Source organism: Camelus ferus, chromosome 5 (assembly GCF_009834535.1).
Source record: "Camelus ferus isolate YT-003-E chromosome 5, BCGSAC_Cfer_1.0, whole genome shotgun sequence".
In the NCBI taxonomy this organism is placed as follows: domain Eukaryota; kingdom Metazoa; phylum Chordata; class Mammalia; order Artiodactyla; family Camelidae; genus Camelus; species Camelus ferus.
Window position 1 is genome coordinate 68622433 of NC_045700.1, and position 72089 is coordinate 68694521.

The 72089-nt window shown below is 39.3% G+C and overlaps 1 protein-coding gene and 1 non-coding gene across 2 annotated transcripts; one reads left to right on the forward strand and one right to left on the reverse strand.

Annotated features, from left to right (window-relative positions):
- Nucleotides 1-14854: 14854 nt before the first annotated feature.
- Nucleotides 14855-14980, forward strand: LOC116663905. Its single transcript, XR_004320268.1, has one exon.
- A 12782-nt stretch (nucleotides 14981-27762) lies between these two features.
- On the reverse strand, nucleotides 27763-49443 carry ICOS (inducible T cell costimulator). The gene is made up of 5 exons (XM_006194278.3): nucleotides 49282-49443; nucleotides 33842-34180; nucleotides 33067-33173; nucleotides 31786-31870; nucleotides 27763-29809 (listed from the first exon to the last, which is right to left on the reverse strand). Exons 1-5 carry the CDS (start codon nucleotides 49337-49339, stop codon nucleotides 29769-29771), a joined length of 630 nt encoding a protein of 209 aa, XP_006194340.1. The 5' UTR covers nucleotides 49340-49443; the 3' UTR covers nucleotides 27763-29768.
- Between the last annotated feature and the right edge of the window lie 22646 nt (nucleotides 49444-72089).

The following is a 72089-nucleotide window of genomic DNA, read 5'->3' on the forward strand; positions in this document are numbered from 1 at the left end:
TAGCTTTCATCCCGGGGACTGATTTATCATGGGACACCTGGGGAAACTACTTGGACTCAAGCACGTGCAGCTTAGAGAGAGTTAGCACACGGTAGGGCAATTCTTGGTCAATGGTCGGTGGAGCTAGTGTTCTCCCACCAGTCTTCCTGTCTTGGGCAGACCATTCTGGAATATATTCTAAGTCTTCTTCAGAAGGTTCTGGCTGGATAAAGTCCTAGCTGCCTACAGTGATGGTCAAGCCAATAATGCATCCTTAAATTAGATTTTCCTTCTTCCCTATTTCCTCATCCATCACCCATGCTCTCTGGGACCACTTCTAAAATAAACTGTCTGCATACAAACCCTTCTCTTGTGTTCTCATGTTGTGTGGAATCCAGACCATGACAATGACATTGGAGGTTGTGGGAGTCATGTGGGCTCACAGCAAGTGAATTTCACTTAGTTCCAGAAATCTTGGCTCCATCCATGACAGGGTGAATAATTCTCTCCCAAATCTATTCATGTCCTAATCTCTAGAATCTGTGAATCTGTCACCCTTAACATGATAAAAGAGGACTTTGCCTACAAGATTAAGACAAAGATCTTGAATAGAGAGTTTATCTTGGTTATACAGGTGGTCCCTAAAGGTAATTACAAGTCCTTATAAGAGAGAGGCAGGAGGGCCAGAGTCAAAGAGAAGGCTATGTGGTACTGGAAGGAGATATTGGAATGATTTGAAGATGGAGGAAGGCACCACAAGCCAAGAAATGCTTGCAGCCGCCAGAAGCTGGAAAAGGCAAGAAAATGGATTTTCCCCTGAGACCTATAGAAGGAAATTTGATTTTAACCCCATAAAACTGGCTTTGGACTTCTGACCTCCATAACTGTAACAGAATAAATTTGTATTGTTTTAAACCACTAACTTTGTGGTAATTTTATAGTATAGTATAGAAAACTAACATCCTACCTCTTTGAAAATGATACAATTCAATGCCTCTGTTAATAAAAAATAATAGTAGCTGCTAATATTTAAGCCCAGTGCTTACTGTGAGTCAGATTCTGTGCTAACAACTTTTCTCTATTCTTCCCTAATTTTTACAACAACCTTACAAGGCTGATACTTTCACTATCCATCACGGTGGATATCATCCTGTGAAACTCCCTTGTCTGCCCTGGAAGGTGGTCCATGGAGACTGCCTCAACTGGCTCCCTGGATCCCTGGCTTCTGGTTAGGTTCGGCCAATCAGAAGCAAGAGCAGGAAGCGTGGAGGGTGGGTGGACAGTGAGATCTCTAACCCTCTCCCTCTCAGGTTATTACAGGTTGACTGCATCCCTCTCCTAAGATCACAGGTAACTTCTACATAGAGCTTGCTTCTGCTACCATGGGAACTGACCCATCACTAGTTGATTTTCCTGAATCTTTCTCACACTTCCATAAATAGCCTTTCATTAAATACTCCTTAAATCACCCAGCTTGTACGTATCATCTGATTTCTTCCCGGACCTTGCCTGATATTCTTCATTTTACACCTAAGGAAACTAAGACTCAGAATGGCTAAGTAGCTTATGAAATTGTTCCAAGCGTAAAATAACCAAAAAATGAGATGAATAGCAGAGGATTCATCTGCTTTTGCTGTGGTAGAGAGCACTGCTGATATCCTCCCAAATCTGAAGAAAAGAAACAAATTCATTGTGGTTAATTCTGGGTCTATTGATGACAAGCATGTTTAATCTGCCTGCATTTTTATCATGCTGTCTCCTTTAAATGTTGTGTTCTCATTTGGTAGGTTCACCATTGGATATTTTTTAATAACATATGCAAATTTTGTGAAAATATATCATTTTCTATCTTGTTTTGATCATCTTGACACCACATTTTCCTGTTACACAAACATTTTAGAGTGTGGTTTGTCCTCAAAGACCATGCCAATTGAGAGGAAATGTTTCTGTCAGTTGTCTGAGTTATATGTGGCCATTTTTGATGAAGTCTGCAATTCTAACAGCTGTGTCCTAAATTAAAAAGAAGATGGGCATTTCTCCAGAGATGAACCAATTCATCAAGAACCCATCTTGCACATAATATAAAACTTTAATAATTCAGCTCTACCAGGGGGCTGGCCAGGCTGAAACATGTTGTTTAAAGAAATGCAGTTCAATGGCTTTGAAATACAAACAAGAACTTGAACTAGGTAAATAGAATGTTGCCAAGCATAGTTCTTAGGAAATCTGCTTGAATGAATAGCTAAGAAAGATTTATAATTGGTGTATCAATTATTTCTATGGGATTGGATGTTTTTATAATGCTTGAGGGTACTTAAAAGTTTGTTCTCATAAGTGATTTAAACATTCCTCTTGAAATACTGTTTGCACTATTAATTTATTTAGCAAATTAATCACAGAATCATAACATTTTAGAGCTGAAAAAGGCCTCAGAGAAAATCCAGTGCAACTCTCTTCTTGCAAACAGTTTCTTGCATAATTCTTAGCTCCATGCTCACAGTACAAGGGCCAGCCCTACACATACCTCCTCAACCCAGTTTGGATTCCTGAGATCCTGGCCCTCAGCTGGTCCTTCTTGCCTGCAAAGGGAGATCAGAACATGTCAGAAGTGAGGATATGCAATGCTCCTCTCACTGATCCCCCACAGAGACTTTGTTCTGCTCTGCTTTTACCTACCTTTTTGGCCAGAACTCAGTGTCCACATGCCATGTCCCATACCTTCCCATTCACTCTCATTATGGAAGGCTCAGAGGAGGACCACATTCTCAGTGCCTTGCCTTACTAATCCTCTTCCAGTCTCTCTCCAGCCCTCTGAAATCCCATCCTCCAAAATGACTTTTGCCAAGGTCATTAATAACAGAACTCAAGACTCATATGACTTGACCATTCTTGGTAGCATTGGAATGGTTGATTACTTTTTCCCTGAAGCTCTTTCCTACCTTGGCTTCTAGCACATTGGCTCTTTTCTGATTCACCCCTCCACTCTGACCATTCCTTCCCTGTCCCTCTTGTTGAAGATTCTGTTTGTTGCCATCTTCTCTCCTCATGCTACTGTTCTTCCTGGGAATACATAGTCAACCCACCACTTGGTCAACTACTTGTAGGCTCTCAGGCTCTAGGTTTAACTGCCTGGCACAGAACTTTCTCCTGAGCTCCTAATTGCCTGCTGAATACCTCCTGAAGTTCCACACATGCACCAAACTCAACTGATCCAAAACAGAACTCTTCTTTCCCCTGCAGATGTCCTCCCTACTCCTGTTTTTCTCTCTCTGAATAGCAGTATCATTGGGAGTTAGTAGATCCATCCATCAATGGTCCCCCATGACTCCCAAGATAAAATCCAAACTTCTTAGAACAACATGTAAAGAAAGCCTGTGAGATTTTGAGTCACTGCCTACTGCAATAGTTTTATAACTCCCAGTCAGCCCCCACGTCTGCTCCAGCTAGACTGTCAGTCCTTCTCATAACCCTCAGACAAACACTGACTCATAATCAAAGAGGCAGTTCAAGGATTATCTCCTCTGTAAAGCTTTTTGTCACCAATTTTACTTTTTCTGGAAGAGTCAGTCACTCCATGTGTTCCTTGTCTATGGAACTCAGCTACATACTGTCCTAAGATTCTGAACAAAGTTATCATCATCAGGAACAGAAGAAAGAATAGGAAGTTCCAAGTCACGAAGAAGAAGCAATAGTGTTGGAGAGATTAAAATTGTCTCAATTAGAATGAACTAAGTAATCAGTTTTAAAAATGGGTGATGTTCAGAACTTTTTCCTCCCTGATAATTCTTTGTGCAGAAAGTGAAATGGCTCAGTGGCTCTGTTTACTTAGCAACATCTCTGTGGGTTTCGCCCCCTTTTGGCTGCTGAATTCTAGAAACTGACATCTTTGACTACCACTAATCGCCACCCTGTTAGTAAGGAGTAGAAAGGGGAAGGATGCCGTTAGTGGAGAATAAAGATGCATGTTTCCTTATATGATATCTTTCATCCTTTAAGGCTAGACACAGGGGAAGAAACAAGCTGAATGACACGAGATGCCGGATATCACAGGTAAAAAGGGGGATTTTACAAAACCAAGAGCCTAGTGCTGGATGGAGGCTGGTGTGGTAAGATGGAAGAAAGGATTTTTCTCAGTTCATTTTGTCTACTTAGAGCTAGGAAGGAGTCGTCCATGAAGGGACCACATCCCTTGTGCCCATGCTATCTAGCTAACTATGTAGAAATCAGTAAAATCTCTAAAGATTCTGCAAATCACACAAGTCTTTGCTTTCTTTCTTTCAAATTACCTCCAAGAGCTCAAACGACTATGGCTACTGAAATCAGAGTTCTGGCAGCAATAACAAAATAAGTGTTGATTTGGCAGTCAGTCCTCATACCCTACCGTGTATACATGTTTATTTTATATTCTATCCTTGAGTATTTAAATGTGTCACATGTTTTTATCTAATTTGTCTGAACTCCTGTATAAAAATTTATGGAAGTGGATCTCTATCATCTAAAGGTACTTAATACATGATTTCTGGGTTAGAAATACAAATGTAAGAAAGTTCTGAAATCTAAACTGAAGAAGCCAGTCTTCCCCATCATGTTTCTCACATGAAGTCTTCAGTAGCTTTCATCCATTAAGTGGCAGGGTGAATTATCTACAATAAAATCAACAAAAGCTGGTGGCTTTTTTAATATTTTACTGAGGAAAAAGGAGGCGGCTTCACATGATTAAATTTGTCTGGTTGAATTGAGAGTTTTCTGAATGATTAAGAAACTGGAACTTGAGTAAGTCAGAAACTCATGTGGTCTATAATAGAACACCTTCTAAAGAAAAACAACATAAATTTCCAGATGAAGCAAACAGATGATTTGTGTAACTTCATAACTAGGACAAGAACTCCACTTGCCTTCAGTTCTGGATAAAGCCCCTGAATGGAGGCCACTCCAGGATGAGGGGGTAAAATGTGTTCTCAGTGACTTCTTGGAAAGAGAAAAGTTCTCTCTTGAAACTGAGCCCTTTGGTTTATTTTAATAATGTCTCCTTTTCGGTTAGGTGAACGCAGAAGAGGGGAGTGAGTTTCGAATTGTCTGCTTTGCTAGTATGAATGGCTTTTACTTGTTGTATTTTTCTAATGAAAAGGAAAAGGATACAATACTCACTAGCGGAAAGGATCCTGGCATTTGATTGAGACTGCCATGGGCTAGACACCGTGAGAAAGGTTCTTCCATACACATTCTCACTTTTAGGAATAGTAGCAATAATGATAGAATTCTACCAGCATAGCCACCATTGACGGAGAACTTGCACGTGCCAGTGAATGTTAAGCATTTGACACAGGTCACCTTGTAGCACTTATCAGTACTTCATTCCTTGTTGTATTATCTTAAGATAAAGATAAAACTAGCTCAAACTTGTGAAAGGTAACTTCTGTGTCCACGGACTTTCCTCTCCTTTTGTAATCTTATTAGCTCCCTTGTAGGTAACAATTTCCACACAATCTCAGCAACCCCTGTGTGAAGACAAGCAAAACTGTATTTTTTAGGGGACACATAGCATTGTGCGTCATCTGTTACCTCCTTTTTGAGCTCTCTGGCCAGTTGGCTTGAGAATAACCACCCATTTATAAATCAAAGGCAAAATGTCTCCTCTCACATAGGAAGACAAGCCAGATTAGGGGAAATTAGATTGTTTAAAATCTGCTGGCCCTTGTGTGTCTATCACCATTTTACTGTTTTACTGCTCCAGGATTGGGGCTTTCCAGGAATTCCCTCTTTTGATTCTTTTGTACTGTTATCTAATGCTAATGGTACAAACACATAGGTGGTGTGACCACAGTGGGATTGGACACACCATTTCTACCTAGCATTCGAACTTTTTCCCATTTCTTTATTAGATAATATGAGAGACTCATAGTGTTGGAAGCAACCTTGGTCGGCATCCTATTTTTAAGAGGCTTATCAAGGTCACATAGTCAATTAGCAGGACTGGGGTTAGAGCCCAGGAAGCAGATGTTTTTCTCAGTGAATAAAAGATAATGTGGATGTACTTCAGAATCAAAAGGTCTAGCTGTGAATCTCCATGCTGCCACTTGGCTGTGGGGCCTCACGTAACTCACTTCACCTCCCCAAGGCATTTCCTCATGGTGCTGTGAGCATCAAATGAGATAGCATGTGTAAAGTACCAGACACTGTGCTTGTATGTGGTCTGAGTGCTTGATAAGTGCCAGTTGCCATCCTTTCCAGGTCAGGGCTTTTTGGTTTTGGACATGGAAACAGCCCGCTGCCCCCCAGGTAGCAGTTTCCCATTGCCTCCTCTGCTTTCAGAGCAAGGAGATGGGTTGGTCACCTGGCTGCCCTTTGATGAGTTGTGACCTGAGTGTCAGTTATCACAATGCCAGGTCAGAGGAGGGGACTGCGCCTTGCTGGGCACAGGGCTTCCTTCAGTATAGAAGATGCTTCACTTGAGTCCTGAAGCCAGAAACCATCTCAATCTTTTTTATGATTGTCCCAACCTAAGAAGCTCTGGGAGACCCCAGAGAAGTATTTTGGATGGAAAATAAAAGTTTATTGTTCCCACTTGATAGTTCCAAGGGGAGAGAAAGAGCCCAGAATGTAGTCTGAACTCCCTCTTTGGCCCTAAACACATTGCACTCTCAAATGCAGCCCACAACTTGTAATTGAATCCTATTACTTGCAGGCACAGTTTTCCCACTAGAAAATATTGTCTTAATTTTCACTAGCGTACTTACTCCTCAAAATCTAACTGAAAACTTTCCATGCTACCCAAACGTCCTAGCTAAACAAACATAGAAGCTTGCACTAATATTAGTTCCAAACGTTTTCCTTTCTCGTGGGTTACTGACCCAGGGTATTTTCACACGTGGTTACTTTCCCAGATACGGGTCTAAGTGGATTCTGAAACATACTTTCCTCATCTTACAACCTTCCAAGCCGCACTGGCTGGACTGCTGTTCTACTGCTAGGTCCGCCTACATCTCCTCAAGGCTGCACCAGAGCCCACCGCAAACTCTGCCTTCACAACATTTTTGCTTCAGCCACTTGGAGGAAGGACAAAAAACAAAAGTTAATTAACTTTTGGAGGAGCCTACTATATGTAAAAACTGAACAAAATTCTGTCACTTTACAGCTGACCTACATGATAACTTAATATGATACTTAGCATTTCTAAGCTTCAGTCTCCCCACCGGAAGAATGGCCAGAGTAAGAGCACCATTCCATGAGGTGGTGTGGAGTAATAAGAGAGAAAATGACTCTCAGGGGTTCAGTGTAGTGTCCAGCACACAGAAGTAATCCATGAATGTTGGCTTTTAATATTGTTGTGCGTTGTCATTAGACAACAGAGAATACGATGGTACGTAAGACATATTCCCCACCCTCAAGGAGCTTACAGGATACTTGGGATGGCAAGACATAACCATGTGACAAGACAGCAACATTGGCAACATCCTTATAAAGTAAGTGATGCTCTGATTTGTCAGATGAGCGAGGGACAGAAGACTGTGGGCTGGAATATAACCTGGCAAGACTTTAGGGTGATGGAGAAATAACGAGCTAGGATGAAGTGCACTTAGGTAGACAGTGAGGGGGCGGAGCATTCCGGGTAAGACAAACAGTGATGAGCAGCATCCTGAGAAAGGAATGTCCAAGTGTTTAGAAAACCACAAGTAGCAGGTGAAGTGGAGAATTCATGCCAGTGTGGGTTGAAGCCAGAGTAAGATAAGCATTCAGTGGAAGTGCACATTGTAGGCATTTGGAGTTTTCAGCCCCAAAGCTATAGAAGCTTAATGTGGTGGTTGTGGATGGAGTGGGTTTGGGAGGGAGAGACTGCAATGGAGAGTGAACATGTTATTAAAATCATCTAAATTTAAAGTAAAGAGCAGAGGTTTGACTGACTGCCTGGAGATGGAAAGGGAAGCCAGATCTGAAAGAAACATAAAGGGAAGAACTGTGTCCCGACTGAGTGAGGAGGGCGAAAGGGAGTGGGGTTGATATGCAAGGAGAAGGGAGGCCCAGAGCACTCTAGGTTTTAATCACAGGAGGCAGGGAGAAGGGGCCATTTGTAAAATATGATGGTCCTCATTCAGTCATTAGTTTAATAATATCAATTCTGCACTTTCTCTGTCAGACCCTGCGCCAGGTCATTGGGATCCAGAGATGAATACACCTGTCCCTGCCTTCCAGGAGACAGCAGTCGAGTCAGAAGAGGAAACTAGCTGGGGAAGAAAAATGAGTATTTGCTCAGAAGGTGATAGAGCTAAGAAAACTCAATGTCATCGAAAGTACTCCTCACTCTACCCCGCCTGAAGGAAACTGTAAAGACAAGAAAACCAAAGTCCGAAGAGAGTAAAATTCACACTTTTTGTTACTGTCAAAGCCACCCCACAATGTGAACCCTGAATTCTTTTTTTTTTTTTTAAGGGGAAGTAGTTGGGGAAAGGAAGTGGAAAGGTGAGGTGGCAGTCCAGTAGGTGACCTACCTGCTTGTGTGATTCCAGAGGAGAGCTGGAACTTGATTTGGACTTGACCTTGACCTGTGGAAGGGTCAGACCTTGAATGAGGTGGTCTCACTGGGATATGATGGACATATGGAGAGGGGCACATGGGATCCTCTTTTCCAGCTCCACTCTCCTAGAACCTTCCTTTGAACAAGTTAGGATCTGGAGAAGGCAGATGTTTGCAGGTGTGAGGTGATATCTCATGGTGATTTTGATTTGCATTCCCTGATGATTAGTGATGTTGGGAACCATTCCATGTACTTGTTGGTCATTCGTGTATCTTCTTTAGTAAAATGTCTATTCAGATTCCCTGGCCATTTTTTTTTAATTCTAACATTTTTATTGATTTATAGTCAGTTTGCAATGTTGTGTTAATTTCTGGTGCACATACACACACATATGTATATTCCTTTTCATATTCTTTCCCATTATAGGCTATTATAAGGTATTGAATATAGTTCCCTATGCTATACAGTAGGACCTTGTTGTTTATCTATTTTATATGTAGTCGTTTGTATCTGCTAATCCCAAACTCCTAATTTATCTCTCCCCCGCCTTCCCCTTTGGTAACCACAAGTTTGTTTTCTATGTCTGTGAATCTGTTTCTGTTTTGTAAATAAGTTCATTTGTGTCATGTTTTAGATTCCACACATAAGTGATATCATATGATATTTGTCTTTCTCTGTCTGACTTACTTCACTTAGTATGATCATCTCTAGGTCCATCCATGTTGCTGCAAATGGCATTATTTCATTCTTTTTATGGCTGAGTAGTATTCCATTGTATAAATATACCACAGCTTCTTTATCCAGTCATCTGTCGATGGACATTTAGGTTGCTTACATGTCTTGGCTATTGTAAGTAGTGCTAGCATAAACATTGGGGTGCATATATCTTTTTGAATTAGACTTCCCCCTGGCCATTTTTAAGTGTTGTTTGTTTTTCTAATGTGTTGTGTGAGTTCTTTATATATTTTGGATATTAATGACTTACCAGATATATGATTTACAAATATTTTCTCCCATTCTGTTTGTTGCCTTTTCATCTTGTTGAAGGTTTCCTTTGCTAGACAGAAGATTTCAGATCTAAAAAATCATTGCTTAGACCTAGGTCAAGGAGCTTACCTTCTATGTTTTTTTCCTAGGAGTTTTATGGTTTCAGGTCTTACATTCAACTCTTCAATCTATTTTGAGTTAGTTTTTGTGTGTGGTATAAGATAGTGGTCCAGTTCTATTCTTTTGCATGTGATTGTCCAGTTTTCCTAGCACCATTTTTTGAAGAGACCTCATTGTATATTCTTGGCTCCACTGTCATAATTTAATTGACAGTATATTGCATGGGTTTATTTCTGGGCTCTCTATTCTATTCCATTGATTTATGTGTCTGTTTTTCTGCCAGTACCATAGTGTTTTGGTTACTATATTTGTGTAATATAGTTTTAAATCTGGAAGTGTGATACCCACTTTGTTCTTTCTCAAGTTTTCTTTGGTTATTCAAGGTCTTTTGTAGTTCCGTATGCATTTTAGGATTGTTTGTTCTATTTCTGTGAAAAATGCCATTGGAATTTTGATAGGTATTATATTAAATCTATAGATTGCTTTGGGTAGTATAGACATTTTAACAATATTAACTTCTAATCCATGAGCATGAAATATCTTTCCATTTATTTGGGTCTTCAATTTCTTTCATCAATGTCTCATAATTTTCAGTGTACAGGTCTTTTACCTCCTTGATTAAATTTATTCCTAGGTATTTTTTGCTTTTTGATGCAATTGTACATCAGATTGTTTTCTTAATTTCTCTTTCTGATAGTTCAATATTAGTGTATAGAAACACAACTGATTTTTGTATGTTAATTTTGAATCCTGCACCTTTACTGAACTCTTCTATTAGTTCTAACAGTTTTTTGGTGGAGTCCTTAGAGTTTTCCACACATGATGTCATTTCATTTGGTAATAGAGACAGTTCTTCTTCTTCCTTTCTGGTTTGTATGCTTTTTATTTCTTTTTCTTCCCTGATTGCTCTAGCTAGAAGCTTCCATCAGTATGCTGAATAAAAGTGGCAAAAGTAGGTATCCTTGTCTTGTTCCTGATCTCAGAGGAAAAGCTTTCATCTTTTCAGCATTGAAAATGATGTTTGCTGTGGGCTTGTCATATATGACCTTTAGTATATTGAGGCATGTTTCCTCTATACCCACTTTGTTGAGAGTTTTTATCGTGAATTGATGTTGAACTTTGTCAAATGCTTTTTCTGTCTATTGAGATAATCAAATGATTTTCACCTTTCATTTTTTTTAATTTGGGTGTATCACAATAATTGCTTTGTTAATGTTGAACCATCCTTACATCCCCAGAATAAATCTCACATGATCACGATCCTTTTAATATATTGTTGAATTCAGCTTGCTGATATTTTGCTGAAGATTTTTGCATCTATGTTCATCAGGGATATGGGCCTATAATTTTTTCTTGTATCAAAGTAATGCTGACCTCATAAAGCAAGTTTGGGAGTGTTCCTGCTCTTCTACTTGGGGGGAAGAATTGGAGGAAGATTAGTGTTAGTTCTTCTTTACATGTTTGCTAGAATTCACTAGTGAAGCCATCTGGTCCTGTACTTTCATTTGTTGTGAAGTTTTTGATGACTGATTCAGTCTCCTTACTAGTAATCAGTATGTTCAAATTTTCTATTTATTCATAATTCAGTCTTGGTAGGTTATGTTCTATGAACTTATCCATTTCTTCTAGGTTGTCCAATTTGTTAGTGCATAATTGTTCACAGCAGTCTCTTAAGAGCCTTTGTATTTCTGTGGTATCAGTTGTAACGTCTTCTCTTTCATTTCTGATTTTATTTTTTGAGTACTCTCTCTTTTTTTCTTTGTAAGTCCAGCTAAAGGTTTTTGAAATCATTTCAGAAAAAAAAAATCAGCTCTTAGTTTCATTGATCTTTTCTATCTTCTCTTACCCTCTGTTTCATTCATTTCCGCTCTGATCTTTGTTATTTCCTTCCTTCTACTAACTTCAGCCTTAGTTTGTTTTTCATTTTCTAGTTCTTTGAGGTATAAAATTAGGCGTTTATTTGAGATCTGTCTTGTTTCTTAATGTATGCATTTATTGCTATGAATTCCCTTTTAGAAATACTTTTCTGCATCCCATACATTTTGCTGTGTTGTATTTCCATTTTTATTTGTTTCAAGGCATTTTTTTGTTTGTTTTTTCTTTTTGAAAAATTGGTTTTTCAGTAGCATGTTGTTTAACCTCCACATACTTGTGAATTTTCCAGTTTTCCTCTGATAATTGATTTCTAGTTTCTTCCACTCTGGTGGGAAAGTTCCTTGATTTAATTTTAATCTTCTTAAATTAATTAAGATTTGTTTTGTGGCCTGACAAATGATCTATCCTGGAGAATGTTCCAAGTGCACTTGAGAAAAATCTGTATACTGCTGCCTTTGTATGTTATGTTCTGTAAATGTCTGTTAATTCCATCTGGCCTAATATGTCATTTAAGTCCACTGTTTCCTTATTGATTTTCTGTCTGGATGATCTATCCATTAATGAAATTGGGTTATTGAAGTCCCTTACTATTATATTGCTGTTTATTTCTCCCTTCAGGTCTGTTAATATTTGCTTTATATATTTAAGTATTCCTATGTTGGGTAGATAAACATTTATAAATTGTTCTATCTTCTTGTGGAATAGCCCAGAATTCTTCATGTTGTACCATGCTACCATCTATCCACACACAGCCCTCACTGTTGGGACCACATGCTTGACACTCAGTCATGCGCTGCCTTGTGATGTCATTCACAAGGTACCAAACAAGGAATGGAAGTCATGGCAATCTGCAAAGTGTGAGGGAAGCTAAACTGTTGCTGACCTACTTCTCCTGTGCTGGTGACTTTACCCCCTAAAGATTCTAAGCAACTTCCAAGGACCATGTAATCAATATCTGTGGAAATGAAAACATCAACCACCATCCAGATGGAAGCCTGCCTCTCCCCTCTCCCCCACGGGCTGTACACGGACATTCTTGAAGTCATGTCACTCTGATTCTTCAGTGCTGTTCACATCAGTCATTTCATTTGTACCACTACCACCACTGCCTTGGTCCAGACCCTCACCTCTGCTATCTCCCAATGTTTTGCCTCCCTCACTCCAATCCATCTTTTTCACTCTGCCATCACAGAGCAGAAAATGTGGCTCCCCTCTTTAAAAACCACCAAGTTTTCTTCCTTGACTGCAGGATAAGGTCCAATCTTCTTAGTATGACCAGAAGTTCTTTTCCTTCCAGAAGTTCCTTGCTACTCCTGTCACTCCAGGTACTCTACTGTCCCACAGAAAACACTACCCACCATTATCTGAACACCTCAAGATTTTAATCCCCCTGTGTGTTTGCACATACTGTATATCCTGCTTCTTTTTCTTCTTCTCACTATCTGAACTCCATGTTTCAATGCCCACATCAAAAATCACCTCCCTTGAATACATACTTCTATTAGTTTTATTTATTCATAACACACACCATTGACAAAAAAAAAAAATAAGAGGCTATAACATCACATATGGAGATTTACACTATATAGCAAAGTAAAATATATTCTGAAATATAGCAGGAGCCATGTTAGGCCACAAACTTCCTTCTCAAACAACCCTACACATTTCATAGTCCCTCTGAGTTCAGTTTCTGGCATCTTTATGTGTTTCTGTGTCTTAGTCCTCCCCTAGACTGAGTCCTTAAGGACAAGAATTTCATCTCACTCATTTCTGTATTTTCAGCTGTCGCAAATAACATCTAGCACTTGTTAAGCAATAAATGGCTATTGGATAAATGAGTAAATGACTGCTTCAGTGGATATCATTCTTCTCTTGACACCCACTCCCAGTACTGAATAACTTATACGTAATATACAAAGTGATGGAGAGAATTCAAAGAGAAGTAAATATCCAAGTACTTGGAAATACAACCACCCTCTTTGGGGGAAATAGATTGATTTGGGGAATATGTTGAATATTAAGAAAGAAAATTCGGAAATAAAAGAAATGGAAAAAGAAGCCAGTGAAAGACAGAAAAGCGTGTCAAGTAGGAAGGAGCAGTAAGGAAGCAGGGAAGACAGGAAGAGTTGCGTTAGCAGCGATGAATACTTGGGCTCTGCAAGCTCGTCTTGAGTCAGATGGGTTTTGCATTCCCTTTGCCACTTTTGTAGCAGGTGCTAAATAAACACAGTCTTGTCTGAAGCTGAGCAGAGAACCTTTAGAGTCCCAGGTCAGAAGCACAGCAGGGTGAGTGACTGCCCTGTCCTCAGATTAATTTATACCCCAATGTGAACACATCTTCATACTACCTGCTATATTTATTTTTACATCAGCCTCAACCACTTCTGGCTACCTTTTCCTCTAGACTCTAGACCTGTCAGAAACAACCCCTTTATCTACATTTACCGACTCTGGTTGTCTGGGGAATGGGCATTCCTTCCAGATCTCCACTGATTTCTGCATCTGCCTAGGTATTCCTGACTTCCTCGTGCCCTAGAATGTAACCTGTGGGTCTTCCTTTGCAGTCCTGAGTAGTCTCACCTTACTCTTCAAATGTGCGTATGCCAACCCAGGCAGTTACACGGCTCAGAAACCCTCATCTTCTTCCCCGTTCCCAGCCCTGATTGCTCTTGGCTCTGACAGATTCAGAGATTAAAATGTTCTTTGTCTCCTGGACTCAGTTTTTGAATTTACTAAAAAGGAAGACTATGTTTCTTTGGTTTTTCTCCAATATCCTTTTACTTAAAATCACTATAAATTCTTAAAAGATTGACATCTGGTAACAAAAGGCAGTGATTACATTGAAATACTTGATAAAATTTCTACCATGTTTTGTGAGAAATTTTATCCAAACATTTCTGATTTTGAAATTGCTCACTTGTAATTGCTATTTAAGTCCAGGAAGCATTTCAACTGTCATCTATAACATTTTTAAAGTTATTTTTTCCTTTGAAATTACTTAAAAGAAGCTTGTACCACATATATTTATATTTCATAAAGTTAGGAATTAGGTGGTTACTAATTCAAACGTATTCCCCAAGTAGAATTACCAAAAAAACTTTTTATGATAGTTTGCAGTCATTCCTTTCCACCCATTCTCATAGAGACAATCCTTTTCTCTCTAACTTTCAAGGGGGAAAAACTGTCACAATGTAAAAATACTAAGTGGGAAAATGGGTACTTTCCCAACTGAAGAAGAACAGACTACCTCTTTCCTAAGCAAGTTGTCAAAGGGTAGAAAAGGGAAGAAGAAAATATCTTATGATTTTGGTGATTTCTGCAATGACTTTTAGGAACTTTAAGAGTTTCCCAGAAATTAAAGAAGTAAATTGCAGCTGTAAGAGGTCCAAGACCTCCCTCTGCTCAGGTCTAACAGAAGAGACTGGCAGGACATACAGCAATCTCCCTCTCAGTTTAGGAGGGCTGTCCTAAGAACAGGGCTGGCTCTTAAAGGCATGAGAGGACAATTTAAGAGAAAAAAGAAAAAAAAAAAAAAGAGTGAGGGAAAAAAAGGAATACAAGACCCTACCCCTTCCCAAAAAAAGATAGGAATTCATCTTGCAAATGTAACTTATGGTACTTTTACGTACAAGGATTGTCATCTCTCCCACCCGAGGGAAACAGAACAGTACACGTTTTCAGCAGTGAACTAATAGACTACGATAACCCCCAAAATTATCACCACAGTCAGGATTTTAAGAAACGCTGAAATGTAAGGTCTGGAGATAGAGCTAATGATTCTAAAATGCTGGAATGGTAAAATTATAGCGCTAGAAGAGACTTCAGAAATTATTTTGTAAATGAGGAAAATGAGACCTTGAGTGTATTTGACTGGTAGTGAAATGACTGCTCAGTCATCGTCAAGATAAGTGCACAGACAAGAGGCAACTCGCTTTGAATAATGGGAAAAATTATGTGAGGTTAAAACTAAATGGGATTGGGTACAACTGGGAGGGATTGCCATGGCTCCATCTGCAAAACCCCAGAGCTTCAATCCAGCTCTCCTAGGGCACACTCTTGGCTTCCTCCCCCAAAACACAAAGAAGTTGGCAACAATGAAAGTGGTAATATAAAGAAACTGAAAAATTCAAAGTTAGTGATAACTGTGGGAAAATGAAGAGGCGAGAGGTGTGAAAGCCAAACTCTCACAATAATTATGAGAATAGAAAATTGACTAACTTTAGACAAAATAATTGTATAATCACATTATAAACTTTCTTTCAAGCATATAATTGAAAAAGGTGTCCTAACCTATTTTTTAAGTGCCATTTTTGAACTCAGGTTTGTCGTTTTTTAAAGATTCATATGTTAATTTGATCTACAGCTACTCTAAGTACCACTTCTTTAGAAAAGCAAATTATACTGTGGAAAAAAATGCTTATCAAGAGCATCTGTTTTGTTCTTTGTGGGGGTGGCAAAGTTTCTAGATTATAAGCACCAGAACTGTCTCATTTTCTCTCCAAGCACTGGGTCCTACCTTTGTTATGCCTCTAAGTCAATATGGCTCCCAGATGGCCCCCACAGCCAGTGTGATTCAAGGTGCTTTTCAACTGAGTTGGGTGGGGTGTTTGAAATTGTAACATTCAGTGCCTTCAGGCACCAGAGATTGCTGTTGATAACGAAGATAATAAAAGGAGGGGAAAACCCAGATGACATCAAATAAGCTTAAACTTCAAACGTTTCAAAACTCAGAAGCTGATAATTTGAATCAAGGGATCTTTCGTAGGCTGAACTTGACTTAATTAACACCCTGCCCGTCTTTACAAATAATGCATTCAAAAAAGGAAATTGAAATTGTTTTTTGGAAATCAGATAAAGGAAACAATTAGGTCAATTTGACCTAAAGAAGAGAAGATAGAGAAGAGGTTTACTAACCATGATAGATAGATAGAACATGATATTATGAGAGGGTTGATGGACTTGTCCTAGCAGGCATTCAGTAGCAATTAGTTACTGAATGAGCTATTTCCATTAATGGCAGGAAGAAGTTAGCTTAAATTTCAACAAATAAGAAATACATCCTAGTGAGAACTAATGAAAAAAAATTATATAGGAAACCTCCATCTCTGAATATTTTAAGAATGGAGTAGAAGGCAGGAGAATAGATTACATGTCTTCTCAAGATCATCTCCCATATTAATTGCCCTTGTAATATCTCTAAGATTATTTCAAGGAAAATTAATGTATTTGTCTATGTGCTCCCAAGTTCCTATGAATATATTTTACACAAGGAAGAAAGAAAAGCTTTCTGTGGCTATAAGCTTCTTTTTCTGAACCTACAAGCATCAGAGGATGAAGGAGTTGGGATGAGAAGACTGGGAGGAAAGGAGAAGTGAGAGCACTCAGAATGAAAAAGGATCATCTCAAATCCTAGGAAACACATGACTGTGGAGTCAAAGCAGATATCAGGGACTTTACGTCCACCAGAGCCCAAGCTGCCCCATCAGGGTGATAGGATTTCTGAGAACACCAGTTATAAGGTGAAGACAGTAGCTCCAATCTCTGACTGTCCGATGCCATATTATCTGAATCCAAGTTTGTAGAACTTCTGTCCACCCCAGGAGATCACTCTTCCTTGCAAAATCCCAAGTCAAAACAGAAAACATAGTTTTTAGAGTCAATTCCTTATTAAATTGGCCAAAATATATTTTCCAAACTTTTCCTTTTCCCCTGAAGCTATCAGACTTTCCAAGACTTGGGAAGAATCATGATATCTGATGAAAACTCTCAACTATCAATTCTCTGGAAGATCACCAGAAAAACTTCTTCATCCAGCAAAGCTAAGTCTATTACACTCATTGAAGTAAGAGAGGATACCACCTTGACAGTCTCCAAAAAGAAAATTGAGACAGGTTATCTACAGTGTTTTAGGGCCTGGACCAGATGACTTTAAGGCAGGTCTTCCAAGGCAGGAAACTGGTAGGGACTGGGCAGAGTTTACGACAAAATAAGTTGATTTAGTGGGCACAGTACAGCAAGGTTGTTAAAATAAGTCTCTATGAGCAAGCTGTTAGAAGCAAGCTATTGAGCTGACGTTATAGGTCATTACAGAAGCAGATTCTGGGGCAGGTTAGTATCTAGGATGGTTATTAGGCTGTGCCCTTGAGGCACAAGGTGGGGAGACAGCCGGACCGGCCAAGAGGAGAAGTCAAGCTATGATGCAGGCTCCACAGTGTCAGTCAGTCCTCCATAGGGAGCTCTATGTATTTAAAATGACCCATCAGAAATGTCCCACATTGGGCCATGTCATTGGACATAGTGACTCCTGGAAGGAAGTAATGGTCGAGACAGCTTTCTGCAGCTGGGACAGTCTCCGAAGGGAATGACAAATTAAGACGTTCAGCCAACAGCATTCCCCAGCAGTTAGGGCAGAAGCCTTTTCTTAAAGGAGGATCTGGACAGGGTGGTCCACAGTCTCATCATATATGAGCACGTATTCCCTGAACAAGCAGACGGCATTACTGCTCAGTCTCAGCACGGTTAGCGTAGGAATAGGATAATATGACTGTCCCATTACTGTTTAACACAGGCACAAGGCGTTAGGACAGTTTCAGTTTTCAAGACAAGTTCACTGCTCTCCTCCCTACATGAAATTTGTCTGGATCTCAGAGAACGAGGTCCCCTTCCTTTATATCAGTTGGGTTCTCTATCCCATCCCTCCTCACCCGCTTTTCTCCACTCACACATCACATGTGTTATTCCTTTATCCTGTGCATATCCCATTACCCATCACCACTGATCACTTCTCTGCCTAAGAGCTTTCCTTAGAAAGAAAGAAATAAAATTTGGCTTATTTGGGCTTTGTAGGTCTCTATATGATCTCCCATCTTCCTTTCACCATCAAATCTCTTCACTTGAAAAAGAAAGAAAAGATGGTTCTTTCTGGCTTCATTTCTCTTACCAGCCCTTCCAATTCTAACTTTGCTGTTCTATGGACACTACCTTTTGGGGTCATGTCATCCATCATCTCCCCTGATATTTACAGGATTTTCCTAGTTTGACCACCTTCTTAAAACTCACTCTTTTCTTGGCTTCTTGTATTCCGCAAGTTGTTCTTCTGCCTATAACACAATTATTTCTTTGCCTTGTCTTTTCTTTCCCTTTATCATTTCTCTCAAAAATAAAGGTGTTTCCCATTACTATTTTTTCCACTTTTATGATACTTTTCCTAGTTGTTTCCCACTCATATAAACAGCAGCTTCATGTGAATAATATATCCCTGACTTTTTTCAATATCCAGCTGCCAGCTAGAACTCTGGAAGTGATTGATTTGTCAGTTTTCCAAGCGCATCATTTCTAAAAGTAGACTCAACATTTACCCCTTCAAGACTACACTTCTCCTATTTCCTGTCTATATCCCTATGTATCTCCTTATTCTATGCAGAATATAGTTGTGTATCGATTAGGGTTCAGAGAGGGAAATAGAAACCACACCACTCACTCCAATAGAGAGAATTAATACAAGAAATTATTTAAACAGATATTGGAGGATTGACAAGGAAAAGCAAAAGGGAATTCTGAGGTGACACAAAGATAATGACTCCAGGAAGTAGCTACCACTGGCTGGGCTGTTAGAACAGAGGGAAGAGGTGAGGGTTATTAGGACCTAGACTCTTGGATCTGGGGAGAGGGCTCTACTTGGTTGGCACTGATACCTCAGGAGCTCAGAGGAATGGCTTCATGATGCCAAGACTCAAACCCCTGTGGAGGGGGTGCCAGGTGGCTGGCACTCATGTCTCTGAGGCAGCTCTATTAGAGGCTGATTCTGGGAGTGTAGGAAGAAACTGGAAATCAGAGCCCACTGCAGCTTGTAGCATAAAGAGCCATTGTTGTAATGACCCTGATGGGGACAGCAAGCAAAACAGGAAGGAGTGTGTCCCTTCTCCCTGTTCCAGACCTCACAGGGAAAACAGAAGAGTGCTTTGCAGAGTCCCAGCCCCAGCATCCCAGGCCAGGAAACAAGAAGACGGGTTGATAGCTCAGAGGTGATGGTTTACTACCAGCCCTGGTGCCATTATCTTCTAAACCGGAGATCAGCAAACCATGACCTGCAGGCTGGATGTTTCAGTAAATGAAGTTTTACTGGAACACAGCCTTGTGTGTTCAGTTACACATTGTCTAGGATGCTTTTGCGCTGCAGCGATTGCATTGGATGGTTGCTGTGAAGGCTGTATGACCCACGAAGCCTAAAATATGTATCTGTTCTTTGAAGGAAAAAGTTTAGAATCCCTGCTGTGAGCTTCCAAAGCTGAATAACGATATTATTGTGCTAACTTCACCGCCTTCACCTTCAGTAGAGAATTATCTGTCGAGTGACACTTCTATAAAATCATTCTTCCTTCTGGCTCGTTTCCTCAGCCACTACCTCTCCTCTCGGTCATCTTGTTTCCTCTGCCTCCAGTCTACCTACATGCAGCTCCAAGATTATTCTCTGGAATATTCATCCCTGGCAATGTTTCTGCCCTGCTCAAATACCTCCAATGCTTCCCCGTTTGCTAAAAAAATAAAAATAAAAAAATTTTTTTAAATTGAATCTAAAGCTATACCCATCTTTGGCCTCAGACTACATTTCCCCTCACTTTCAAGCACACTCAGATCCCTGACTTGTCTCTAACAAGCTCTGCTCTTTACTATCTTTGTGATTTTGCACTGACACTTCTGGTTTGACGGAATCCAAAAAAATAAAAGCTAAAAAAATAACACCTCTACTCCACACCTAAGTTAAAAACCAGCTGATGAACAGAGTCTTAATTGAAGTCCAGAAAAAGGAGATTAAAATCTTAGTATGAAAGCTAAAGTGGAGAATGTGGTTTATTTATGCGATGCAAAGGGTGAACTGATATTCTCTCTGTACTGCCTCCATTTATACCCCAGCTAGACCTTAGGAAAGCCCACTGGAGGGGAAAACTTTGATCTGCAAAATAAAACAATATCCAGGATCTCTGCCTCAAACTGATCCAAGGTGGAGAGAAAATAATAGAAATGAGCACCCCAGTGCTTGGAACTTTGTGATAAATCAGCTCCATCAAATGGATCAGTGTGGACCAATGAGTGTCTCCTACCTTCAGGATGGATGGAGTAAGAAAGAAGGTGGGCAAAGGATGATGGTGTTAGTTAAGGGTTCTCATATAAAAATTTTTTTAAAAGATTGAGAAAGGTCAGGGGGTTAATTCCCCCAATTATTTCCCATGTTTTTTCTCTTATCCTTTGGGATTCTTCATGAATTATATCAACCAAAGGCGTGACTGTCCTCAGAAAGGGAGACCTGCTTTTCATCAAGGCAGTTTTGTTTCCACCTTCATGGGTTGCTTCCTCAGTACCACCTACTGCTCCTTTGGCATCCTCCTGTGGAAGCACAAAAATGCTCCCAGACAGTATATTACTTAGACTAACTCCAAATCTACACTGTATCCAAGGCTGTGGCTTTGCTACCTCTTCTATTTCCCATCCCAAATTATACACTGCACAATATAGCTCACCAGAGGTCAGGCAATCTGATTAAATGGCAACACTAACATACTCCACCCTTAAATTTCTAACAGCATAAAGATGCCCGAACTTTGCGTAGAGACTCCCTCCCACTGTGAAATTCCCAGGAGAAACTGAAGTCCAAAGATTAAATTCTCTTGCAGGTTAAGGTCCAAATAATTTAACCTGCAAAAGAATTAGTATCCTTAATGCTTCCTTTCCCACTTCTTAGTCTCCTTACGCTCCACGGAAGGACTTAAGCTCAGATACCCGGTGGAGTCTAGGTGCTTTTAACCACTGCTGCCTGGGATTTTGTTAATCACTGAAATGAGCATAATTTTTGCCGTTCCCTGACGTTTAAAGAATCCAAGGACATACTAAGATTATCACAGCAGCAGCACTACACTCATGAAATTTAAAACAAGGCAAAACCCACCCTCCTGAAAGCTCATCTCAGACAAAACTGTTTCCTGAACATAACACTTAGTCTAGACCCACATTCATGTGGCCACAGACCATGGCAGTGAATCACCAGGTGGTACTGACGGGCCGTCAAAGAGGAGACGTTGTCAAGTTTAGTCTTGCCAGGATGCCAGTCAGCTGATGTCAGTTATCCAACTGGGAGAAATTCCATATCTCCAAAGCAGAGGCAGACCCAGGGCCTGGAGATGGGCTGTATTATGATTAGTAGCTAGGTAAGGAGACTACACCAGCTGGAGCAGTGATGTCCGAGTACAACATAGATTCTAAGTTTGGAGTAGGGCTCTGAAACTTTGGAGACTGGCAGTAACTCCTTCTCTTACTCAGAATGCTTACCAGAAGAGACCTTAGAGACAATGACTGGTGTTGGCAAGTTATTTCTTACTGGAGTGATGAGCAGGTAATTGCATGACTCTCAGGTTTTGGTGAAGACAGTGATTAGTAGAGCTGCAAATAAACTGAAAGAATGTAGTGGGTGGGGCTGCGTCCCAGAACTCGGGGACCTGGCCCTCATTTCCACCCACCTTTTCATTCAAAAACAGTTCTTGGCCAGACTTCTCATGTGTGGTTAGAAGGAAGGTGGTTCTTGGATGAGGAAGGGGGTTACTCCAGTGTCTCTTGTCTGTGTGGGGTGTTGGAGAACACTGGCCCTGGAGGGCAAGCAGCGGGCTTGGAGGTGGGGGACAAGTCTCGGTGAAGAGGGAGAAGAATAGAAAGGAAATTGGATTTGGCAAACCTTCCCCCATAGAGGCTCTCCACCTGCTGCCCAGCCATTCTCCTTCCTTGTCCTCTTCAGTCTCCCTCTGGGGCTAGAAGATGGAGGGCAAGAGGGGCGAATGAGTGTTTAGGGAGAGGATATAGTGTATGTGAAGTTGGGTTGGGTAACATAGAGCAAGTGGAGAATGGATGAGCACTGGTGTCAGAAGTAAGAAGTACAGTTATTGGCCTTTTTCTGAGACTCACTAGGAATGCAACCATGAGAAATCGTTTTACTTCTTGACCGTCTGGAAGGTTGGACTTGCATCCTTAGAGACTTTGTGGTTGTTCTGTTGAGCTTTATAAATACCTTTTCTTGTGATCGGATTTGATATTTCAGACCTTGCCTTCACTCACATAAAACTGGATATTCTAGACATGTGAAAATCTGGACAGTTGGGTTTCTATAACATTTTGCCAGGAATCCAGAATTTAACATAAAGTAATTGCTCCTTTAAGATGACAGAGTGAGATTACACGGGGAAGAGAAGGGTGGAGAGACATTTTGGTTATTTTAAATCGTTCCTTTGTTCCTCACGTACCGATAGGATTTCCTCTCAAAGTACTGCTTGGGAAATGTTAGGCTGAATGCAAGTTCCAACTGGAAGACAATCATTTGGTTCCCAAATTTCTTATGTTCACACATTTGGATTTCTTTATGTTAAAAAAGGGTGCTTCCCAGAAATCACCATTTTTCTTGGCTGTTGCTAGGACATAAATTTAGATCCCATGGCATTTAATATATACTACGGGATGGAAGAAAATAGAAATTCCCACCCTGATTTCCATGAGACAGGAAATTCTGACACAAAATAATTTAATTAAGTTTAGCCTGCTTCCCATATTAATAAAGTGAATAGCTATTAAAAGCGAAAGTCAACTTCTTTTTGGATTCTGGGAGGCCCTGCCAGAGGAAGCAAGAAAAAGACTTTATTTCACAGTAATGGGGCCCCAGTGACACAAAGGACAGGGCAGACTCCTGGCTCAGTGAGGCAACTGAGTCTTTTCTTAACCTGAATTTAAACAGTACTGACTCCCAAGTATGGTTTATTCTTCAGGGGATGTGCTTGCTATAATGGACCAACTAGCAAACAAACCAGTGAGTCTGCAGCTCCTTTGGGTGGATGTAATAGAAGGGAAACCGGAGTTGACAGAGCGGTGCTCACCATCATCCACTAGACCGGAGCCCACACTGGCCTGCTGCTCCTTCAAGCTTAGCACCTGCTCTGCTAAAGGTAATGAACGGCAGCCTTCCAGTGGGCTGAAATGCAAAACTAACCTGCCTGTAGGACTCAGACTGGGAACATGGCCCCCTAGATAGGGAAAGAATCTAAAGGAGACATTACTGGAGCTCTGTCAAAGAAGGGTGTGGAGTTTCAGAAAGAGAGAATTAGAGAAAGGGGTGGGGCATCCTAAGTATAGGACCCAGGTTAGGAGTGGAAGGAAAGGTTCATAGAGGGGTTCTCCACCCCCACCACCCTGATGGTTGGTGACTGTAGGGGGCTGAACAATGATCACAAAAGGCATCTGAGTCCTAACCCCCCCGGGAACCTGCGGATTACCTTACATGGCAAAAGGGACTTTGTGGATGTTTGCAGGTGCCATTAGGTAAGAATCTTGAGATGGGAAATTATTGTGGATTCTTCAGGTGGGCCCTCACTGTAACCACAAGTGTCCTTATAGGAGAAAGGCAGAGGGGGAGATTCCACTACAGTGTGACTACAGAAGCAGAGACAGGAGTGATGACAAGCCAAAGAATGCTGGAAGCCACCAGAAGCTTTGGAAAACAAGAAAATGGATTCTTCCCTGAAGCCCCAGAAACACTAGCCCTGCCACACCTTGGCTTTAGATCAGCAAAACTGATTGTGGACTTCCGGCCTCCAGAAATGTAAGAGAATAGATTCGTGTTGTTTTAAACCACCAAGTTCATGGTGATTTGTTTCAACAGCCAAGGAAAGCAATATAGGGACAGTGTGAATTAGGATGAAAGAAACAGCTATTTTTTTCAGGTGCTATGAATGGGAAAATGTGGGGAGGAGATGGACGAGACATGCAGGCTGCTTGGAGAAGGCTTTAGGAGAAGAAAAGGAGGGGCCGGGACTGATGAGGCACTGCATGAGGAGGAAAGTGGCATTTTTAATGAAGTTCTGCTGTGCTTTGTGAATGAAGCCCATTCCCATTTGGACATGTTCTCCAAAGACTGGGAAGAGCTGTATTTTCAGTTAAATTTTATTTCTGATGGAATGTCATTTTCTTCAATGTAATTCTGAGTGAGCTCAGAGATATCTGGATTTAATACTGGAGATTTTAGGAGAACTTATCTGATGTTTTAGACTTAAGGTGGAGTGCTCAGCTGCATTTAAGTCATCTTCTTAGCCTAACTCAAGACAGCATCTCCCCATAACTTCCAAATCTGGGGAAGAATAATGAAAAAGAGTGCTGTGTTTGTTAAACACACTGCAGTCATTTTGGACTACGACCATGAAGCTAAAAGGGTGGAGTAGAGAGAGACCATACTAATGAGACGTCACAAATAGGATTCAGTGTTTTTTTCTAAGAACCATACTTCAATGCCCTTATACTCTTCATTTACATGAAGACTGAAAACTCTTCCTTACGAAATGAGATTAGTGTTCAATCCTGTCTCAATGGATACATTTTCTTGAGGAGAGAGGTCAGTGGCAGACATCTGTGGTTTGGTTGAACGTTTTTGTCCAGCTCTCCATGCAGAGGCCAGATTCCTGGAGAATCTCCTTGGCCATAGCTGTTAGCTTCTTGAGGATGAGGAAATTCATAGGAAGCACTATCCTCAGGAGACTCAGGGAGAAAGGATGTCTTTAGTCATGGTTAGAGCAGTCCCTGAAATGAGACAAGGACGTGTAGACTTAGAAGACAGAGAACATGAGAGTGCACAGGGGTGCTTTTAGGGGTTATTTCTAGATTTGATGATAGACTGTCCCTCTGCCCTAGAGGGAGTCTATGGCAAGGTGGAGAATGCCTTAGATTTATACACTGAATCATAAACACTAACGGACAAGATAGAGAGAAATGAAAGTTGGCATAGAGTAAAAGACATCCAAGGGTAGCTTGTCCTTACATAGGGAGGACTTGGTGAATTCGCCATTTTCATCTTACTAAGAACATAGACCCTGGAAGTGGGGTTAAATCTTGATACTGATGTGGTTACCATCCTGGAAAACTTCTAATTTCCCAATTCATCTTTTTCATATCTTACCCACCCAGTACAAAAGAAAAGAAAACTGGAGCAGGTTGGAAATGGGAAGAGGGTGTGGATCACACATAGAAGGGGTCCACTCTCATAAAGAGTGTGAATCGAGCAAAGAAAACCATGTAACAAGGTGAAGAGCTGTATTCTTCAGAATCCAAGATGATGCTCCCAAACAAGGAGGTCAGACTCTAGAAGGACTCTGTGTCCCAGAGCACCGGACACCAGCGAGAAGGGACCAGGAGGAACAAGCCACTTTGGGGTGTGATTCGGTAAGTCTCCTCAGAAATAGGTGGTGACTTAGAGGTTAAGCGAAAAAGGTAATCAATGGATTTTTCCAAAGGTGTAGAGGGAGCCAAGGAAATACCAGGAACAAACAAGGGAGGATGGCACACCAGGGGCCAGCAGCAGTGGGAAACCACACTTCCCCCTAGGCCTGGAGGGTGAAGCGTGTCTGAGCTGGAGCCACCCCAGAAGCTGAGGCTGAGACAAGGATTCCCGGGTAGGCAGTTTATATGAGAAGCGAAGGAAACACCAGTAAGGATGTAAGGAAGGGAGACAGGGAAGGAGCAGTAGCCAATAGAGGGGATCAAACCAGTAATCACTGTAGGCAATCAGACTGAATACAACAGACAAACTGTGGGAGCCAGTATAAAACACAAGCCATAAGGCTAAGCCACCCCAGGCCCAGGGAGCCACTGTCACCCCCAGCTGAAGACGGAGGAACAACCCAGCCTGGGGTGTAAGAGCCCAAACAGGGTGAAAAAGGCCTCCATGGGGTGGGAGGGAGGGCCCAGCATGGGGAGTCCAAGCCCCGAAAGAAAGAGGAAGCTACCCTGTGGGGGGGGGGGGGTGCGACTAAGGTGGAAGATTGGTTTCATACTGGGGGATTGATCAAATAAGGAAACATACTAAGGATAATAAGAGTCAGATTTTCACTGTCATAATAGAAACAAGTAACAGAGAAGAGTAAATCTAGAAAGAACTCTATAGTGTTGTATTAGAATTAAAAACATAGGTGAGAACTCATCAATTTCTACAATACAGACATGGGCCCAGAAATCAATATAGACGGAAGTGTATCTACGTATGTATATATGTATATATGTGTGTGTATATACACACATTTACATCTGTACTTTATGTATACATGTACATTTGTATACACACACATACACATTTACATCTATATTTGAGCGTCCATGGATGTGTGTCCCAGTTCTGTCCACTGAGTGTCCCAGAGCAGGGGAGTCCCAAGAGTAATGAGCATTTACTGATGTCTAAATCTTGGTTTCTAAAAACCATTGCCCACGCAGAGAAATAAGAGCTCCCTGGAGAAACAAGTGATTCCAGCACTGGGACGGAGAAAACGTGAGCTGAGCCTGGAATGTCTTGTTCTGCCAGAAAGCAAGGAAGTGCTGAAAGAATGATGGGTACATGGTCAAGGACACCAGAGCCGGTTTGAATAGGTTCCCACTGTTCAAGGATGGGACAACTTATGCATCAAAATAATATAAAGATAGTAACAAATGTTTACCCATTGAATAGAATAGGAAATCATACATATATAAATGAACAAATGAATAAATTGAGACTTTGATAAGTTACAGATGACTCATAAGATTTCAAAGTATCTCCCCATGAATGATTTGTTAACTTTAAGGGGAAAAGAGTTACTTTACAGAGGAGAAGCTTGACAGACACCACCTTAGTCAAGTGATCAAAATGAACGTTATCAGCAATCTAAGAAATCAAGATTTTTGAGGCAATAATAGGATGCAATTAAAAGAACATAGCATCGCTTCTGTGTTATTTTTGCTAAAGATTGCTAACTTAAGTTTAATTACGAAGAAACATCAGACCCACCCAAACTGAGGGACATTCTACAAAATAACTGTAATCTTCAAAAGAGCCAAGGCCATTAAAGTTAGGCTGAGAAACTGTCCAGACTGAAGTTCACAACAGAGATGTGACAGCTAAAGGCAGAGGGAGATTCTGAACAGAATCTTTTGCAGAAAATACATTAGAAGGACACCTGGACAAACTTGAATGCAGTCTGAGAGTTGGGTGGCAGCAATGTATCCATGTTAATTTTCTGATATTGTAATTGTATTGTTTCTGTGGAGGAGAGTGTATATAGGAGTGTATAAACATACATATATTTGCTACTTAGAGGTGATAGGGTATGAGGTCAGAAACTTAGGAGAACAGTCCTTTTGCTGGACTTCCAACTACTCTACAATTGTGGTTGTTTCAAAAAAGAATTTTTTTTAATGAAAATGAAAAGAGCAACTGGTCCAAGTAGTGTTGGGATCTTTGAGAACAAGGTCAAAGCTGCAAGGGCTGGCCACAGGAATCGTTACCCTCCCCCAGGAAAGCACTGAGATATTTTCCACAGCTGAATATCAGATGTTTATTCTTTAGCTTCCTACTACTGCTAAAATCTATTTCATAATTAGCTCTTCTAAAAACCAATTTTTATTTCACAGAAATTGTAGCCTTTAGTCATTCACTTTGAAATGTCCAGTGCTAAGGATGAGGCTGCCCTTCCGGGCACAGCCTGGACAACCAGGCGAGGCGGGCCACACGAAGGCTGTCCTCCCCACTTGCCACCCCACACAGAAAGCTGCAGACAACTCGGGGATCACCTCTGCAAAGCCAGCCAGGTTGTCCGAGTCAGCTGAAAGCCAAGAACACTGTACTTGATTCAAATTACCAATTCAGTATTGTACTGTACACATCCAGCATTACACATGCTTAAAACAATATAAGTATGCATAATGAATGACACATCAGGTCTCACTTTTAAAGTAAACTAGAAGCAGGCAACTACAAATTTTAAAACCACTGAATAATCCCATTTTACCTAAATTGAAAACGTTGTCACATACACATTGGCTGTTTCAAAAACCTTGGTCATGCAAACAGGACATAGAGAAAATATTTCAGCTAAGAATAATCACATGTTACATGTACTTAAGAATCTTTCCAACTGAATCAAATTCAAAGGAAGACTGTCTTGAGGGGGCCAGGGCCAGTCTCCAGGCTGAATGGTTTCTAGGAGAGGGAATCATGCAGATGTTTCCTGACACATCTGGGCTTCTTCACAAATCCTGAAGGTACAAATGCAGGCAGACCCACTCTGATCCCCAGGGTGACTTCAAACTCTGGGGGCAAGAGCACCTGGTTGTCCTGGCTCAGCAGAGTCTCTCAACTCTGGGAATCCCAACCTGTCAAGCCCAGAGGCAGCAGCACGGCCGTGGTTTGGCAGCGACCTCCAAGAACTGCAGCCTTCGTGCTGAACCGATCACGGGCTCTACCCCCCAGGACAGTGCTTGACAACGATAGATGGGTTTCTTTGTTTGCAATTTTAACATGAGCTACAAAAACAGCCTAACTTGTGATTAATAGCACCATGAAAACATAGAGAATGGTAGAAACCAGTATCATAAAATGAAGTCACTTTTGATTCTAGACAATGCTTCCTACCCCTAATGTCAACGAGTCAGCAAAGTAAACCATTTTAACTGAATTTGGGGAAATAAGATGTCATTCTGGAGTAAATATGCTTGTTTATGGAAAATGTAGGCAAGTTATATTCATCAGGCTGCAGCAATATATATAATTGAGCAGCAGAAGGAAAAAAATGTAGATGCAGCTCCATACTCAGAGTGTCTGTCAAATAGTTACGTGGAAGTATTTTTAAAAGGAAAATTGAGGGCAGAAGAAGGCTTCTAAACTCTGGGTGCAGTGATCAACTGGGGTTCAGAAACTGGGAGAAGAGAGCTGTGTACGAAGGTACTAGTATGCTATAGTTACGCGTCCACACCTTAAAATAAAATAACTACAGATTTGAAACATCTCCCTCCAGTGTCTGAGTGGAAAAGAAATGCTCATCCCTATGGGAAGAAGAGGTAGTCTGTTAGTGAAATGCAGACAGATTCTGGCCTTCGCCTGCCCATTTGCTTTGCAGATTCAATACCCTTGGCATCTTTGAAACATTTTTGTAGATGTGTTTGTTTTACTGGCTGGTGCATTGCTAGAAGCAGATGTGAAGACAGGGATTCCATCCCAGTGAGGTCTGTTTGTTGAGCACACATGAGCGGGGCTTTCTATAAAGCTAGTCGCGAGAGGGTATTTGTTTTGAGAGAACCCAACAGTACTGAGGCAGTCTGTTAAAATCCCTGCGGACTGATATAGTCACTGATCCAGATTGAACAAAACACCAACAGGAGACCATATGTAGTCAAATCAAGTCAGACTGTCTGTGGTCCAGGACGTGAGGGAATCTTGCACTTCAAGTTGGAGGGAACTGGCCGATGCGGTTCATGCCTGGGTGCCAGAGAGTTCTATATTACGGGTCACATCTGTAACAAAAATTTAACATAAATTCTTAAAAGGCTCTCCATGTGCCAATCCCCTTCAATAAGCTTTCCCTTTTCCTCTGCCTCTTGTAAACACACACGCATATACATACACGCAGACATGTACCTCATCCAAATTCTTTATTCTTCAAGACTGAGCACCAGCTCCACATTTTCTGTGGCGTTTTACCCGTCCCACTCCTGACTCCTATAGCAGGCTTTATCTGCACTCTACATTTTGCAATTAATTGAGTATTTTTGACACTATTATGTGACTCCACCCTCCACGCAAACATCTTACCTCTCCCAATGGCGTTACAAACTGAAAACAAGGACTGTCTTAGATCTTCCCTCCCTCTCTACCCAATACACATTACTCAGCACAGTGCTGTTCACACAACAAATACTTGACAGAGGTGCTGAGACATGCTCTGCCTGGTACCTGTAGTGCTTTCAGAATACAGGAGAAAGATGCTGCCTACCCTCAAGAAGCTTTCATTCTGGCCATTTGCAGTTCCTGTTGGTTTACGTGTAATTGCAAGATAGACGCTAGGCTTGGTGGGTGGACTGTGAAACTGCCAACCTCTGATTCCAGCAGCAGTTCGGGTGGACATTTCTGCCTACGCTGGCAGTTCTAGCACAACAGTCCCACCATGCATTTCTCTGCTTTTCTGCCTCAGGGCTTGCTCTGAAGGCTTGAGAGCAGGCTCATTGTCTGCACAGAGCACAGCTCAGAAATAAAGATTCATGCACCCTGCAGGCATGGGAGCCAGTGGATAAATGCCCCACTTGCCAGCCTACAGAAGAACAATTCTGGGAGATGTCTGTACACTTCTCAGGGGTCCTGTGGCCTCTGGCTGAGATCTGAGTAATGCAACCTGCATTTGGTTTTTCCTTCTTGCCTGTCTCACTCTCCCTGCTCCCCCACCCCTTCTTCCTGGGGGCACCTTCCAAATAAACTACTTGCACCCAAGTCTCTGTCTCGTGGTCTGCTTTCAGGGACCCGAAGTAAGACAGACACCTTATTATGAGCACAGACATTGAAAGAATGAAAGATTCTTTTCTTTCAATAGCAAAGTAATGAAACACAAGCTCTTTCAAGTGTCAAAGCTATGATATCAACAATCGCGGGAACCAAAGAATCACCGAACACCCTGGGCATCAATTTCTTTCATCTTAAAAATGAGGAGATGGACAAAAGGAACACTCATCTCCTTTCCATGCTGTAATTCCATGACTACAGATGCTGTGTGCAGCCCTTGTATACAAGTCCTTCGCCACGGAGTGGTGGCAAAAATGCAGTGGCTTCTTTCTCGTGACAAGCCTCCCATTAGTGCAACCTTAGAAGCGTAAGATTTATTAAAAATGGATACTTCTGACTCCCTGGGGTGCTCCTTAGCTTGAGAACACTCAAGTTGACAACACTCACACTGAAAGGAAAAGGTCAAAGTCCCACTTAATTAACCTTCCATGGCCATCCAATTTCTCATGCACATTCTTTACATCGAAATAACATCTTCACCGATTTCTCCTTCTTCCCCTTGGGAACACCTGCCTAGATCTTTCTTCCAAATCTCAATTGAAAATCTCCCTATCTCTGTATCTCCCACAGTGCCTCACTCAGTAATACACTTAACTGATACTCAATAAATCTCATCGTATGACTTAATGAACTTTTTAACAGGGAAGACTTGGAATCTCCCCATTTTTATAATATCAGTGAGAAAATCGCCTTGCTACAATAGTGGTTTGTGAACTTCTGGGCTATTTTTAATAGTGGTTTACAAACTTATTGTTTATTTTCAATGAACTGGAGAAAGTAAACTTGCATCTAAAATTAAAATTTGTTTTTGTTTTTTTTTTTACAGAAAAAGGTAAAATTCACTCTTAGAGACATTTTCTCTTCCTTTAAAAATTAAAATTTTAGACGTCATGTAAAGAATGCTCTTCCCTTCCCAAACCCCCACAAGTTGCTGTACCTGCGAGTCTAGGCTTCTTCGCGGTGTTCACTGCAGCCATGAACATGTACTCACTGTTAGGGTCGTGCACGCTGGAGCGGTACTTCTGCAGGAAAAGTCAGAAACATCGTTTGTCCTCTGCCCTTCCCCATCTCCGTCCCTGTGCTCTGTGTGTGTGTGTGTGTGTGTGTGTGTGTGCTTGTGACTGCTGTCTACTCTTTGTTGAAGCGGTATCTGACAAAGTGTTATAACGTGACTTAGCCTCCTAACTTTTGGCTAAGTAGGAGAACAATATGAAAATGGCTTTAAATAAAAAGACTCTGCTGAACAAGAGTCTTTTCTCATTTATGCCTTTACTGTTCTTTCCCTAGTAAATGTAGACCATGGGGCCTCATCTCACTCTCCTCCTTCTTTATCTCACTTTTCAAACTCCCTTCCAGCACAGCTGTGCATACTGGCCGATGATCACACTGGGGATGTACCTGAGGATGCTAACAACCTTGCCTAATACAGAGAATGGTGTAAGTTCTTTGACTGAGAATCTGCGTTGGGAAAGACTAAAAGAATATCCCCCAGCACAGAGAGATTTTTGTTGTTATTATTGTTATTGTTTTATCTTTCTGCACAGCTTTTCAGTGGTTTTCTGTAAAAGCGAGGAGTCCTAGTAACTTACCAATTAAAGAAGCTGGCAAGGTGGGGGAGGGCATAGCTCAGTGGTAGAGTGCATGCTTAGCATGCATGAGGTCCTGGGTTCAATCCCCAGTACCTCCATTCAAGATAAATTAATTAATTAACTTAAAAATTAAAAAATAAAAGAAGCTAGCAAGTTCCTTCTCAACTACTGATGGCTCCTTATAAGACTTCCTCACTGATTGGTTTTTAATTAACTAGTTGAGGAGAACTTATAAGTAATACCTTCATCTGCCCTGACTCTGGAAACTTAGAATCAAATTTGTAGTCCACATGGAATAATTTTTAAAAGTCAGAAGCATCTATTTTTACATTGTAATCTTCCTCCTGCCTTTTTGTCTTTCCATGACCCCAATTTCCTCATCTTTTTTGAATGATAATAATAACATCTCTCTCTGTAAGCCACTGAATTCTTTTTGGAATGAAGCAGCTATGAAGTAAATAAGTTTCTGTTCCAAGTTGGTAGTTTAATTCAGAGGCAGATCTTGAGGACAAGAAAGCGTCTACCTGTTGATCAAATTACTCTGGCGGGAACAATACGTACTTTGATGAGTAAGTAACTGCTGATATTCCTCAGTACAGCGGGGGCAAGAGAAGATCAAGGTTGCTCACCTTTTTTGTAAGCCAACATGTAAGGACGAATCCAAAAATGTAGACTACAACAAAAGCTGCACATCCTATGGGTAACCAGAACTTCAGCTGGCAACAAAGCTGTGATTCTAAGTAGGAGAAAAGATATGGGTAAGGAAAACTTCAGAATTAAATCTCTTCTGTCAGTGCTGAATCACAAGTTCATTTAAAAGAGCTATTGAATCAAGTGAAGCTTGTCTTCATTACAATCATGAAATCCAGTAAATCGTAAATAAAAAACATCACCTCAGTATGATAGCAAGGATCCAAAAACTAAAACCTAAAAGACTCTGTGCACATATGTGTTTACAAATGTGATTAATGGAAAAGACTTTGCAGTCTATATTTTTGCAAAACAGTAACTAGGAAAAATAATGTTATAAAACTATTGTTTTCAATCATTTCACTTAATTCCACAAATCCGCAAACCAAAACCTTAAATTGTGAGTGAATAGAGGGATAGCCATTAAGCCTTGGGTTTAGATATTTGTCCTAAATTTTTCCTGAATTCTAATAGTATATGTGTTTTAAAGACAACATGACATATTTCTAATGATTAAATTGCATATTACTGATTAATATTAATTATTTTTATTATTAATAAATACCTTTGCATATTTCATCATAAATTATTGCCATCAATTGTACCAAAATGAACTCTGGTGCAAAAGATACTTATTTTTTTGTTTTCCCTAATGAGAAAAACAGTTAAAATGCATGTGTACTCATAAGTTCAGAAGATGAAAAAAAGTCTTACCGTAAATATTCAAATATTCTCTGCTTAGAATATCTATATGAAAAGGAGGAGGATCAAAAATTGATAGTTTGCAGATGTAATAGCTGGCATGAGAACTATCCAAGTTATACAGGAAAAAAGAGACACTGTTATTGGATAATTCAAATTGACAGAAGTTCGGATTCTTAATGGAGACCGTGTTTCCGCTTTCCTGTGTCTTACTGAGCTCACAGAGCGTGTTCTTCCCTTTCAGCAACTGCATTTTAAATTGTCGGACAATATCAGGGTATTTGCATAAAATCTGTACACCTCCATTGTGAAATATAAACATCTCAGACTTGGCAGAATCATTGAATTCTCCTGGATAAAAAAATAAAAAGAAAACAAAGCAAAAGTGACGTTTTATGATTTCTTGCCTTAATAATTATATTTGAACACAAAAATAATCTCTTCTCTTCCTAAAGTCACTTTTATTGCATCAAAACGAAAGGACTTCACAACCAAAAAATAGAACATGAAGGTAAAATTGTGCCTTAGGAAAAAAACCTAAGCAGAGACTTGTTTGTATATATGAATATATAATATGCAATATATTAAATAATGTATTTGCATAGGATGTACCAAACAGAAATGATTCTTACCCTTTGGCAGATTTCATATTGGAGACAGATGATAAGCAAGTAAATATACAGTAATACACCATAATTCATGCCAGGAATGTAGTACAATTCAAATAAAGGTGGTTGGGCTGTAATTTTGATTATAGAATCAGATAATGTCACTTTGAGAAAGAGACTGAAAATTGGAACTGAAGAAGGATTAGCACCTTAGTCAAATAATGAGAGAGCTGGGGAAAGACGTGTAGTTGAGGGGGAAAAAAAACTTTTTAAAGCACAAAATAGCTTTAAAAATGAATAATGATATATAAATATATATTTACAATACTCCTTCCTGCTAGAGAGCAGAAGAACAGATAAATCATTTTCAAATGATAGAAACGTGTCTTCTCTGAACCTCCTTCATTGAGAACTGAATCAAAGTCTGATGATAAAAGTCCTAGCCCCAGACTTTTGTTTCTTTTTTCATTTTTTTAAAATAAATTTTAAGCTTATAGGAAGCCAAGGTTGTTTTGGGGAGCTACAAAGAGATCACAGAAGGAAGAAACTGAAATAGTCTTGGCCTGGTTGCAGATTCCAAGTTACTCAATTATAAGTTCAAACTATTCTTTGCCTTCCTTTTTTCTTTCTATTACTTCTTTTCTTTTTTTAATGTGACAAAGTTTCATGCTGAAATTGGGAAAAAATATTATTAGTTTAAAGTTTGAAATCCCTGTTTTTATTCTTGAGAAAACTATGTAACAAACTCAAGGAATTTTTAAGGGAAAAAAATTACCTAGTCCTTCCATTCTAGTGAAATAGAAATACTATCTGTGCCTTTTTGCTCTTTATCTTCCAGATCATTATTTTATACGGGAAACATGTTACTTTGTGTTCTCTGATTGTCATTTAATGTTATATCATAAACATTCCATTTTTTACATAGTCATCATAATTATCTTTTTAAATAACTATATAAAAGGCCATAATGTTACTCTATCATAATTTGTTAAAGCATCCCACTAATGTTGACTGTTGGGGTTATTTTCAGCATTTTGACTTTTATGTAAAAATTTGACATGTGGTCATAATGTCTAAAAACATTATAACACTATGCACTGCAATGTTGCTTTCAGAAAGAACTGTCCCACTTTACCACAGGGCTAGCATTCTACAGGAGGATTCAAGTGCCACAACCCTGCTTCCACTAGTGCATTATTTTATTTAAGATTCTCCACAAAAGATTGCTTCTTTTTCTTAATATCTCTAGGCTTTAATTCATGTCTCTCATATTGCTAGGGAATAGATTTTCAAATTGGAGATTTGATTGTGAAAATGCTCACAAGTGTTCTAGATTTCAGATATGGCAGTCTAGATTATTTAAACCAATTCCCATGCCAAAACAACTAAAAATGCTGAATGAAATGTCTAAAAATATTAATTTAAAGGATTATAAAGAGCTGAAAAAAAAGGGAAGAGAGATTACTAGGTAAATTTGAAGAACCAGAATCTAGAGAGATAAATAGCTTAGAAGTTGCTCTTACTCTGAGAGCATGTGCTGTTCTCCCAGATTCAAACTTTTGTCTCAGTTCTCAGAGTCTGCAAGTGAGAAATCTATTAAAAAAAAAAAAAAAAAACAACTCTCCTCCATAATCTGAGATCCCAAAGGGTTACATCCTTAAAATACAGGTAAACCAGCCTTCATGCAGACTATAGTCCACCTTGAAAGCACTTCAATGGTCAAGAAAATCTCAATAATTAAACTTTGTTTTAGGTGATTTTAGGTTATTATCACCTCTAAACTTTTGAAAGTGAGAATGTAAACTATTCCAGGAAGAAGAGATTTACATCATAGGCCTTAAATCATATCTACAAATAATACCTAATTATAATGACAAACACACCATAAAAAATAATCAGACACCAAGAAAACAAGACAACAGAAACACAGACTACAAAAACAAATACACAGTCATATACTTAAATTTTCAGGTCCCTAAGATAAGACAACTGAGCTTTCTATGTTTAAGGAAATAAAAGACAAACTTGTAATAATATCTATCGAGAACAGGAAACTAACAAAAAAAAGTCAACTGGTTTGAAAAAGAACCAACTAGAACTGGCAAAAAGCACACCAACTGAGATTAGAAACTCAATGGAGAGGTTAATAGCATATTAGATAAGGAGACAGTTGATGAACTGAAAAATTAGGTTAGACAAATCATTCAGAATGCAAATTATAATTCACAGATTCAAGAATCCCAACAAATCACAAGCAGATTTGTTAAAAAAAATGCACATCTAGACATATCATAATGAAAATCTTAAACGCAGCCAGAGAAAAGAGACTGATTACCTTTAAAGAAGCAACTGTTAGACTGACAGGTGGTTTCTCAATATCAACAATAAAAGCCATGATACAGTGGAATTACGTCTTTCATCTTCAGTGTGCTAAAAGAAAGTGTCAACCTAAAACATTTTGTCTAGGAAGATAGAGAAGGTATACGTAACCTGAAACGTTAATAAATGAGGTATGTATATTGTGAGTTCTTGCATAATGACTAAACAAATACAAACATAACAGGCAACCTAAATGAATATCTCAAAATTCAGTATGCTGCCTCTGTATAAAGAGGAGGTGGAGTTGGAATCAGAAAGGAAAACTCCGAGCGGAGAGGCTTCTGTGTGCTGACAGGGTTTTACTTCTTGACCTGCGGTGACTGTAGGAATAAGGTAATATGCTTTGTAATTACTCATTACATCACACATTTATGTTTGCTCACTTTTCTGAATAGATGTTTTGTTCTAGAATAAAATAGTTTTCAAAGTATACAGAAGAAAAATAATGCTTTTTTTATTTTAAAGACAGAGGGAACAATAAAAGCAAAATGCATAGGGAAAAAACTGATCGAATGAGAATGGGTCTAATCTACCTTGGATTAAAATGAAAGGTGTTTTGCATGCGGACCTCTTTGTCTGGAAGTAATTCTGTTGCACTACTATTGCTTTGATGCTTATGTCTTCACTGCCTGTTGCAGAAGATAACATCAGTGGACTGGTTCACGGTTCCTTTAGAAATGCTCACAGCAAATTTCCCAAGGACTTTAGAATGGCAGCGTGTAAACCACAGAGAGATCTTGGAGCAAAAGTGGCTGCGGCCACCTCGTGTGTACACAGACACAGATGCATTGTCTTCTATTTCTGAAGATGGTTTTGTCAGCAGCTTTTCTCCTTTTGTGCCCATACTATGCTATACTATACTATAGCCCAACACAAGATGAAATATCGTGATTGGAGGTGCAGGGTGGTGGAAGTGCGATGCAGTAGTTCCCAAGGAAACCAGAGGAAAATTCTGCCTTTGCCATTAGCAAGTCTCTGTGACAAGGGTACCGATCTGGATATTAGTCTCTTCATCTATGAAATGAAGAAGTGAGACCAAGACATCTTAAAGTTCTTTTCAACACTTACTCTCTGCAGATTCAGGATGAGAACATATCCAGATGAGACCGTGAACAATCAAGAGTTATGACTTTGCTGTTGGGTCCTCCAGAGGAGAAACCATGTTTCCATAATCCTCCCTCTGTCCCAGCATCTTACTGGGCTATTCCAGGAAGTCAGGAGAAATGAAAATAAATGAGACTATCTTCTTGGCCCATAAAAGCATTTAGGTATGACTAGAAGACGACCTAAGTTTTTCTTGAGTGACAGTGCCAAGGGTGTGGCCACTGACACCAAAGAAGTAAACTGGAGAATCCAAAATGTCATTTCTATCGGGCACTCTTAATTATTCAAATTATTCTTTTTAATCTAAAAACTGCCTAGGTCATTTTTTTATTATTAAATGTGGTCATAAGAAGCCAGACTCAAGTTTAACATACTCAATGCTTAAGTTTTCCATCTGGACAAACATTTGACAATTCTTAGTCTGTTATTTGAATGTTTTCAACTAAAGAAATCAGTTATGACATTTAATCAATTGCTTTATAATTACTTTGGCCCCTGTGGGACAGATATACTCAAATACCTAATCACAAGTTCTCTTTAGCCTTTGATGACATTTGAAATACAGTATCAAAAGAAGATCATTCCTGTAACCATGACTCAAGCATTTAAAGGATAGACAATTTAAGGAATATCTGAATACCTTAGTTTCTTATAACTGCAGAAGCAGCTGGAATATTTTCTCTGCCTTCCCTGGATGTTCTTATCTCCAAGTCTAATATCCAACCAGGAGTGCTGATGTGATAGCATCAATTTTTATAGTCAGTGTCTGTTTTGACTGGGTCTCCAATCTGGTCAGTTCCCCTGCCATACCAGTAGTTGAGAATTGTGAGTGTTCCCCTCATCAGTCTCTTTCTTCTTGCTCTTTCTTCCTTTCTATCAAGCCTCAATTTTCTTCACATACTACCTTTTAATATCAAATCATCCTCCAAAATATCCTTCCTCATACACACTGTCTGTACATGTTTCAGACATCCTGTAAACACTTGCCTTCACACTTGTGTTTCCTGTAACATGATTCAACCTCTGCCCAGCATCATACACAGTCAAACCTGGCAAGCTTCGAAATGATACAGCAAGTCTCAGTTTTCCACGTACAGATAACTGATGGCCCAGACAGATTAGATTATTTGTCTGAAGTCATACAACTTCTGGAGCACATGAAAGATTTGGGGTACAATCTGAGGTTGAAGTGCCACTAGCAACAACCAAGGGAAATGTAATGGAAGCAGACAACCACAAGAAGCCAGAGAGTGGTCACTACAGACTGAGTCTTATGGGATTTGTCTACAGGAAGAAAGTCTAATTTCCTGTATTTCTGTTTTGTGTCCAATAGAACCTGTCTGGGCTTCTCTTCCATCTAAACTGCAGTTGGTCCAAACCAGCATCATCTCTCTCTGGGACTGCAGGAGCAGTCCTAATTTTCTGCTCTCACTCATGCCATTGGACCATCCACAACCCTCAAGGAAGCCAGAATAATCTTCTTTCATCCATAATCAGATGGTGTAATCGTCCTGCTTATAAAACATCCATCTCATCTCAGAATAAAAATCTAATTCCTGATCCTTGTTTCCATGACCTGCATGATCTACCCAAGCTTGCTAACATCATTTAGACCAGTCACTCACAGCACTGCAGTCACATTGCTCTCCTTTCTATTCCTCAAAGCAAGAAGCTGGTCCCCAGGACTCTGACTTTGTTGTTTCTTTGCCTGGAATGTTATCTCTGATTTTCACATGGCTGCTTCTTACTTCTCCAGTACCCACTGAACCACTCGGGCCAAAGTACACAGCAAGTCGTTTTCTAGCGTATTACCTGAGACAAAGTACCACCGTCTGGTTTATTTGTTTACATGTCTGTTGTCTTGCTGCCCTACTATAATGTAAACTTTAAAACCAGGGACCTTTTTATTTTATTCACTATCCTGAGTATCTACAATAGTACCTGGTGTGTTGTACATCACAATAAATATTTACTGAATGGATGAATGGATGGGCAGATGGTTGAATATGTAGATCTCAGTGATATGATAAGTCTGGGGGGATAAATCATAGACTATAGAATATAAGCACCAAAAGGGCTCTTAGGAATGATCCTGTTAAACCTTTTTATTCAAAATTTTACATCTAAATTTGTCAAACTAAACTGTGGCCAGAAAAGTGAGTATCTTGCCCAGGATTACACAGCTTACAGCTGGGACGTGATCCTAAGGTTAGCAATGGTATGTTGCCTTTCTTCTGCACACAAGTACGTGCAAATATACAATCAAGCACAAAAGACACCTCTTCAACTAATGAACATATCTGCCTGTGCTTTAAACAAGCAGGTTCTTTAACTATTCTAAGTATCCACCGGGTCCATAAAGACTTGCTTAGATGATTGAAGATTTTCTTAGCTCTTTTGTGTCTAAGGAGGGGAAGACGACAGGTTTAAATCTAGTTGATTATTTGCATCCTCCAGAGAGCAGAACCATTAAATTTGCCCAATGGATGGCCAGGACAGGTGCCCCTGGACCAATGATTGTTCTAAAATGTCCAGATGTTTTGTAACCACAGCATACTAGTGATTTGTAACAGAAACGCCATGCTATAACACTGAGCACTTAATGCATTGTTAAGAACACAAAAAGGAATGTGTTCTCTTGAATCCTGGTGCTGAGACTTAAAATCTCTATATTAAGACTTCATTTTTGTTTTTCTACCACATCTATTTACTTCTTGTTGGTATTCCTGGATTATAAGTACTCGAGAAAACAAGTACTATATCTTAATCACATTGATTACCTTGTCTAAAAGTTACAATCTTTCCAATAGAGCTTCTCCAACCTGTGAACTGCTGATAACTATGATTTTTATAACATTATTGTTGATATCAATAGACTGTTTCAAGACTAAAATCAGAATCTTCATATTAGATGATTTCTCTAGATCTTCAAAATTTTAAATGACAAAAGCATTTGTATCTCCTTTTAGGGGAGCTGTTAAAAAAATTCTCTGAAGAAAAGGGTCATTCACCTGAGAATTGTACTATGGTTCAGAAGTTTATTTGCAAATTGATTCTTTTAATATCTAAACTATTTCATTTCTTCAGTGTAAGGTTGTCTTGCTAGAACCCATCCTGCCAGGACTCTTTGTAAGCAGTTGTATGATAACCTGGTTGAAATTTTTTTTGGCAAAAGCACTCAGAAAACCCACACAGTACAAGGGGTGTGAGACAAATCAGCAATTTGACTTTATTCTCCTTAACTCAGACTTCTAACCACAAACCTCCACAAAGGTCTCAGAGTGATAGAAAGATAAGATCTCCTGAGTTTGCAATTATTGATAGTGCTTATTAAAAATAATTTCTGTAATCCAACACTGATAAGCTTTAACTTAGCACAGCACATGAATGTGCAGGAAGAGGCGACGTTCTAAAAACTGCAGTGCTTATATTAGGGTTTTGTTACATTTGATCTAAGAAACTCTGGCCTTTAAAAAATATGCTTTCTACCACTTTTTTTCACTTTTCATAAAAGCGCTGTCATTTCTTGTAAGTCTACTAGCTGAAACTTTTAGAGTCTCAATTAGTGGATTTTTATAGATGCATCATTTCTATATTTACATTATTATTCAGAGGCATCCAGAATCTAAAGTAGGGATTGAAATCATTAGCAAGGGTAGGCAAAATAAGCCTAATTTAAAGTCCTAAGTATTTGCAGAAAGGGAAGGCAAAAAAGTGTGAAGAGAAAAAGAAGAACCTCAAAAAAACCAAGACTATACACAGGCGTGCACACACACGCACACACAATGTGTGAATTGTTTTTATTCTCAAAGGAACTCTGCAGAGAGGGTTAAACAAACTTTGGAGCTCTAGAATGTATAATTTTTTAAAAAATGAAAGATCGATTTTCTTCTAGTAAAAACTGGTTTTATTTGTGAAAATGGAAAAATTCCAGAGGTGTTATTAAAACTTTGTAGCAATATTTACAGAGTAATTAAAATAGATTCTACACTTTACTCTAGTAACCCACAGTTTCATCTCCAGCCACACACATCCTCAGCTCCAGTCCCTTATTTCCAGTTTCCTTTCTGTATCTGTATCTGGATATCCCCTGACACATCAAGAGTAACATTTCCAGACTGAACTTAGTATTCACTCACCAAACCCAAGTCCTTTCCTTCAAGGAGTCATGAGACTGACCCTTAGACCTTCAGAATCTTCCTCATTTCTCCCTCTGTCTGGCTGTCCTGCTCCAATAGGTCTCCAAGCTTAGTTGACTGTAGGTCATGAGTGTCTCCTGAATTCAATTGCTTTTCTCCATTCCCATTGCTAGTCCAGGACCTTTTCCCTCATCTGTGGAAGCATCTTCTCGACTAGCCTTCTCAAGAACAGTCTCTCTTTCCAAATCCATCTTCTATGCTGCTTCCAAAATTGTGTTTCGAAAAAGCATTTCACTCCCCAGTTTAAAAAATCTCCATTACATTGTTGCTTATGAGATAAAGACAAAAAAACAAAAACCTAAATTTTCTTGGCATGACACAAAATCCTTTCACAACTTCCTAGATCGTATATGTTAAAGCTATACTGAACTTTGGGGCCAAACTTTTTACATTGTTACTTCTGTTCCCATAGACTAGAATATCCTATTACCCCTTTATCTGCTTAGAAATCCTCATTCATTCCTCAAGAATCTTTTTTTTTTTTTTTTTTTTTTTTTTTTTTTGTTGGGGGTGGTAATTAGTGGAGGTACTGGGGATTGAACCCAGGACCTCGTGCATGCTAAGCAGGCACTCTACTGCTGAGCTATGCCCTACCCCCAAGAATCAGTTTAAATTGGTCCCTAAGACCCAGACATAGACTCCTATCTCTATGCTCTCAATGAAGCTTTGTTTATACCAACATATTTATAGTGTGCATAAGCTTAGATCATCATTATTTTTGTCTGTATTCCTCATTTAACCATAAGCTTCACAAAGATAAAGACTGAATCGTGGTCACTTAAATAATCCCAGGACCGGGAGTCTATTAGAAACTCAATAATAACAGATGAATGAATGAGTAGAAGAAGAAGGAGCCTGAGCATAGTTGGTGAATGCTCTACAACGGAGTGAGGAGATGAGCGAGAAAAACAGAGGAAGAGACCCTGTCTATTGGATAATGGAGAGTATTTGTTTCCAAGTCCAAAAGCAAAGACTCAGAGTAAATGATGCCCAGTCAGTTCTCTGAAGCCCAATAGGTCTAGAGTTATATAAATATCTAAGCTTAAAATCATTGTGTGATTCCCATGCATGTAAGGGTTTAAATGTAATACATGCAATGTAACATCTGATGTTCAGGACAGCCTTTTAAATCAGGTTTTCTATTTTTATCCTTATTTTACAGATGAGGAGACTGAGGCTTGAACAAGATCCAAGGTTATAGAGGCAAAATGTGGGGGAGCCATAATTTGAACCTAGACAATCTGAGACCAGAGTCCATATTCCTAAGGAGCCCCTTAGTGCAATCATGTAATCCAATCCCTAATTTTACAGAAGCTGAAGCACAGAAGCTAAAGAGACTTGCTGAGAAAAAAAGAAGAAATAGAAGAAGAAAAGGCTTTTAATATTAAGCTAGATTTAGGTTATTTTCAGACATTTCTTTTCCTTCAAGATATATTGAGTATAAAATTGTCCCAACTACTTAAAGTAAGATTCACACTGGTGCCACATATGTATTCTATGACTGGAAAGATCATCATACACCAAAAAAATATGTAAAATCATTTATTTGATGTGAAATTACATTGTGTTTAACACACGCGTTTCCCTAGACATCCTCATTCATGAGCAGTTGTGTATTGAGCTGCCCTGCGTACTTGAACCTGCTATAAAGTCTGGATTCTTGCTCTGATGGGGTCTGAATTCTTGATGCATATTCCGTTATTTATCTGCCCATAGAAAGGTAAAAGTATGGATTTACATACACAAGAAATTTCTATCATAGTTAAATAAGTGCAAACAGGAACTACTGACAGATTTTTGCTTTAGTCTTAGTACAAAACGAACAGAACTTGACTTGTGAGTGCCGTAGAGGTTTTATTTGTTGTTGTTGTTATTGTTGTTCATGAATGGATTTTTTTAAAGTGTTGAGCCCTAGAAAACTATAAATGTTAGCTATAAAGAGTTTGATTTCTCATATTCAAAAAATTCCATTTAAATGATCCTTAATTGCTCATTGAAAGGGCCATGTCTGTGGCAACATGACTCAGACAAACAAAAGACTCTGTCAGAACTAGTGACTGACTGACTCAAAATTCTTAAGTCTATCACCTTTTGCAAAGGACAACCTGTTTTTCTCAGCTTTTCCTCAGGCAAATTAGACCCAGGCCTCAGCAGGTTATGAAGGAGACAGAAGAGTTTCATCTCCCCATTTCTGACTCTCTTTTTAAACTCACAAATCTCAGTCTGTTTTGACCAACCACACATGCCAAATTCATGAAAAAGAATTGTTTTTGACTAACAGGTTTCATGTTTGTTACATATTTTCTAAATGCTTAAGTTCCACTTTGCAAAATAAAATTCTGAATTTTCCTAGGAAAGTATTGAATGCCACATTCTTATACTTAGAATGCTCAAAACGTCCAATTTGATAGACTCCATTTATTAGAATAGCAGTAGCACAGAGATCCCATTCATGGAGTAAATGTGGCCTTTTCTTTGGGTATTGAAGGCTACAGATGATTGCTAAATATATATATTTTGAATTTGCAAATCCCAGTAAATCTTTTTATGTATAAAGCTCATATTCTTAGGAGAGGGAGACAGCATAAGCTGTGGATTTTGCTCTGTTTACAACTGTGAATACCGAGGCCAGTTTTTAAAAGCCAAACAAGTCTGTGAATATAACAGTGAGCGAAGCTCAGATGAGAATTTAGGTCCTCCCTACACCACCATATTTTGTTTCAACTGAGAAATGGGAATATGCTGCTAGTACTTTTAAAACTTGTAACTCCATTTCATCTGAGGGAGTTGTTACCAGCAATGGCAAGTTATGAAAGCCAATTTCTTCACTAATGATGAACAAACAATGGTCTCAAGATCTTCCCTGAGAGTGATAGACATTTCTAGAAAGAAGGGGAAAAGACACAGGAAAAGATATGATGAAACAACTACTGAGAGAAAAATATCCTTGAAATTAAAACAAAAACAAAAAACTTAAGTCTGCAGATTGAAAAGGGTCACCCAGCACCAAGCAATGTTAATGAAAACACTCACAGAACTAGGCACATCCTAGTGGAATTCCTGAATTCCAATACTGAAATGAATAGCTTACAAGACTCTAGGGAAAAAAAAAATTTAAGTTACTTGCAAAGGAATGAGAGTCAGACTAGCATGGAACTATTCACCCGCAACCCTACAGGCCAGCAGACAGTTGATGAATACCCACAGACTATTAAAAGAAAAGACTGCTCTTTGGGCGTCCTATTCCCAGAAAAGGTATTAGTCACCCATCAGAGTGAAGGAAATAATGGAAGTCTTCTGATCATTGGATCAGAACAGGGATAAGACAAGAGCAGATGGCCAGAATGATGCTGCCATGGAAAAGAGGTGAAGTGGGTGTAAAGAAAGAATTCTTGAGCCAAGAGAGAAATACTGTCAGAGGAAACTTAGTAATGATCGACAAGTTATTTCAAAAAAACCCATGCATGGGGCAGCGGTGCACTACCAGGAAAGCATGAGAGTGGGAAGAGAACATTTAGAAGTTCTCATGTCACTGGGGGGCTGGGGAGTAAACACATCGGGCAAGGCCATTGTCATTATTTACTTTACTGCAATAATAAATAAATGAACATTCTATCAAGCTGCTCTGAACACGATAATGACTTAGTCAACTAAGAAGTGTGTAGTCAACCTTGGAAGGTTGACTACAAAGGCCCCAGGGAAGGAGGGGCGTTAAAAGAAACTTCATCATACCAACAAAAATAAGAGACTCCTACAACAAAGGAAAATAAATAGAAATAAATACAATATTGAAGGAATAAAATCAATATAGATTTAGCTTGCTGAGTGGGAATGGCCTGAATTCATCTATTGAAAGAAAAGGTGGGCAATGTGGATTTTTAAAAATTCAGTATGAACACTAGAAGGAGGTACTAGGAGGGGCTCAAAGGTTAGCACAGCTCTGCAGCTCCACGGGTCTCGCCCTGAACTCTAGGGAGGAGCAGGTGCTGGAGATGCCAAAGGGCTGTTTTGCCTGAGGTGCTGGAATTCAGGAACCACTGCTTCACTGCCTTGGTGACAAAAGCAAGGCTCAATATTTGCAAAATTGGAGTTAAAATTAAAACCATTCACTTTTCCCATCAGAATCTTGGTTAGAAGGTGCGCGCAGGAAGCCTTCCATAACCAGGCAAATTACCATAAGGGAAGAGATGGTCAGCTATTACAATACTGGGTAGCAAAGGACCAGGTGAAATTTCACACTGAGGTGGGAATGGAGGGTAGAGTAGCAAAGAGTTAGACAGTAGTGTTTCCTGCCACCCTGGTTTAACATTCTAATTCCTTCAGGTCTTGCCTTATCGTTAGCAATGACAAGCATTTTAATAATTTAACTGTACTGATGTACCTAGAATAAACCAGTCAAACCCTGTGCTTAAAAAAAAAAAAGGCTCAAAATGAGCCTAAGGGTTACCCTCGCAGCTCCTGCCTAGAGCACATCATGAGACATGCACATTTATTAAGCACCATCTGATATTGGATCATTCCCACTCCACGGCTTTCAAAGTGGTCTTTCCCAAACCAGAACTCATTAGGTCACCTGCATGGTCCCCATTGCCCAAAGGTCTAGAAAGCGGGTCTTCCAAATGTAGAGTGTCGCATTTTTCCCTCCTTTTACAATGAGGAGCCTCCTGTTTTTCCAGAATCATTAAAAGAAGATTACTTTGTTAAGTTTGACATTGAAATCAACGGAATTTTGGGAATCACCAAGACTTCGGACCTCTTAACTCACCAACCAAATAACAAAACTGATGAGAATTTCTCTCCTTTGAGATTTATGTTATATCCCCACTACTTCAACATGGTGGGAAGGAATGCCAGACATATTTGAATTCTAATCTTGATTCTGCCACTACTTACCGTGTAACCAATCCCTTAGCCTTTCCTGGTCAGAGAGTCTTCAAACATTAACTGAAAGTAAGAATATCTACCTCTTCATGGGATGAAAAAGCCTACATTGTTGGGAGGATTAAAAATATGCCAAAGGAAAGGACCTGCAAGTGCTTGGTTTACTTCAGTTTGGCTCTTTACTTTGCATTTAGAGACTTTGAAAATGGTAATTGCTGGGTAATGCAATGTGATGATGTTTTGTTAGCAGTTTGCTATCTCTGCCTAGCCATTCACGCCCCAGTTTTGCCACCTATCAAATAGGAGAACAGCTTGTCACGTGGCATGGTTTTCTGTGTGATGAGAGGGAACATTGGTTTTATTCAATCAGAATCCAAGATAAATGTCATTGCAAAAGTACAATTTATTCATCAGCTTAGTCTGACAACTAGAAATAATTCCACCTAGACTGGATCTATCCTTCCCCAGTGGTAACACCATTGCTAATTCAAATCCCCTCAGCACAGTATCACCACCATAAATGCCCAGATGGGTTTGGCACACTGGGATGTTTTTTGGCAGTACAAACAAACCCTTCAATGACTTGAACCAATGTTCTTGGGAGAAAATCCAAAATCCTTCAGGTGGAATATATGGTCTGAATGGTCTAGCCTCTGCTTTCCTTTCCAGTCTCCTCTAGCATCATCCCCTACCTCTTCTCTCTCTGTACTCAAGCACATCCACCTTCTTCCAGCTTCCTGACTGACTTCATTCCTTCCTGCCACAGTTCCTTTGCACTTAGCATTTCATAATAGGGAATGTTCTTACCAACCCTCCCACCATTCTTCCCATTTACTCCTATTTGTCCTTTAAATCTCAGCTCAAGTGCTGCTTCCACAGGAAAGGCTTGGACGAACCCAGTCCCCAACCACACCTCCACACCCACTCAGTCTACACAAGCATCTTTGTTACATCCTCTGATAGAACTGAGTTCTGTCTGTAATTGCCTTTCATTCATGGGATGATTTGATTGAAGTCTCTCTCCCCACCATTCAGTTAGCTTCGTGAGGGTAGGGACAGATCTGGTTTTGCTCATCGTTGTACACATGGCGGCTAGCACAGGACCTGCTGCATGGCATGTGCTTGGTGCTGAGTGAATGAAGGGATGAGTGAGTGAATGAATGAATGAATAATCAATTCCGAAGCTATTCATTTGTTGCTCATGCTGCTAAAGGATTTCACTAGGTTGTAGAAAAGGCATAGTTAAATAAGCCAGCAGCCCCAAACTGCCCTTGGGACTGAGACGTAGGCTCTAGTCCCTCATTCCTCTTTCCCCTTAAGGGCATTGGAGCCACCTTGAGACTCCGCAAAATCAAATATTGGACCAATATGCTTTTTTTTTTTTAATTCTTTGGGGAGAAAAATAAAGGCTACCTACTTCTGGTAACACTGCAAAATTTATTTCTAAACAAGATTATATCTCCTAAAAGTTTTACTTTCACATTTCATTTTAATAGAAAATCCCCATTTAGTATAATTCCACTTTGCTTTTTCCCAACCTCAAGAACATGATTCAGAGATAAAGATAAAACAAAAATAATAGAAAATGTATCAAGTAAGAAGCAGCAGAAACATGTATATTAATTTAGTTGTAAGTAGCATGGTTTCAACCATTCAAATGGAGTCTAATATACGCCATCTAAGAGAAAGGACTGAGGACTTTAGAATGTTTTCCGTTTTTATTTTTGGTTTTGTTTTTTTTTTAAATGTCTACCAGGGCTAGGGAAGGTTTTTACGTCATCCACTACTCCTTGGCCTTTTGGAAGAACCCTGACATCAGTGTCAGAAAAAACTCTATGGCAGCCTGGAGTTTCTGACAGAAGACCAACCAGATATGATTAAAATCAAAATCCTTCTTTTCAAAGCCCTTTCATTTTAGTTTCTCCTTCAGGAAGAGTGTCCGGCCCCAGTGCCAGGACTATTTAATTTTCATTCTGTTGACACAAGTCATTTTGCCTTTCATCTTTCTCTGAGAACAGTAAGTCACTCTCCTGCTTTATCCACTAACAGGTAACTTCAAGCAGGTAATTTAAAATTCTAATGGTCTGACGAGACATTCTTCATCTTAAAACAGTGACATAAAGACCCATAGCCGTGGGCTTGGGCTCCTCTGCAGTTGTACTTACTCTCTAGGGAAAAAAAAAAAAAACTTTCTGTTTGATGCCTAACTTTTCTACCTTTGATTTTTCTTTACATTCGCTCGAGTTATAATTTAGTAATAAATATTCAATAGGCCACTTACCTGTAAGAACTTCAACTTGGAAGCAGAGGAGAAAGAAATACCAGAAGTCTGACTTCATGTTTGCCAGAAGCAAAGGCAGCTCTCTCCTTCAGGGCTCGAAGCTGACAGTGTGTTCATGTTCTCACTATTTTCTATTTGCTGGTAAGGAAGTGGGTTTTGTGGGGGTTGATGTAGTGTCACACTTACCATCAAGGTAAGGAGGTGTCTCTTAACTGATGTCAATGGCTCTGTTGCATTTTTGCTTATGGGGGCTAAGTTTAATCCATGGATTTCTGGTGATTTTGAAGACAGAGGAAAACTTTACCCCCATTCTATTTCCAAGAAAACAAGTGAAAGAGACAAGGCAATTCTTTTCACCCTGTTCCTCTGAATCAATAGTTATTGGTAATAACATGATCTAAAATTAACCACATGGCAAAGAGCATACATTTTGACACATTTCTGTCTTATGCTATTTGCCCCAGAAATAGAAAGCCTTTGAAATAAGACAAGAAATAAATAAAATTATTACAGAAATTGAAATGAAGCTATCTGAAGGAGGGGCAACGTAGGAATCTGAGGAAGACTATTTACATGGCGTTCATTGTAGGCTGTAATTTTCCAAGTGATGGGGTCAGTTTTAATCTAACTTAAACCCCGCTTTGCATAGCACACAAGGGTCTGTAGAAATTAGGGAATCTGTACCTCTAGCCTTGGATGAAAGCAAGGAAGTTGAAAAGACTACTCATGGTCTCTCTATCCCTGCAGGGATCTAGAGTACACAATAATAACAGTAATAGTACTATGAATAATTGTGTTTATATATTCATAAATGTTTAATGAAATAATACAGGTTAATGCAAAACAAGTATAAAAATGAATGTAAAATAATGTGTAATATATTAAATATGTATAAAATACAATATGAAAAGAGCTAGTATTATATTTATATTGTTTCACATTTATTTTAGTGAATTATTTATATATATAATATATAATGTTTTATACATGTATTAATTCATTTAATATTATTTATATATATAATATATAATGTTTTATACAAGTATTAATTCATTTAATCCTCTTAACCATCCTATGAGATGGAGATTACTAATCTCCTCATTTTACAGATGGGGAAAACTGAGGCACAGAATGGTAAAGTACCTAACCCAAGTCAGATAGTTAGTAAGTGGCAGTGCTAGAGTTTGGAAAGTCTGGCTCCAGAGTCCTCACTCTTAACCAAGTAAGTGGAACCATTCACACCAAGCCCTGCTGAGCCTCCCATCTAAAGGTCTGAATCAGCTTGCAGCATGCTGGATCCAGGCTGGATTTCTAGGGAGTAACAGGGCAGGATCAACACTCAGCCTGCAGAGCTGACATCAAGATGAGAAGCCGGACAGAATCTGTTGGGCAGGGCAACCAAGGGGTCCATTCATAATGTCCAGGCTCTGAAGCAATATCTGGGGTTGGGGTACAAAAAGCAAGGAGGGATACTGGACTGGAGCCAAGGAGTTCCAAAGGTATGGTAGGAGGCTTATCCTGCAGTGATTTCCAAGCTGCTACAGCTTCCCAGGTACCTGTTTTAGGGGTCCTGGGCCTCCAACATGGGTGTGAAAGAAGTTCTTTGAATTGTGCAACCTGAGTGGTACAGGCAGGGCCACCGAGAGCCCTGGGACCCCCTGCCCCTATTCCCTCCTCTCCTGCTGCTCTGCCCTTGGCAGCATCAAGCAGAGATGCTTCCAGACCCATAGTCACTGAATCCTAGCCCAGCATAGACAGGCAGGAGAGAGCAACTGACTTTTTCTAACCTAACTGTGGCCTAGCTCTGGAATTAAGTGTGGAGAGATTTTACTTCATTTGCTAAAAGCTGCTACAAATTCTAGAGCTCAGCTGCAGTGTCGCAGAGGAAAACAGGGAGGGAACCTAATCATGGACGTTTATTGAGTGCGTACTATGTGCTAGACACTGTCCTTCACATCAATTATCTCATCCAGTTCTCACAGCCACTCTGTGAGGTAAATCTCATCCTTATTCCCATTTCCCAGATGAGGAAACTGAGAGTGAGAGAGATTAAGTAAATAGCCTAGGATCCTACAGCCGAAAAGCAATGGAGCCAGGTCACACACAAAGAGTGAAACTCTGAGTTCTACCCTTTTTTTTTAAGTTGGAAAGAGAAGAGTATTTTAGTAAACTTTTCAGATAATGAATATTTTTTTCTGTGATACTACACCAAAACTCAATAGGTGGTAATTCCTTCATAGTTAGTTGCACTCTTAATTACCACACTACCCTCACATGCTGGTCTTCATTTATCTGGCCAGAAATGACAGGTAACATGATTTGGGGACCTCCAATTTTGGTGGAAGAAGGGTACTTAGGTCCTAGATGAAGTTCCAAAATATTTGAATGTGAAAGAGATTTCTTAATAAAATTAGGTGTAGTGTTTCTTCTCAAGGAGTGAAAAGTTACACAAGTTATGGTTGGGTTCTGCTTTAGATCAATTGGACGTGTGTGGTTTTGGTTGTTATGAATTCATTTGCTTTTTCCCAACCAACACACCTCTCTATGAGACGTTTGGTGGAAACTGATCTTAAAGTGGAGCAGGCCCTGCTTCCATGTAGATGATGCTTTGTGTCAAAGACCCGCCTAAGTGATCCCTCCTCTGCCTCCTCTTCTCAAAAATCTCAGTTCAGAATATAATCACTTGTGGTTTTACTCATTCAGAACTACTTTTCATCTACCTGGAAAACAAACTGGGCAGAAATTTCCATTCACCCCACAGGAAGCACTTTTTGTTTGCTTTTATGTTTTTCATTTTTTTTTTCATTCCATGACTTAAGAGGGTTTTGATTTGTGTGTGCAGATGCCTGAGGTGAGGGTGGGAATGGAAAGTCTGTTACATAAAAAGTGCAGTGTTTATTCCTTGCCTTGCAGACACTGGAGTTGGTGAGGCTATGCGCTTGCTTTTTTGAGGTTCCACAGGTGAATATCTTGCTTTTGCTTTGCTTGAAACCTACTAAGAGCAACAGTTGCATGTGTAGGGTAGACCATACACCAAGGCCACTGAGTCCAAACCCCGGGGCTAAAAAAGACCCCAAAAGGATCTATGCTTCACCTGAACTTGGTTTGCCTACCTGAAATAGGAAAAAAGCATTGGAAGAGAAGGGTTCTTCCTGATGAAAATTATTTCTTTCTCTGTCTCCTGTTGTTGAGTGACACTGTCGTCCAGACAGCCAGGAACCTGCATGTCACTGGTCCGCTAATTCACCAATAAGCCTTATTACTCTACTTCCTAGCTGTCTGCCTCTTCATTTTTCTTCTTCTGTTGCCTCCAGCATCTCTCTCCTGATCTTTCGGTCCCCACTCTTGCCCAGCTTCAACCTGTCTCCAGACTACAACCAGGACAAATCAGCTTTGTAAAATATAAATCTGATTCGCCTGCCCCCTGCTTAGCAGCCTCTACCAGCATCCTGCCAGCCTTAGATAAGGCCTGAACTCCTTACAAGACCCTTTACAACTGGGTTCCAAGTCAGCCCCAGATCTTGCCACATTTGTTTTTCTTCTTCCTGCACCACAAGCTTCAGCCATATTGAATGACATGGCATTCTCCAAAGTCCCCAGGCTAACTCTTCCTCCAACTGCCAGGAGCCCACTTCTTGTCCCCACTTCCCCTCCTCACTCACTCAGCCTCCCCTCTTCTGCAGAAATCCTACCATTCACACCCATCCATTCATCCAAGAAGACTTTCCTGATCCAGTCACTCACCACCAACCACTTCCATAGCTAGAGTCCATTGGGTGGCTTTTCTGTATCCTCTGAAAGTCCCCCTGTGTCCCTCATTCTAAAATTCATCATATTACCGCAGCTGCCTGTTTGCTTGCTCTGTGAGCAGCACCAGAGAAAGGATTGAAGATGCCTTCTCTGCAGCTGTGTCTTCAATGCCCCACACAATACCCGGGACAGAGTAGATGCTCCATAACTATTTGTTGAATGAATGGGTGTTGAAGAATCCTTGACTTTTGAAGGATTCGTAATTTACCTCATGAATGATAATCTGAGGTCAGAAGATTTCAAGATGTGTTTGTATTTCACATTGAAATTAATTCAATGATATAATAAAATTCATCTCTTATCTGATCACTTGCCTATCCCTAATCGTCATGCAAAAAGAACATTCCATTTTAACAGTCAAACAATATTTTCTCATTTAAAAGTTATCAATTCATCCATAAGGCCCAGAAAACTAATTGTACATTTCCATTAATGGGGGAAAAAATCACAGTGTAAAGATGTGACTATGAAGTGAGATAACTGACATTTTTTTTTTTTAAATACCCCGACTTAGTCACTTTGGCAGCAAGGCCTTCATTCTGATGATGGTGCCATTGCTCAAAACATTATAAAGCCCCTCTCTGGGTCCCCTTCCTTCCAGACTCTCCAGGGTTCTGGCTCCCTCAGTCCCTCTCTTGCTCCTAGACTGCTTTTCTCTAGCACCTTCCCTTCCACTTATAAGCATGCTAGAATCTCTTCAGTCATTAACACATGCAAACACATTTCTTCAGATCTTGCAACCCCTGCCGTCTACTTCTCTCTCTTCTTTCTTAGTAAAGAGAAGTCTACGCTCACTGCTTCCTAGAAGTTTTTCAACCCACCACTATCATTTCGCGGAAACTGCTTTCCCTAAGCCCACTTGTGAGCCCTGCGTTGCCAGCTCCAACCAGCACTCCCCATCTGTCCCTTCTTGGCCTCCCTGAATCATTTGATGCTATACTGACTTTACATTGACGTTGTACTTACTTTATCTTGAAAACAGTGTCACCCAGTCCTGACTGAGTTACCGGAACTAAAAGCCATTCTGCTCCTTTAGGTTACTTTGCTGCCTCTACTCTGATCTATTCTATGTTGAATAAAGTCTAATTCTCAGAAGGAAAGCTTTGTCTTCCTAATATCAAACATTTCATCAAAGCCCCTCTGTGGTCTGAATCAGAGTGATAGGTCAGAATCATCACTCTCCTTTTTAACTTCCATTTCTCCATTTCCTCTCTCTCCTCTTTGCCAGTTCTTCTTTCTCTCTCCTCCTAAATTTTGATGTTGATATTCCCCAGAATTTGAGCTTCAGTCCTCTGCTTTCCTCTTTCTATATACTCTATCTAAGTGAATCAAGCAGATAATGCCACTTTTCATTAAATAAATTTAAAAACTAACATATCAGCACCATTTTTCTTACATGACACTTAATCTGATTCTGAAAGCTATCCAAAAAATATTTTGAACTATGATAGCATTGTTGAAGTGAGTATATAACCTTTTGCAAAAAGACTGAAACTCAAAAGACTTGCAAATGCATATGCATACAGGGGCCTGGCAGATAAAAGAAATGAGTGAAATTAACCTAGTATAAGGCAATAGGGAGTGGTAGAAACTGGGGCAAACTGGAGTGCATACAGGAGAAGCAGCCAATCATATTCAGCTGTACATTGCAAGGAATACAACTCCAGTGTAGCCATATCTTCTGGTTTTTTTCCAAATAGACATGAAAGTCTAATCCTTGCAGGAAATATCCCAATTTTAAAATTTTGTAATTGATTTTAAAAAATTTAAAATACAGTGTGAGTGAGCACTCTAGGAGGAAACAAAACATATCTGAAGATCCAGTTTGGTTTAACGTGTACTTTGAAGGCTAACACTTACTTGGCACTACATACATATACATAGAATGTCAGAAAACCTTTGTTCTAGACCTAGACTCATCATTTACTAGCTGTGTGGCCCTGAGCAAGATGCCTAACCTCTCTGAACAAAAGTTTTCTCAGTTATAACCTCAGAAGATTCTAGTAAGGACCAAAAGGTAATGGATACAAAAGTTCTTAAAGGCTGCTATATGATACAAAAAAAAAATCTAGCTATTATAATTTTTAAATTTCATAACTTTTTCATAATTTTTATATTTTTAAAATATATCATTATATTTTGATTCATCTTGAATTTTTATGCACAGAATCTGGATTGGTAACCCTTTTTCCAGAAAAACATGACAATAGCATAACTGACCTTCTCTGGGTAGCTAACTCAGATTAAGAGTTAAGTAACCTCTTCGCAGTAATTGATGTCTTTTTAGGATATAAAATAATAACTACAAGCCTATGAAATTGATTCCATTTCAAAACTGTTGTTTTTATTTTCTTTCCTTCTTTGCAAGCCCCTTAAGAGCAAAGGTAGCATCTTCTCCAGTTTCTACTTAGAACCTAAATGCCCTTCACTGAAAGAGCTCAGAGAAGCTAGAACACAACACTGGAACTTGATAGAAATTGTGGAGTTTAAGTCTTGGGTTGCTCTTTGTGTGAATGGATGACACCTACTGGTATAAATGGAAAATGTGCTTTTTTCCTTTTTAAGAAGAAAAATAAGTGTTCATCTTTTAAGCCAAAATAAAGAAAAGAAAAAGAAAACCACATCCAACAGAATCCAACACTTTCAAAATGTAATTGCCAGGGGTACAAGTCAAAGATTCCATGGAACCATGAGAAAATATTCATGATACAGTAAGTGAAAAAAACAAGTTATACGTATTACATAGATATGAGGTTAACATTTAAATTTTTATACAAAAATTTATAAAGAAAAAATATAGAGAAACTATACATAAAAAGTTGAAAGGCTAGGCACCAGAATATTGATTTTCTTATATTACAAATGATTATTTTTCCTTTGTATTTTTCTGCACTTTTGTAAATTTTTCCTATGACCATGTATCATTCTCACACCAGGAATAAACAAGCATCATGTGTGTGTATATATGTGTGTAATTGTTTTGTCTTTCCTAAAAGTTTTATGAAATTACCTTATGCATGAGGAAACAATACCTTAAGGCACAAAGGATGAAAGGGATTTAAAAGCTTAATAATGAGCTTTAAATTTTGGCCAGACAAGGTCCCTGATTTGTTTTTATTTAAAAAAAAAAAAAAACAGTTCATTCTCACCTAAATATTTTTCCAAATGAACCTGAGAGTCACTGTCAAATTTTCACAAGTTCTCCCTGTCTAACTTTCACACCCCTCAGATTCCATTGGGACTTTGATTTAATTACAATATTGAATGTCCAGACCTGTATATTACTACTTCTGATCTTGGAAGCATCCTACAGCCTTGTAACTCAAAGCTTTCATAAACCATTTTACTTGAAAAGAAATGAAAGTTTAACACATATAAAATTAATCTCATATTTTTAGAGACTTTCATCTTTATTTCTTAATCACTATTTCATGTCTTGAGTAGGCCTTTGTAGCTATAGGAAATTAACATGTGACAAGAGTTTTCCCCATTCTTACAAGTTGGACTACTTGATAGGAGGGGCAAGGATCTTGCAAAGGTTAGTGGGGGTCAACAGAATTAAAGGAGCAGCAATAACTAAAATAGGCAAATGACAGGCTGTTTTGGACTCAGGATCAGTCAAGAAAAATCAGAAATGGCTGAAAAGTTTGATGGAGAAGATAGAGCAGAATGCCTTGATGATTAAAGTTGGTAAAGGAGATGACAAGAGACAGAAAATATATTAATTCACCTTTGTATGGCATGGGACAGTTTAAATGATACCTACACATACATTGTATATTAAAAACCAATGACTTGCCCAGAACCGTTATTATCATTCCCATGTTGTAGGAATGGAAACCCGAGTCTCAGAGAAGTTAAATATTTTGCCCAAATTAGCTAAGCCAGACTCATAGATACTCGTGTCTAGATTGCTGCTCTTTTAAGTGTCTAGAAAGAGAGAGACAGAAGTACTGGGCTTACAGGTTATCTGCAGTCTTGGCTCTATTTCAGTCTCTCAGAGTTTACATTTCCTATGCCTAAAGGATGAAGTTATAAATCATCTTGGACCCAGCCTCTTGTCATGTAACCATTGATTGTTCTTCAGATTACAGATGCACGGAAGTGTCCAGACCTATTTGATGTTAGCTTTTCATAAGTTATTTGATATATAAGCAAAGTTTTGGCAGGTGTGGTTGTAAAGCCAAAAAAATTAATCTCACATTTTATTATCAAAACTACCAACTTAAATTCTTGTAATTATATCATGACACTTATACTAGGTTTATTATCAGGCTACTGTGAGCCCAACTTGAACCCCCGGCCCAGAGGATGACCAGTTTCCTCAAATCACATATTGAATCAAAATCCCCAAGGAACAGGGGTGAGGACTCAGAGGAAATTGTCAGAGTGATACTAAAGGTCATCTGAAAGGATGAAAATTGTTTATACTAAACCTGCTATATATTAAAACATATTATTATAAAGTCATAATAATTAGATCATTGTATACTAGCACAAAGATAGACAAATCAATGAAAAAAGAGTATATAACCGGAACTAAGCACCTATGTGTATAAATACTTAATACATATCATAAAAACAGAAAAAATACTGACTAAAGGGACAAAAACAATTTATAAATAATTAATAAAGGTTGTCTTTATTTAAAAAAAAAAAACATTAACTCGAGCAAGACTATCTCGGCATGAGGAAAAGAAAACATACACACAATGTTAGAATAAAAGAAGAAAATACAGAACCAAGGAACCAGCCCATGCAAAAGGGCTGAACACAGACTATTCTACAAGCAAGTTCTTCGACGGCTTTCAAAAAGCAGATAATTCCCATGCTCTTTAAACTACTCTGGACCACTAGAGGTAAAAACTGAAAGCCCTTCCATTTAGTTTGCAAAGCTGAGATAATGCTAGTAACAAAATCTAACAAAGTTCACTCAAAAAAGATCCACAGACCATACTTACTTATGAATATAGATACAAATAATCTAAGCTAAATACTAAAAATCTAACCCAGTGGTTTACTAAGGGAATAACCAATCAAATGGGATTTACTCTTTAAGTGCAAAAGATTGCTTAATATTAAGAAATCTAAATCCCATTAACTTAAATGGGAAAAATATATGATTATCTCAATAGATGCTGAAAAAACTTTCAATGAATTCAGCATCCCTTCAGGATCTTCAAAAAGAAAAATCTGCTAATATATCAAAACTAGGAGGGTATTTCTTAACCTGATGGAAAGTTTCTACCTCATATCACAAAACATTACTTCTTAACAATGAAAAACTGAAGGAATCCCCTGAAGTTTGGAGGAAGGCACTATGTCCGTTGTTTTTCAATATTCAAGAAGAATTTTAAAAGAAATAAGTGCTGCACATTTTTTAAAAGAGGAGAAACAATCATGAGATATGTGTTCTGATGTAACTGATTACCAAGAAAATGCAAGAGAATAAACTGAAAAGGTATGGTGATTAATAAGGAGTTTAATAAGGTAGCCAAGAACAAAACAAAGATAAGAAAAACATGTATCTTTCTATATGTCAGGGGAAAAACATGAATGGTTAGAAAACTGTCAGGGGAAAATAACAATAAGTACACACAATCTATACCAAGAAAGCTACGAGACTTACTAAAGGACACAACAGAAGATTTGAATGTGTAGAAAGGCACACAGTCCTTCTCAATGCGAAGACTCAATGTGATAAAAATATAAATTTTCTCTAAAATTAATTTATAAATGTAAATAGCCTTGGAAACATATTTATGACCTGAAAGAGAATAATAGCAAAACAAACAGAGAACGTAATAGGAACTATTCTGCGTATCCTTCCCAGACTGAGGGAAAGAGTCCTTAGAATATGGTTAACGTAACTTAAAGACTTATAAAAAAACAAGAGCAACTTCTAAGTATGCTGTATCTTTCATCGCGCCAGTAGCCTTGTTGCTGTTATACTAAAAAATCTAAAACTTATCACTACATATTCCTCTGGATGGCCCGTGTCTGCATTTTGCATCATTTCATCGAACAAGTGATATACTTTATAACTGATAGGTGGCTTCTATTCTCAAGGAAAAAAGTGCCAGCTGACAGACTGGAAAGCACTTTGTTCTTCTGCTAACCACTGTACTTCTATCCCTTCAGTGCAACACTGGAGCACAGAATTGAACTCATATCATTTGATGATAAACAAGATGTGTAGAACCCAACATAACGTCAACATAAAGCAATATATTAGCCAGGAATTTCCATTGTAAGTGAAGGAAGCCCAAATTGGCTGAAGAAAAGAAAAAGAATTATGGCTTATAGAAGAATTGTAAGCCATAATGAAACTAAAAGTAAGTGCAAGAGAACTTTAGGTACAGCCAGCTCCAAGAATCTATCTTTATTTGTATCTCCTTTCTGCCATTTTCTGTGTTGGTTTCATTCTGAAACAGGTTATTCCAAAGAACACTAGGCTTACCTCTTCCCAGCTTTGCAAATATGACAGCTTATAAACGGCACCTAGCACTAGCAGAAGCCCTCCATCTGATGCACTAGGCTGATATGGAGCACGTGCATGCTTTTTAAATAATCCCTTTTGTAAAGGAGATGCAGAGCTCTGATTGGCCAGACCTGGCCACGTGCCTCTCCCTGGAGCCCAGGGATAAGGTCAGCCCCACCCCAACTGCATGAACTGAGGGTTGGGGAAAAGTAGATCCTAAAGCCAAATCAAGGTACTGTTAATTAGAAAAGGGAAAAGGAATGTTGGTCAAACAAAAACAGCCAAAGTCTGCACAGACCGGAACATGCTTCCTTCATCTTGATGCTAGGGATAAAATTAATGTCCAAGGCACAGTATGAAAACTCACTGTGGTAGGATGTATAATAAAACTTTTAGACTAAATAATTGAAAGGGACTAATAGAAAATTTTTCTGAGTCATTTCATCATTCAAAATGGAGAAAATGGAAGCCTGATATTCACACTCATTGTTTGACTGGCCCAAGGCGTTGTGAGACCTCATGCACAAGAAATGAAATACATGAGGTGAGAGGGACCTTTTCCACCCTGCTCTGTGCTTTGGGAGGCCGACCCTACAGACCACATCAACTTCCTTGACCCCTTGTTTTCCATTTGCTTCCTGCTGGGGAGATTGTAGGGCAGGAAGAAAATGAAGTTTGAGTATTTATTCCCTAAACTACCTCCCTTCAAACCATAGCTTCTGTATAGGAGCCCTCTCATAGCTACAGCTACTCCTAGCTCTGTCTGGGTTCTGGTAAGACTCCTTTCCCTTGACCTTCAGCTCTAGAGGTGGTAATGGCTTCCTGCTGTTGCTTGCCCTGTGATGTTTCTCCATCTCTTACTGGCTTTCTTTAACCCTGCTTACACCTTTGCAAATAGTCTCTTTATTAAACTTGCCTCAGTTACCCCTGCTTGAGTTTATTGCCTATTTCCTTTGTGTGTATGTTGGGAGAGTTGGGGGGTAAAGCCTTCATTGATCCAAGAACCAGTTTTGTAAAGACATGAATTTAGTAGGTGTCTGGCTACCTACTGTTATTTTGGAAGGGTGAGGCAAGGAAAAGACCCTCATCTCACCTCCCTACCTCACCTAATGATGTACTCTTTGCTGAGGGAATTTTCTTTAAGAGGAGACAAAGCCTTTCATTACATTATTATAGGGGGAGGACATAACGTGCAAATTGCCTTGAGTTAAAATTGCTTCACTAAATAACAGATTGATATCAGATTCTTTCTTGAGAGATAGCATAGTATTGGTGACAGAGGAGGACAGAACAATGAGGCAGGGAGTCAGATAAAGATAAGAAAGGATCCAGGGAAAAAAAGACAATGTGTACCAAAGATAGACTTTTTCAACTTGTAATTTTGAAGGCTAGCTCTAAAGCTAAGCATCTCTTCTCTATCAGCCTGGAATAAATGAGGTTTATCCACAGTTAAGGGCTGAATTGTGTCTCCCTTACAAATCACATGTTGAAGTACCTCTTCCAATACCTCAGAACATGACTGTATTTGGAGATGTGACCTTTAAAGAGGTAATTAACGTAAAATGAGGTCAGGTGAGTGAGCCCTAATCCAGTATGATCAGTGTCCTTATAAGGAGAGGAGATTAGGACAGACAGGCACAGGGGAAAGACCTTGTGAAGACATAGGGGGAAAACAGCCATTTATACAAGCCAAGGAGAGAAACTTGGAACAGATCCTTCTCTTATGGCCCTCAGAAGAAACTAATCCTGCCAACACCTTTGATTTTAAACTTCAAGCTTCCAAGATTATGAGAAGTTTCTGTTGTCTAAGCCACCCAGTCTGTGGCACTTTGTCATGGCAGCCCTAGCAATTAATTCACCCACCCCCAAGGATCCTAAAGTAAAGACTTCTGGGTGAAATAAAAAATCTCATCCACCAGACCAATAAAACCAAACCAATCCATTGTTTTGGCATCATAAAGCTGCAACTTATGTGTATAAACTCTAAAGCGAGGTAGCCATTTTGTTACCTATCCATCCATCAAATCAGATCCATCATTTGGGGTAACAAAATTGCCAGTGCATTTATTTGCCAGCCATTTTAGGGAATTAACCGAAGTTGGACTACTGCCCATCCTGCCAAATATTGGGATAAATCTCCATTTAGAACTGCAAGAAGAGAAAACTTGGCAGTTTAGGACTTAATGTGTTATCTCTTCTTACACAATAACACCATACAAGGATGGATGGATAAAGAGGTGTGGAAATCCAACTGATATGAAGAGTGAGAAATAAAATAATAAAATAAGGTAAGATAAGATCTCTGGATTATAAAGGTCAGTTCCCTACCCACCCCCTAAGTGTTGCTTCTCCAACAAAGGGTGTTTATAAAGCCTTTTCTGAGACTGCTGGGTCTCCTTGAGGCCATACCGTGACCTCACCCAACCCCAGGATTACTTTGCAGGATTTGCTTGCTCTATATTGAGTTTGTTGTTGGCCACTGCCCTGCATGAACACTGAAAAATCTAAACAGCAATGGAGAGCAAAGCAAAGAAAGAGCCCCAGGCAATCACATTTATTGTTTCTCTCTATAGAAATAAATACTGCCAGGATAACCCCTGCTTCTACTGTAATTATTAAGAAGTAATATAATTCTCTTTTGAAATTTGTGCTTGAGAACTCATTGCCTTAGAAATGCCTTAGGTAGGTATGAGACTGATTAAAAAACACTCATTTGTGACACAAGTGAACTTATTTACAAAACAGACAGACTCACAGACAGGGAAAACAAACTTATGGTTACCAGGAGGGAAAGGGGGTGGGGAGGGATAAACTGGGAGTTTAGATTTGCAGATACTAATTGTTATATATAAAATAGATAAACAGCAAGGTCCTACTATGCATTCTTTTTAATGCCCTATAATGAAAAAGAATATGAAAAGGAATATATATGTAGAAATGAATCATTATGCTGTACACCAGAAATTAACACATTGTAAATCAACGATATTTCAATTAAAAAATTAAACAAAACTCAACTTCAAAAAAAAAAAAAACCCTCAAAGAAAATCAAAACCAAAGTGCTAAAGTTTCAGAGATCTCAGCCTCAAAAGTGGATTGTCATGTGTAACAGAAACCCCATTAATGGAGTCATTTATTTTATACTATCTCATTTTAGTTTCCACTTCCAGAGCTGTTCATTTTTATTTAATTTAGTAAGGCTCCAGGGTTCTTAACAATAGTTTATATGAGTGAGTTTTTCCTCCAAATATATAAAATTAGAAGTTTTGCCACATTCTTAAATGTGATGTGTATCACACCCCAGTGCCCAGGAATTCTTCTAGTGGAACAGAACTTGATTTCAGAACAGAGAAACTGGATTTCCTTCACAGACTGTTGTTAGCTCCAAACTCTGTTGGAGCAACAGTGCTTCACCCAAGGGGCCGGGGCCTGGTACAGAAATTAAGGGCTGGGCTTCTGCAGCCAGGCCTTCTGGGTTTGAACCCAAGTTTCCTGCTTTAATAGCTGCAGGGCCACAGGCAAGTGCCTCAACTTTTAAGTTCAGTTTTCTCATCTGTGAAATGAAAATAATAATGCCAATACCTGCCTCATTAGTTTGTTGTGGGAATTAAATAAACACAAAGTATTTCCATTTAGTATGTTTTAATTGCTCAATAACTAGTAGCTGCCGCTGGTGTTAAGGTAACAGAGAAATGGCTCAGGACGTCTTGCCTCTTCTCCACACCGCTCAGCTCAGGCCTCCTAGGCCAGTCAAACAGCCAACGGAAGGACGAGGGCGCCACTGTGAATCATAGGGCGACCCCGTGGTTAGCTGGTCGACACCTCCAACTTTCTTTTAGGGCTCCTGAGCTGGGCCTGTGGTGGTGGTGAGGTTTTGCGGCACAAGCTTCCTTGGTGGGTTTTGTTTTGAAGATGCAGAGGTTGTTTACCTTTTGTAAAAAAAAAAAAAAAAAAATCACTTCAAACTTTCTTTGCTCGACCTGTGAGATTTAGCAAAAACTTAAAGCTATTCCTTATTATGTGCGCTCCAAGCTGAATATAGAAAGAAGACAAGGACGTGAAATGTGAGAAAGGAGGAGAGGTGTGAAGAAAGCTAAATGCAGAACTTGGCATTATTTTCAGGTCTGAGGTGGAAAGTTTTCTTATATTATCTCATAGTGGGAAAAACTCCCTTGAAGCTTTCCTTCCTGTCAAACTCCATCCGTAACAATGGTGGAGGAAAAGGAATTAGTAATTTTCCCTAAATTTGACGTCCTTGTTGATTTCCTTGTTGGATATATTTAGTTTCACACTGGCAGTGTTTTCCCAAAATACTCCTCAAATTTAATACAATAATACCAATTCTTCAGGGACATAAATTACCAAGCCAGACTCCAGAAGTTTCATTTTGATGTCCCATCAGTGCATAAACTAGATAAAAGCACCCATAACCTGGAAAAGCCACCTGTCTGGCCCAAGAAAGCCAAGGGTGAAAGCATCACGGGCAATGTTACTCTCTATGGCGCCTAATACACTCCAGCTGCCCAGACTGGAACCCAGAAATTGTTAAAAACAAAAAATCCATAAATATTCAAAATATCCATGGAAATTCCTGTGTGTATGTGAGTCCTCTTTCGAAGAATCAGAAGAAGCCGGAAGCACAAGGTGCCAGATGCTGCACCCTGATTGGTCAGGTGGCAGAAAGTCGAGGCGGGCAGTGATTGGTGGGTGAGGGCAGCCGGAACTTTGGCGGAAGTGCTGTGGGTAAGAGAGAAAAACGTGAAAGTGAGCGGAGAGATGACTCGAAATACAGTGAAAAGGGAAGGGAGAGACGACAGCCTGAGGAAGAGAGGATTGTGAGAAGAAAGCCATCTTTCTAGGGAAAGATTTAACGAAGAAACTAATTTACTGACCAGGCTTAATGGGCTTCTGTAAGAAGGCACCTCTGGAACTGAGAATTGACCTACAAGCTCCGCAAATTTCAAACCTGCTTATGGTCACTGAATGGTTTTGGTTTTGGTTTTTAGATTTTGTTTATGTTTTTGTTATTTCCCAGTGCCACTTGAGCTATGATTACCTTAATGTTTGTATGTTTACTAAATGTGTCCTTTTACTTACATTTTTATTTAAAAATTAAGTTTCATATCAGTAATTAAATGGAAATCAAGTATTATTTGCCGTAAGTAAAAAGTGATGACAACAATAAATAAAATAGAAACTAAGTCTTAAATTCTAGCCAAAGAGTGAGAGTGTGTGTTTGAGATTAGTAAATGCTAGAGAAGTGGTAACGATATAAGGGCAGTGAGTGAGACTTGTTCTTTGATGTACTCAAAAAGAATGAAAGAATTGAAATGGGAAAAAAATATTCTCATTTCGTGAGTTAATGTCAAGTCCAAATAGCATCTGGACTCACTTTTTTTTTTTTTAATACCTCCTAAAACTAGGGATATCATTGCACATGTTGGAAAGCACTGGGGCTGTGAGCATTTTATTCTCTAGAAGGGACCTTGCCCTTTATAAATTAATATATTTTCTCCTTAGAACAGCCACCAATGTCAGCAGACTTCAGTTAACCTGAGCCCCTCTTCTAGGAATTAATCACCTCTTGGAGTTCTAACAGTTAATCACTGTGGGAAGTCCAGGATCAGAGTGGGAGAAGTACCACCCAGAGAAACACTACCAAGTAGTCGCTGGGCCACTGGATGACATCCCATCACTACATCTACCCCTGCAGTATTCAATATGGCAGCCTCTAGACACACGTGGCTACTGAGTACTTGAAAACTGTTAATCCAAACAGAGATGCACTGCCAGTGTAAAATACACACCAGATTTTTTAAGACAATAACAAAAAAAACTGTAAAATCTCATTAAAATAATCCTATAATGTACTCCAATTAAAAAATAATAATCCTACATGTATAACTGAAAAAATGTGCTCTATACTGGAATTTGACACAACATTGTAAAATGACTATAACTCAATAAAAATGTTTTAAAAAACTTTATATAAATAAGAAAATAATAATCCTATAATGAATACATGTTGAAATGATAATATTTTGGATATATTGGGCTAAATAAAATGTGTTACTAATACTAAATTCACTTGTTTCTTTTTGACTTTTAAATTATTTTATGTCGAACCAATTTTAGACTTACAGAAAAGTTGCACAATTATATAGAGTTCTCAAATACTCTTCACTTAGCTTCCCCCCAAATCAGTGTCTTATATAACCATAGTACAATGATCAAAACCAAGAAATCAGTGTTCTTACAGTACCATGAACTAAACTGCAAACTATACTCAAATTTCACCACTTTTTTCCACTGATGTCCTTTTGTTTTTGTTGTTGTTCCAGGATCCAATATAAGATATGACATCAACTTTAGTTGTCACGCTCACTCCCTTAGTCTCCTCCAGTCTGTGACAGTTCCTCAGTCTTTCTTTGTCATTCATGACCTTGAAGCTTTTGAAGAGCACTTACCTGTTACTTTGCAGAATGTCCCTCAACTTGGGTTTGTCTGATGTTTTCTCATGATTGCAATGAGTTTATGGCTTTGGGGCAAGAAAAATCACAAATGAGAAATTTTCTTCTCAGTGCATCTCAGTGAGGAATTCATGTTGTCAAGATGTCTTGTTACTGCTGACCTTTACTTGTACTTAATGAGGCTACTGTAAAAATTTGAATTACATGCATGGCTCACAATGTTGTTCTATGAGACAGAACTTGTTGACATCAAACATAAAATAATAAGTACGTGACTTAAAAGAGCATGTTCATGTTCCTAACAGAAATGGATTTTAATTGTCTATGTTCTTCTGGTTCCTTTTGATGTATTTCACCTTTTAATACTAATACCACCTAACATTTATTGACAATCTACTCTTTGCCCAACTCTTCTAAACATTTCACCTGTATGCAGTCATTTAAGCTTATCTGATAAGATAAATTCTTGTATTACCCTGTTTTGCAGCCCAGGAACCTGAGTGGCAAAGAGGTTGTAAGTTGCACAAGGTCCCTCAGCTTGGTAAGTAGCAGATCCAAAATTTAAACACAGGGAAAGAATTCCAGAGCCTGGATTTATAACTGCTACACTTTTTTGAAGCCATAGTATCAGTTAATTCAAATCCCATGACTCAAGCTCTACCAATTGTAAATTCTCTGTTCTAGCTTTCCTCTTCTTCCATAAGACATAGTGGGAGAATTGACATTTATTTAAGCTTCTATACACAGTGCTAAGAATTTAACACATTATCTCATTATATGCCCACAGCAGTTCTATTGTACAGATAAGAAAAACTGCAGCTCAAGAAAATAGCACTAGCAGAGGCTGGGAGTCACATATTTGACTGTCTTCCTGTTACACTCACATATGCTCCAGTTGGCTCAACTGCATAAATGTTTCATTTTGCCAGCTTTTAAATGTTTTAATAATTTTGAAAAATTGATGTTCTACTGTAGGGATTCTCTCCATCATCAGGTTTTATGACAATTGATAATGACCCTGATATTCAAAATGGAGCTGCCTGGGGTTGAATACAGAATCCATGTGTTTATCAGTATCCACTCCAGTGGCTGAATGACAGAATCTTCTTTGATAAAAGAGTAGGAACTGGGCGGAACTTCTGGGGGCTGTGCTGCTTAAGTGAAGACAGGCAGATTGTGACCCAAATGGAACATTCCAAAGACTCCTGAGACCAAAGCAGAGAGATGTTGTTATTGCTATTTGTTCACTCGAGTTGCCTTTTTTTTTTTAATTTAAAAAAAAAAGGTAAAGTGATTAAAAAGAGTCCTGTGTAATTAAACATATTTGGCTAAGTTGTGGGGGTGGCTGATATTTTAAGGTATTAAAAAGAAACTGTTTCTAAGGGTGTCCTGCTTTGTCATCCCAAGATGTCAGAGACTTCTACAATTCCAAAATACAGCCACTAGAGGGTACTGCTGACTCGTACTTAACTCCCCAAATCTGCAACTGTGTAAATGCTTTTGTTCCTTTGCTGCAACCACACAGAGACACACACACACAATCCCAAACAATTTTTATAGGCATGCGTGCAATTCAGTGTAAAGGGCAGATTTTTTTGATAAGTGTTTGCAATACAGGCCAGTAGAGCAAATGCAGTGAATTCCTGTATTGCCAACAGGTACAAGTAAATCGCAGCGAGAAGAAATAGACGAATTGTCTGATATAGTGATACCTTCACTTGAATTGTTCTCTTGAAAAAAATTTGTAATAACACTGAAGGAGTTGAGGGCCTGAAACCTGTGCGTTTTTTGGCTTGCTTTGCTTTGGAAGGTAGTGGAAGTTCTTCCACACAGAGATTTGAGGAGGAAACAGATGTCCTTGGAGGACTGAGATAGCCCCGTGAGGGTAAGTAAGAAAGCTGGCTGAAATTGATATGCAGCCAGCCAGGCTCATCTTGGTCCTGTTACCACGTCCCCTAACTGCCTGAGCAGCAGTAGATCTGTACCCCGCAAAGCAAGATGTGTAACTTGAAACAAAATTCCTATTCCCACATGCAGGGAGGAAACAAAAAGAGGTGGCAAAGGCTGAGAACAGAGCATGACCGCAGCACCCACTGGACTGTGTCACAAACCACCTGAAGAGAATGGACGGTCCGGACGCAGGCATGCCCCACCTCCCTGAGAGCGTGCATTCTGGAAGTTCGTTGGCAGGCCCGTGTTTGGAATTGAGAGAACTGTGAAGGCTTGGGCTGCCAATTAAAGCACATTCAATTTGTAGGCTAGACCGTATCATGAGCAGACAGGGGCAGTCTGCATTGAGCACTTACTGTATACCACCAACAACAACAACCATCCCTTACCCTATTTTACTCTCAAAGCCACTTTAAGGTGAGCATTATTATCCCGTTTTATAAATGACTGGGACTAGGCAGCTCATAATAAGTCCCCCAAAGTCCCACCACCAGCAAAGTCAGAGATAAGCCAATTGACTTGAAAGCCTGTGCCCTTTCACTTAACTCCCCGGTACCCGCTGCGTGCTTTCAGTATATCAGGCACTCTCCCCAGTGCGTCATCACTCGGCCTCGCTTACACCCACAATAGCCGTAACAGGTAGGTACTGTTGCTGGTATTTCCATTTTAAAGGTGACGCAACTGAAGCACAGAGAGGCTAAGAAAATGTAAAGTAGCTACAAGGTGACAGGGCATGGATTCCAAACTTGGCCATGGGGCTTCAGAAGGTCTGAAAGAAACCACCCCCCAGGGCCCGCCAGCAGGTGCTCATTGGCTGAGCTACAAATCCTCAGGCCAAAGGCCATCCCTAAGGGAAAGAAAATGGGTTTCTCTCCTTGTATTGGACATGAGATTAAATAACTCTTGTTTAGAGTTTATTATTTGCCAGGTTCCATGTTTAGTGCTTTATATTTATGATGTCGTTTGGTTCTCACAGTAGTCCTGGGAGAAAGGAATAATTATCCTCATGTTTAGATGGGAATGCTTGTGCCAGAAAGGTTACTTAACCTACCCAAGGACATGCAGTTAATAAATACCAGAGGCAAGACAAAAATGTAACATCTGTTTGATTTGGAGGGATTTCCATGAAGTATTGCTGAATAAGAAAAGTCAAATCCACAAAAGTATGTACAATGTACATATGTAAAGAATTGCATCAACGTGGAAAAAAACATAGAAGGATATATCTTAGGTCATTCATCAAGGTTATTGGAGGAAGTGTGGTGAGGATGTAAAAAGTATATACATCACACATTTTCCCATGTATGAAAATTATGCACATGTGTGAGGATATGAACACACAGTTATGCAATTTATATAAAAGTTATAATAAATAAATAATAAAATATTTAAATTAATAGATATTTGATAAGAGTTAATAGCCATTTTTAATTAAAGCTCTATTGTTATGGATGTGTCTTTCTGATCCTGAAATATTTACAGAAATCATTATATTTCTGTTAAGTAAGTATTATATTTAAGTTTAAAACTCTGGGTATATTCAAATTAAAGTCAGGAACAAGGCTAGGAATCCAGCTGTTATTCTCTGTTATTCAACGTTGTTCTTGAAGTTCTAGTTCATGCAGTAAGACAAGAAAAGGAAAACATTAGAAAAGAAGGACGCAAAACTACATGTGTAAACGATTCTGTTATAAAGGAAAAAATAAACATTTATACATCAACACAACAGTGTCTTCGCACAACATAGGACCAATCCTAGGTACCACTTTTAAACTGGCAAAAATTAATGTTGGTGCCATCCTAACTCCTTTACTATCTATCGCTTACTAGTTTCTCCATGCTATTTTGTTTCTTTAAGCCCTAAAATAACCCACTTCTTCCTTTCTTCCTTGGTAGAAGAAAATGACCCCCCCTCCACAAACCAATTCATACTAAAATGGGAATGCCCACTAAGATTCTACTGTATTGCCTTTGCTGCTTTTTCAAAACCACTTAACAATATTTATGTGGATCTATTTCTGGGCTCTTTATTCTGTTACGCTGACCTATTTGTCTGTTACTTCACCAACACCACATTGCTTTGGTTACTATGGCTCTATAATAAGCCTTGAAGCCAGGTAGCATCCATCCTCCTAATCTGTTCTTCTCCAACATTGGGTTGGCTAGTCTAGGTCTTTTGCTTCTCCACATAAACTTTAGAATCAGGTCCACATACACAAGATAAATTTCTCAGGTGTCGATTGGGATTGCACTGAATCTATATATCAAGTTGGGAAGAACCGGTGTCTAATCTTTTTAATTGAAGCATAGTTGCTGTACTATAGTATATGTTACAGTATAGTGATTCACAATTGTTAAAGGCTATGTTCCATTCATAGTTATTATACAATACTGACTATTCAAGAATTGGTATCTTGACAATACTGAGTCTTCCTATTCATCAATATGGACTCTTTCTCCATTTATTTAGTTCTTCTTTGGTATTTTCATCATAGTTTTGTAGTTTTCCTGACATAGAACTTGTGCGTACTTTGTTAGACCTATACATAATTATTTCATCTCCAGGGCTGCTAATTTAAATAGTAATGTGTTCCCCTGCACTACGAGTTTTTCCAGTGCCTCTCATTTTTTTTTCGCCCCTTAAATGGGACAGGGTAGGGGTAAGGGTGGGTGTTTCCTTCCTCTACATGGAGGGCTAGGGTATGCTGGAGTGGGGTATTTCTTCTCCCCCAGCTAGGTTATGCTCTGATCAACCTCTAGCAGATTAGGCTCTGATAAAATAGCTTCTTCTGTGAGCAGGAGAACAAAATGCTCTTGCATATTTCAAAATGGTTGCTTTTCCTTTCTTTCTAGAATCACAAGAGGGTTTTTCCTCCAACATTCACCATGAAAACTGGTAGAACCCTTGTAGGTAAAACTCACAAAACTGTGCAGGCTCCCCTGTGACTGAGTCTCCCTGGAGTTTTTAACTCTCACAGTTGTCTACACTGAGTTTCCAGAAACATGTCCGTTACAGCCAGGTTTTCCTACGCTGGTACTGGTTTCTGCAGAGGTTTCTGCTTGGGGGTTTCTGCTCTGGTCAGTTGTGATCCCCTGTATCTGCCTATCTATCATTCTAATTTTAGGGATAGCAGTTGGCCCTGTGATCTCACCTCTCCGACAGACCCAAGAACAGCTGTTGGTTTTCTAGTTTGTTCAGCTCTTTAGGATGGCATGGCAGCTTCCAAGCTCCTTACATGCTGGGCCAGAAACTCAAAGTCTGTTTCTTTCTATTTTAAAGGAAAATGCTCATTAAACTAAATGAAGCACTAATTAATAGAATTCCAGTCAATGAAACAAAATGAGCATTAAATCATACAGATAAATATTAGTTTGGACACCATTGTATTTGTCAGGATTCTCCAGAAAAACAGAACCAACAGGATGAGTGTGTCTGTATGTGTGTGTGTGTGCATGTGTGTATGTGAGATATGGAATTGGTTCACATGATTATGGAGGCTGACAAGCTCCAGGATCTGCGGCTGGCAAGCTGTAGACCCAGGAGAACTGAAGGGATAGCTCCAGTCTAAGTTCAAAGCCCTGAGAACCAGGGGAGCTAATGGTATAATTTTATATTGAAGCCCAACAGGCTGAACACCCAGGAAGAGCTGATGTTTCAGTTCAAAAAGGCAAGAAAAACGATGTCCTAGTTCAGAAACACTCAGGCAAGTGAGAGGAATTCCCTCCTCTTCAGGGAAAGGTCAATCGCTCTGTTCTATTCAGGTCCTCAACTGATTGAATGAGGCCCACTCACATTAGGGAGGGCAATCTGCTTTACTCCATTCACCAATTTAAATGTTAATATCTTCCCAAAACACCCTCACAGACACACCCAGAATAACACCTGTGCAAATATCTTAGCACCTGTGGCCCATATGAGAATAGGCAGAATTGTCCTTGCTAAGAATCTAGCTTCAGAATTGGTTCTGACTTGTTCCTATTCCTATAACATCTGTCCTTCCTATGCCTTTGAACCCACAGATTATTTAATAGCTCCAGGTGGATTTTATTTTATTTTTTTAACATTTTTTATTGATTTATAATCATTTTACAACAGG

What these genes read in the sequence shown, in the direction of transcription:
- ICOS (XM_006194278.3), bottom strand. Translation starts at nt 49,339, where the DNA reads ATGAAGTCAGACTTCTGGTATTTCTTTCTCCTCTGCTTCCAAGTTGAA. An exon ending in CCAAGTTGAAGTTCTTACAG is followed by an intron (nt 34,181 to 49,281) that starts GTAAGTGGCCTA and finishes TTTTTTATCCAG; the next exon opens with GAGAATTCAATGATTCTGCC. An exon ending in CATGTTGGCTTACAAAAAAG is followed by an intron (nt 31,871 to 33,066) that starts GTGAGCAACCTT and finishes CTTTTCCTGCAG; the next exon opens with AAGTACCGCTCCAGCGTGCA.